General features: G+C 38.6%; 2 protein-coding genes across 2 annotated transcripts; one reads left to right on the forward strand and one right to left on the reverse strand.

Moving 5' to 3' along the window:
• Positions 1-4,878: 4,878 nt before the first annotated feature.
• Positions 4,879-23,728, forward strand: GINM1 (glycosylated integral membrane protein 1; the record flags this gene model as incomplete). The annotated part of the gene is made up of 8 exons (XM_079716639.1): positions 4,879-4,998; positions 9,474-9,533; positions 9,705-9,801; positions 15,131-15,282; positions 15,821-15,977; positions 16,524-16,654; positions 18,050-18,213; positions 23,026-23,728. The coding sequence occupies 8 exons, from the start codon at positions 4,879-4,881 to the stop codon at positions 23,135-23,137; spliced, it is 993 nt and encodes a 330-aa protein (XP_079572765.1). The 3' UTR covers positions 23,138-23,728.
• Positions 23,729-25,741: 2,013 nt separating this feature from the next.
• KATNA1 (katanin catalytic subunit A1) lies at positions 25,742-53,651 on the reverse strand (the record flags this gene model as incomplete). The annotated part of the gene is made up of 10 exons (XM_079716640.1): positions 25,742-26,012; positions 26,503-26,629; positions 27,003-27,137; positions 27,876-28,002; positions 32,082-32,240; positions 33,444-33,549; positions 35,343-35,464; positions 45,863-46,043; positions 51,919-52,076; positions 53,490-53,651. 10 exons carry the CDS (start codon positions 53,649-53,651, stop codon positions 25,814-25,816), a joined length of 1,476 nt encoding a protein of 491 aa, XP_079572766.1. The 3' UTR covers positions 25,742-25,813.
• Positions 53,652-72,089: the final 18,438 nt, after the last annotated feature.

A 72,089-nucleotide genomic window follows, 5' to 3' on the forward strand; every position in this document is an offset into this window, starting at 1 on the left:
AAATACATATTGGTAAGTGAAAGAAGCCAGTGTGGAAAAGCTACATACTGTGTAATTCCAACTATATGACATCTATTCCTTTTATGATAAAGGAAAATTATGTAAACAGTAGAAAGATCAGTGGTTGCCAAGTTTCTGGCAGAATGAGGGAGAGATGAGTAGTTGAAACACAGGGATTTTTAGGGCAGTGAAACTATTTTGTATGATGCTATAATGGTGGATATTATGTATTTGCCAAACCCTGAATAACTGTACGACACAAAGAGTGAACCCTATTATAAACTATGGACTTTAGTTAATAATAGTGTATGAATATTGGTTTATCAGTTGTAACAAATGTACCAGACTAATTCAATATGTTAATAATAGGGGAAACTGGGAGATGGAGGAGAGGGTACATAGGAACTCCCCATAATTTCTCCTCAATTGTTCTTTAAACCTTAAGTTGCTCTAAAAAAAAAAGTGTGTATACAGAAAAAAAGATTTACCATTTTTCAACTTTTACTTAAGTGGTTCAAAAGATAAACAGTCCTAAATATTAAATTTTACATACATACCACTTAACATATTTTATGGTTTTATGGTTACATTTTCCATGATTATCTCTAAATATTGAGTCCCCTGAGATAGTAAGCTTCCACTCCTATCCAACCCCACTCATATAAAAATCTTAAACTTACTATAGCAGGGGCTTAGATCCAGGGGCTTTTGAGAACATTTTGACTGGCTGGAAAGCAGGACCTTCCGCCCTCTCTGGAAGCAATCTTCACCTGCTTCTTCGTCTGCCTGTCCTTGTCAAAGACTTTAATTGCTCTTTCTTTTCTTTTTTCTTTTGCCATTTTATTTTTTAATTTAATTTTATTTATTTTTTTATACAGCAGGTCCTTATTAGTCATCAATTTTATACACATCAGTGTATGTATGTCAATCCCAATCTCCCAATTCATCACACCACCTCCCCCCACCCCACCGCTTTCCCCCCTTGGTGTCCATACGTTTGTTCTCTGCATCTGTCTCTATTTCTGCCTTGCAAACCAGTTCATCTGTACCATTTTTCTAGATTCCACATATATGCGTTACTATACGATATTTGTTTTTCTCTTTCTGACTTACTTCACTTTGTATGACAGTCTCTAGGTCCATCCACGTCTCTACAAATGACCCAATTTCGTTCCTTTTTATGGCTGAGTAATATTCCATTGTATATATGTGCCACATCTTCTTTATCCATTCATCTGTCGATGAGCATTTAGGTTGCTTCCATGACTAACTGCTCTTTCTTTATTGTGATTATTTTAGTATGACCTTTTCAGAAGATATTGGTATAATGTTTTGAAATGTGGGTTTTAGTATTATTCACACGTGGTGAGGACAACAGATCCCAAGAGGAGGGGGGACCACCCAGGAAAGCACCAGGGTGGGTCAGGAGGTAGAAGGAGCAAGAGGAAAGCATAGACAGAAGTCTTTACTGGGGTTTCTTTGGAGAAGGCAAGACAAGGCAGCATAAGCAGGATTAGCATTGGCTGGTTTGAATAATTTCAGTGGGCTCTGGGGTTTGGAGGCTATCTCTAGTTTTCTGGTACTTGGCCCTGGGATGATTAGGGCAGAGAAATATTGCCTCCTGGAGTTTAATAAAAGCCTGATAGTGGAGGTGATCTGGAGTATACATTCTGGATTGGTTGGTTTACATATGAAAGGTAGGCTCACAGGGGAGCAGTTTACTAACTCTAGAAATTAGCTTAGCCCTGGGAGTCTCTCTTGGGTCAGCCAGGCCCCAGACCACAGAGCATCCAGAATACAGAAAATAAGAAAATTTAGTTAATACATATAGATTATGAAGTTGCCCATAATTTTGCCACCAAATGAGGTAGAAGATGATAAAGTGCACCTCCTGTGTTCTAGGGACTCAAATAGAGTGAAGCTTGACTCAAAAGAAGAAAATGCACTCCCAAACACTGGAAGCCCAATGAAGGCGGAGAAGAGACATCCTGCAATCTGCTTCTGCTTCCACATGGAGGCCCCTTCCATTCCTAAAAAAGTCTTAAAAGTTCAAAGAAGACAAATAAAAATGCAGGCTTTTGCTGCCCGGGTGTCTGTACTTAGCTTGTCTTTGTATCAGAGCACTCTCCTGTGTTCTGCTTTAACAGACAACAGCTGTATGAGGAAGACAGTGTAAATAGAATACCAATTAAACTGGATCTCTATGGCCTAGGTTTTGTACATACAGAAACTGAATGGTATTTAAGTTATTGTTTGTTTCTAATGATGTATGCAGTTTCTTTAAAAACAAACCCCCAAAAAAGTCTTTTAAAAAATCAAAAAAAAAAAAAAATGCAGGGTTACCACAAAACATTACCTACTTAGCTGTGTTACTGAATATGAAATCATCCCTAAATAGACTCTCAAAAGGATTTCTACCTCCACCATTGAATATTTCCTGCAATATTTATCACAGATGTCCTATATTTTTGAAATCGCATAGTATTTTTAAATATTTTGGATGTTAATTTTAATCTTTTATTTCCAGAATTTTTATCAGAATACAAATCAAACACTGATTTACAATTAATTTAACATCCTTGGACACAGATGTCTCTGCATGCTTTCAGGTTGTTGGAATCAGTTAGCTGGGGGAGCAGAAAGCAGGGACGGCCTCTTTGTCCTGGGGCCCCTCTGGCTACAGTTGTGGTGGAGAAAGAGGCAAAGATCTCCCACAATTTCCTGTTTCTTCATTTCTCTCAACCCATATCATGTTCTTAGAAAGTCAACTGAACGGAACACTTTGTAATAATCTCTATAAACATATAAAAACAAAGAAAATTATGACTTTTACTTTTTAAAAAACTTCTATGAACCAATAGAATGCATTAATTCAGAATATCAGGATTAAAAACCACAGCTCCATCACTTAGTATCCTGTAACTCAGGGCAAAAAACTTAATCTCTATAAATACACAGAGAATAAGGGTACAGTAAAAGCAGTTTTAAAATATCTTAGGAGAAATATAAGGTAAAATGTGTAAATGGCTCTGGAGATGTAAAAGGAATATCTTTCTTGATTTCCTTTTTACCATCTCCTGGGGGTCTTCAGGAAGTTCAAAAATGTGTAGTTGAGCAACTCTGGAAAATAATGGAGTAGACTGTGTTGCAATAGAAATGCAGTGATTCACTCTCTCCCAGAAATTGGAAACAGATACAGATTTTGTCCCTGACTTCTCTTTGGTGCCAAGCCTGCTTTTGGATTACAGAAAAAGAGGAATTCAACTTCTGAGTGTGAGAATAATAAAAACAATGGGATCAGTAGTTTTTGCTTTTTTTTTTTTGCCACACAGTGCCGGCATGCAGGATTTGACTTACATATATCATGAAGTGATTATCACAATAAGTTTAATGAATATCCATCATCTCATATGTACACAAAATTAAAGAAATAGGAAAAAAATTTTTTTCTTGTAATGAGACTCCTAGGATTTACTCTCTTAACAACTTTCGTATATAACATACAGCAGTGTTGCCTATATTTATCATGTTTTACATTACATCCCTAGTACTTATTTATCTTATAACTTATTTATCTTATAACTGGATGTTGTACCTTTTAACTGCCTACATCCTATTCTCTCTCCCCCCATCTCCAAGACTTTATTTTTCTTTTTTTAAAAAATCAATTTATTTTATTTATTTAATTTTGGCTGCGATGGGTCTTCGTTGCTGTGCGCATGCTTTCTCTAGTTGCAGCGAGCGGGGGCTACTCTTCGTTGCGGTGCGCAGGCTTCTCATTGTGGTGGTTTCTCTTGTTGCAGAGCACGGGCTCTAGGCACGCGGGCTTCAGTAGTTGTGGCTCACAGGCTCTAGAGCGCAGGCTCAATAGTTGTGGTGCACGGGCTTGGTTGCTCCGCGGCATGTGGGATCTTCCCGGACCAGGGCTCGAACCCATGTTCCCTGCATTGGCAAGCGGATTCTTAACCACTGCGCCACCAGGGAAGCTCCAGACTTTATTTTAAATGGGGTTTCTTTCATTTCATTTCATATTTGCTTTAGAGGGGTTTCATCAAAAAAAATTTTTTTTAATCTGAAAGAAGGAAGAAAATCTATCATCTTCAATTTATAGATTAATAAGCTCACTAGAAAAGTCCTGAGAACCCAGGTGGCCTGGCTTCCAGTGGAGTGTTGTTCCCTCGCGTCTCCAGCGATCCGCTGAGTGTTGAACTTAATGCCGGGTTGATCCTCAACTGGGTCACAGTAAATCACTGGGGAACTTTAAAAACTACCAGTGCCCAGGCAGCTGCCCAGACAAAGTAAATCAGAAACTCAGGTGTCCCGGAAGATACCAAAATCAGTAATGTTTAAAAGTTCTCAGGCAATTACCAAGTGCAACAAAGGTGAGAAGTACCGATTTAATAAATCTGCCCCTCTAAACGTGATATACCTTATTTTCATGTACAACAGTGTTCTGATACATTACCACTATTTACAATTTGTAGATATATGTAAATATATACACACAGAGACATACCTATGTACACATACAGTATATACTAATTCAAAAGTAATGGCAATGAAAATGTTTACACTCTTTTAGGTGAGGAAACTGTCTCCAAATCAGAGTGACGGTCTAATGACGAAATCAGACCTGTTGACTTGATTCCGCCCCCGAACGTTGCTCCGCGGCCCGGAGGCCTAGACCTCCGCTGCTTTCGGAGCCTTCCGGGTCCCGCCCCCGCCACGCCCCGCCCCCCGCCACGCCCCGCCCCCCGCCACGCCCCGCCCCGCCCCTCCAATCCCCTCCCCTCCGAAAGGACCTGCCCCTCGGGCCAGCTCGGCCCTCGCCTTCCAGCCGCCCCCCCACCCGCGCCGCCCGCCGCCGGCCTGTCCAAGATGGAAGGCGCTCCGCGGGCGCCGCTCGCCCTCCGGCTGCTCATCGTCGCGGCCCTGCCAGTCACCGGGTGGCTGACGACGGGCACCTTTGAGCCGCCGCTGTTGCCCCGAGCCCCGAAGGTAGGGCACGGCGGACGCGGCTCTGCCGGGATCCTCGGGAGAAGCCGGGACCGGGGACGTGGGACTGCGGCGTCCCCATCGACGCCTCCCACCTCCGGCGGGCAGGCCGTGGGCTGGGGGCCGGGCCCCCAAAGCGAGAGTGGGGAGAAGCAGCCAAGGAAATGGAGGCGGCAGGGGATGGGGGAGGCGAGAGCGCAAAAGAGGCTCTTCTGTGTGAGGTTCAGCGCGGCGCAGCGAAACCGATTGTTGCGGCAGTCCAGGCAGTTGCAGTCCTGATGGGGGTGTGCCGTCGAAAGTAGCGGATCACTAGTGATCTCAGCCTTTTGTAATGGCGCCTTCAGAGCCGGGCTCTGGGGCGAGGCAGTGTTGAAGTGCTGGGGAAATGTGGAAGTTGCTCAGTTGAGAGCGAGCGCGAGCGTTTCCGGGCCACCTGTCTGCCCCGGCCGGCGGCGGGAAGGAATGCCTTCCCCCAGCGTGCAGGTCTTCGGGCGCACGCCAGCCGGGTCGCTGGGCCGGAGAGGGAGGGAGGCTGCAGGCCAACGCTGACCCCGACGTCGTCCCTTTGGCGGGAGTTGTTAGAGGAGTGGATCTTCGAGCGCTGTGGAACCAGACGCACCAGCATCCCCTGGGAACCTGGCAGAAACGCGCTAATCAGAAGCTCTAGGGTAGGGACCCAGCAGTCTGTTGCAGCAAGCCCTCCAGGTGATTCCGAGGTCGGCTCAAGTTTAGGGACCACTGCATGCTTGTCCTGAAGGGTGGATGGTTCTTATTGCTTTGGCCGGGTGGAATTAACCAGTATTTGCTTTTCATTAATTCAGTGTGTGGTAGGGAAGCGCCTGAAGACTTTAAAATGCGATTTTCCCAGAATGAAAGGAAACAACATAGGTGCGCCTTTTCTTACTATATCAAGACTTGAATGCTCAAAATTCAGGGGTGAATGACACCATAAATGTCACTTTTTTACTTTCAGTGTTTGAGAGTTATGACCTTACCCTTCCTGGGTAGAATAATAGCATATCTTAGTTTCAGTTCTCTTGGCACATTCCAAGAAGCCACAGCATCCCAAGCTCTAAGAACCACTTATATCTGAAGTATGTGGACCACAGTTGCAGCTGTTCAAAAATATGGATGTGAGATCAAGAGACCAAATAAAAATGAAATAATTCCTAGAGTTCTGGAAATAGAGACATTGTTTTCCCCTTTTCCAGATTTTAAAGATTGATCATAGTTATTTATGAACCCGAAAGACATTTGAGTCTGTTCCTATAATATGAAAAAAAATGCATTTAGACTGCAAGCTGAAAATACACCACACCGTGGGGCTCTTAGTGAGTTCATCATTTCAGTTCTCCTTATGACTTCTTTCTACTCTTGGAAAGTCCAGATCTACACTCAGAATTTCATAGGTTAAATGAATGGTGTGCAACTGGAAGGAGAATCTCATTCCTTGGAAAGGTGTACATGGGAAACTGAGGCCTCTTGATCTAAAACTTTTTCAAAGTTTTATTGTGAAAAATTTCAAATGTACAGAACATTTGAAAGAATTTTACAGTGGTCATGCACATTTGATAGGAGCTGTCCAGTTGACCTTTGTGCAGTGATGGTGTATGTCTGCTCTCTCCGTTACAGTAGCCACTAGACTACTGTGGTTACTGAGTATTTGAAATGTGGCCAGTGTGATTGAGGAACTGAGTTTTTACAATGTTATTTAATTTTAATTAACTTAAATGTAAATAGCCACATGTAGTTAGTGGATACCATATTGAATAATGCCAACTTAGACTACCATTTATGTTTTACTATACTTGCTTTATCACACATCTGTTCATTTGTTCATCTTTGTATCCAGCCTGACCTAACTGTAAGAAAACTGGTTGAAGTCAGAAAAATTCTCCTTGTATCTCTTCAGTGACTCATATTTATTGTGTTATAAGCATTTTTCTGTTGTTTTTTTTTAAATAAATTTATTTATTTATTTTTGGCTGCATTGGGTCTTCGTTGCTGAGCGCGGGCTTTCTCTTGTTGCGGTGAGCGGGGACTACTCTTCGTTGCAGTGCACGGGCTTCGCATTGCAGTGGCTTCTCTTGTTGTGGAGCACGGGCTCTAGGCACGCGGGTTTCAGTAGCTGTGGCACGTGGGGTCAGTAGTTGTGGCTCTCTGGCTCTAGAGCGCAGGCTCAGTAGTTGTGGTGCATGGGCTTAGTTGCTCCGCAGCATGTGGGATCTTCCCGGACCAGGGCTCGAACCCGTGTCCCCTGCATTGGCAGGCAGATTCTTAACCACTGCGACGCCAGGGAAGTCCCGCATCTTATGTTTTGTTTACATATGTAGTTGTCAGAAGTTGAGGTTACACAGATTGTGAAATTAAAAAAAATTGGGGAAAAAATTGTTACAAAGATTGTGAAATTAAAAAAAAATTTACAGTACATTCTTCTAATATTTAAATGACTTGGTCACCAAAGAGAGGGAGGCATCCAGAGGACACTTATTTTCTTATATGTGTAAGTATTTCATGTATTTCCCTCAGACTTATTTTAAACCAGGTATCTATTACCTTTGTCCTTAGGAAGCCATTTTGTGTCTGATGGGCATTTGTGAGTGAAGGAATTAGAGGAGAATTGAAATGAGTGGGGAGAAACTTCAGCTCTGCTACTCACTTTCTAAGCATACACTGCCCTGGCTGACAAGCCTGAACTTCCAGTTCAGTCAGAGGCTCTCAGGAAGAACAAGAAATATGGTGGCTCTGAACTTTGGGTCAGGAGGCAGTAAGGGATGAGAGTTTCCCCCGATATGAAATCATTCAAGAGGATGAAAAGGAATTTAATTGAAGTTAGTTTTCTGGAAAATATAGTGTGCTATACAGTCTGTTAATTGTCTTTTACAAACTGCATATTTCTACTGGGCAAATGATGTATGTAAGTGCAATAAATTACTCACAATATAGTGTATGTTCTCTACTTGAAAGGCAGAAGCTATAAAAAGGTTTCTCAGAACACCATGAGTGGAGGGTTATCTCTGGGCTGTTAGAAGAACACTAGTCTACAGTTTTCAAACAGATCCTCTAGTTTGAAAAGAGGAATGAATTCTTGGCTGGAATTTGGGCATAAAACAATACAGCCACCAACTTGATGATTTATTGAATGTTAGTTTGTTCTAAAGATGAGTTTATTTGTTCTAGCCCACACTTAATTCTAGATAAGGGTGGGCCTGGAGAAAGCCAGGCTGGATCTGAGGAATCACTAGTCCTAAAGCTTCCTGGGCTCCTATGGGAGTTGGGAAGTGTACCAAAGTCATCCTGAATAAATGGTATGAATTTACATGTTAGAATCCTGTTCCTCAGGTTGTCCCAGGAATCAAGCCAATCTCATAAAATCACTCAGTCTTAGTCTCTCATTTGTTAGAAATACATAAAGTATTGGAGCTGCTCACAGTACCAAGAAATACACTTGTATATTGGTTTGATGTTTAGAATAATTTTTGTCTTTTCAAAATTAAGAATACCCTCACAAAAAAAGTATTTAAGAGGAGTCTTGTTTTCATTCTACAATAACAATGTCTGTCTGTGAATACATTTAGGAAAGAATTTGATTTACAGATAACAAATTATAGTTCCTGTGACCCTGATTACTTAGAATAATGCTTTCTTGTCTGTAGTAAGCATGTCATGAATAAACTTAAATATTTGAGTAGAGTGCTTTTGAGCAGACCTTGAGAGGCACTGAAACTGATTGTGCACTCAAAGTCCTTGTCCATGGGCACTAGGGGACACATGTAAGAAGGGTTAGAGAAACTTTGTATACAAAAACAATAGAGTTGGAAACATTTCAAATGTCCACTGATAGGGAACAGTTAAGTAAATCGGTAACAATTTGATGGCATGTTACACAATGCTGTAAATAAATGTCTACAGCTGCATACATAACAATTTTAAATGAAAGAAGTTCCAGAAGAATACATTATAATATTATTCCACTCATATAAAGTTCAGGAACAGATAAAACTAAACAATGTGTTGTTTAGAGAGAGATAATACAGGTAGTTAAACTATAAAGAAAAGCAAGAAATGTTAACATAGAAGACAATATAGGGATTCCTTCTGAGGGGCATGAGGGGAACGTGACAGAAAAGGTCATGCAGGGGACTTCTAAGGTGTGGATGACATTCTAGTTTTTAACCTAGGTAGTAAGTATGTGAGTGTTAATTTTTTCTTTTAAACTCTGTATTTGCATTTTATATGCTCAGATATGTGATATATTTCATAATTAAGTGGAAAAGTATATAGTTTATAAAAAAATTGGAATTGTGAAGGGTATTTAAAAGGCTGTAAGGATGAAATTGATGAGTTTTTAAAAGTGTTCTTTTAATGTTGCCATAAGTGATCATACAATAAGTATAACTGAGGGGAGAAGAAAAAGAACTGACTTATTCTCAGTTTGTGAGACGCATACCTGCCCAATTTGTATATTTGTTTTGCAGGACAGCATCAGAATTAATGTAACTACCCTGAAAGATGATGGGGAGGTATCTAAAGAACAGGTTTGTCTCTTTTGGTTATGTTTATATTATATCACTTAGCTAAGTATCATGCAGCCTATTTTATTTTTTTATCTATATATCCAATTTAGTTAGATAATGTATTTTTGACATGAAGAGTTTGTCATCATTTGTAAACCATTGGAATTAATGTATATGCTGCTTTATTTTAAGGTTGTTCTTAACATAACCTATGAGAGTGGACAGGTATATGTAAATGACTTCCCTGTAAATAGTGGTGTAACCCGAATAAGCTGTCAGACTTTGATAGGTAAGTACTGCTAAATTACTTCCGTAATTGTTCTGTTTTTAATAATACTAAATTAGTGAAACACAATTCTTTGATGTTATATATTTCCATTTCAAATTAATACTACACATCATTACTAGAGTATATAATAACACTTGTGTGTACTCTTTTCCTACTTTATATTGGTTATTTCTGGCATATTCACATTTCCTCTGTCATGAGATTGGCATTGCTTGGAACTTCATGTCTGGTAGGTTGATAACAATGTAAGAATGTGCCTGGAGGTAGTAAATGGAGATTTACAAGCAAGAGACAAAATCTTCAGAGGAGTACTTATCACAGTTGTAAAAAATAAAGAGAAAAGTGAATTGTCTTTCTGATTCTTCCACCTTTATGTCCATATAATGTTTTCCTTTTTAACCTTTTAAAATCTTGAGTTGTTTAAAGACAAGCAAATATGTTACATTGGAATGTGCCATTATTTGAATGAAATAAAGGATATGAAAAATTTGTATAGTATTACTATAACCTGTTTTAATATATGCATTTGAGGCAGTAAATGTTTCTCTGAGCAGTTGTATCCTATACTTAATTCATTGTATATCGTTATTATCATTCCATTCGTGGTGTTTTCTAATTATTTACTGTAATATTTCCTTATCCTGTGGGTCATTTTGAAGCATATTGCTTAATTTTCAAACATTTTGAGTTTTTTTTTTTTTTTTTTTTTTTTACTGATTCCACCTCTATCATCAGAGATATAATCTGTATAATCTTAACCCTTTGAAGTTAGAGAATTGCTGTATGGCTTAGCAGATGGTCAGTTTTAGTAAATGTTGCTTTCTGTGTGTACTTGAAAAAAAGTTAATTATGTAATTAGTTGGATATGATGTTCTATATATGTCAGGTCAAATTTGTTAATCGTGTTCAATCCTTTATGGAATTACTGATTTTTTTGTTTATTTCTTTGCTTGCCCTGTCAATTACTGAGAATGGTATGTTAAATCTCCACTATGTATATTTGTCTGTTCTTTCAGTTTTGTCAATTTTTGCTTTATATATTGTGACACAATATTACTAAATCCATACATATTTAGAGCTGTTATGTCTTCCTGGTGAATACACTCATTTATCATTATAATATGTCCTTATTTATCTCTAGTGATGTTCTTGCCTTAAAATCAGCTTTATCTGTATTATTTTACCAATAACTGCTTTTTGGCCAGGTATGGGGGAGGGACGTGGATTGCTTTGTGGTATCTTTCCATCTTCTTTGAGTCTTCCTGGGTCCTTATAATTGAGGTGAATGTCTTACAAGCAGCATATACTTGTGGTTTCTTTTTTTTTTAATCCAGGCTGTCAATCTGTCTTTAGTTGGAATTTTAATTTATTTACATTAATGTAATAACTGATATATTTGGATTTAGATCTTCTCTCTTAATTATTTGTTTCCTATTTGTGTCTCACCTGTTCTGTTTCTTTTTCTTCTCCTTTTTGCCCTCTTCTGGGTTATTTACTTTTTGTTTCATTGTTTCCCTCTATCTTGTTGGTTTTTATATTATTTTACTATTCTTTTAATGGTTACCCTTGAGATCAGTTAACTAGTACTTTTATTATTTCCCAACCTATGTAGGACCCTTAGAACATGTAAAGTCCGTTGATTCCCTTTATGCTTTTTTAAATTTTATTTTTATCTTTTTGGCTGCGCCGCGTGGCTTGCAGGATCTTAGTTCCCCGACCAGGGATTGAACCCAGGCTACGGCAGTGAAAGCACTGAATCCTAACCACTGGACCGCCAGGGAATTCCCCCCTTTTTGCTTTTGTGTTGCTGTTGTCATGCATTTTAACTCTTTGGGTTCTTAAACACTAAGCAACATAATTATACTTAATGGTTTTCCGTAGTGCAGTGTTCATTTATGTTCACCCTCACAGTTACCCTTTCCATTTGCTCTTCATTCCTTCCTGAATATCAGTGCTCCCCTCTGGGGTTATTTTCCCTCTGCCTAAAGAATTCCCTTTAGTATTTTTTTAGTGCAGATTTGAGTGTCTGTTTGCGTGTTTATATTTTTACATGTTTTCTAGTGGTTCTCAGTGAGAGAGTTGGTGTACTGCGAGCTAATCCATCATAGCTAGGAAAAGAAGTGCCGTTACTGGCTTGAATAATATTCCACTGATGCTGTATTTATTAGGAGTTTGACATGGAGTGCAATCTGGCTGCTTTATTTGTTATAGTCATCTTTCTAGTCATCCCAGTTGCACAGAGTTTATTTCCTTGAAAGCGGAAGTAAAAGCCTATCTTATCAGTTACAAGAATCTTTAAAACATTAAATGCAACTACAACAAAAAGTCTTCTATCCTTAATTCTTCAAAAAAATTTCTTCTTTGTAGATATATTAGTTATACTGCTGTGTAACAATTTAACCCCCAAGTTAGTAGTCTTTGTCAGTATTATCTCCTAGTTCTCGCAGGTCAAGAATCTGAGCTTGGCTTAGCTGGGTTCTCCGGCTCTGGCACGACTGGCAAGGCCCGCTTCCTAGCTCACTCACATGGTTGTGGACAGGATGTAGTTGCTTGTGAACTGTTGGATCGAGGCCTCCGTTCCTCACAAGATGTTAGCTGGAGGCCTCCCTCATTTCCATGCCACATGGCCTCTCTGTAGAGTATCTCACAACATGGCAGCTGGCTTTATCAGTGAGAGGACGAGAGAGAGTGTCGGGGGAGAATACCGGCGAGACACAAGTCACAGTCTTTTATAATCTAATCACACAAGTGATGTTCCAGCACTTTTGCTGTATTCCGTTTGTTAGAAACAAGTTACTAGGTCCAGCCCACACTCAGCAAGAGGCAGTTACACGGGTGTGAACGTCGGAAGGCAAGGGTCGTTGAGAGCCATTTTGGAAAGCTGTCTACCTCAGTAGGGAAAGTCAGAATATGGAGGGCTTTTGTTGTTATTAGTTTTATTCTACAGCAGCAGTACCAGCTTTGGCGTCTGAAGAGTCCCTGCTTTGATGTATTTATATGACTGCATTTTCTCATGCATTGAATCTGTGTCCTAGTGCACTGGCCTTTGGGCATACAACTAGGCTGACGCGGAGCCCACTGTTCCATGAGGGAGGCTGATGGGTAAATAGTGAAAACACTGACATGGACCACGAGAGAAGGGAAGTCTTCCAGTTAGGAGCCTCAGAGGATGTGAGGGCAGTTAGGCAGACTAGAGAGAGGGCACACTGTAATGAGCCTGAAGAAGGAGGACCAGGCAGAGAACCACCAAAGAGGTCCCGGGGGTGCTGCTGAAGGCCTTTGCACAAGGAGACTGTATGATCAAAACCATGTCATGGTAAGATTAATCTGGTGCTGTTGTGTGAATGGTTTGAAGCGGGGAGGGATTACGGAAGGGGAGAATAGGTAAGTATCGTAATAGTAAGTAGCTAATGAACTAGACCTTGGGTGGGGAGGTAGGTGGAGACGGAAAGGACAAATATAAGAGATACTTTGGAAGATACAAAGGAAGCGACTGACTGGATACAGAGGATGAGGGTGAAGAAGTCAAAGGTAACCTAGTAATTCCTGTCCTTGGTAGGTTGGAGAAGGGTGGGTTTATTAACAGAAACAGAGAAGTCAAGGAAGAACAGGTTTGTGAACTTAGATTGAGACCAAGGGTTAGGCCACTTGTTTCTCAATAAAAATATCTGTACCTGTTTAAAAAATTACAAATGTTAGTCTATACCCCCCAGAGATTTTGATTTATTAAGATTAGAGTGAGGCTCTGGCATCTATACTGTTCCCAGGTGATTCTGATGCATAGTTAGGATTTAGAACCACTAGACCAGGTGTCTGAACATTATTGACAATTTATGATAGGATATTTACTTTAAATTATGTATTTATAATTCTGGGTGGAATCACTGATTCATAAAGGCTATAGAACAATAAACTTGATGCATTCTCTCAAAGAACTCAGCCTAGTTGAGGAGACAGGTTTCTAAACTAAGAGCTACACTACGAGAAAGTTAGTGCTTAAAAAAAAAAAGGCATGAACTCAGCATTGTAAGGATATGGTATCTAGAACTACCCAAGTAGGAGTTTATTAAAAATGTATGGGAGAAAAAAAAAATGTATGGGAGGAGAGTGAATAAGGAGAGCATTCTATAACATTTTTAAAATTTTTATTTTATTTATTTATTTTTGGCTGTGTTGGGTCTTTGTTGCTGCGCGCGGGCTTTTCTCTAGTTGCGGCGAGTTGGGGGGCTCCTCTTCGTTGCGGTGCGCGGGCTTCGCACTGCGGTGGCTTCTCTTGTTGCGGAGCACAGGCTCTAGGCGCGTGGGCTTCAGGAGTTGTGGCTCGTGGGCTCTGGAGCGCAGGCTCAGTAGTTGTGGCACACAGGCTTAGTTGCTCCGCAGCATGTAGGATCTTCCCGGACCAGGGATCGAACCCGTGTCCCCTGCATTGGCAGGCGGATTCTTAACCACTGTGCCACCAGGGAAGCCCATGGAGAGCGTTCTAGATCAAGGGCACAGCTCTACAAAGGCACAGCATCACTTTAAACAGCTGGATATGCATGCAGAATATCCATCTGGGTTCCTTTTTGGCAAGTAATTCTCAGACAATAACATTTGAGGAACAGAAGCAAAATGCTTCTTTTGCGGCAGTTTCGTTGGTTTCTACTGATTTATCTTTTTCTATCTCTTTCACTTTCTTGGCTTTATAAGCCAGCTGCAACGGACACACCCCGTCACCGCCATCGTGGGGCGGGGTTTCTCAGCTAGAGAGGATCAGGGCCGGTAGCTGGTCCTACCCCGTCGTCCATTAGTGGAGAGTCATTACGGGCACTCCCACCCTCTTCCCCATTCCTGACCTCTCCAGCAGTAACGAGTCGCTGACTGGAGACACGATTGAGAAAAAGCCTCAAGTGTCCTTACTGCTTGGGCCCCTTCTATCACTGGCTTTTGTGAACGAATGAATGGATGGATGAACGTGCTCACTTTGCTGAAACATGGGATCGTCTGTGTCTTCCAGCCTGCTTTGTAAATAGTTAACGCCTTGTCGGTTCCTCATTGACAATGTATATAAAAGAATAGGAAGGATGTGGCTAGTGTGGAGTTCGGTACAAAACCTAAAGGCCATCACGCATTTTCCCCTTTTCAACTGAGTATAAGGATTGTAAGGATTTGTCAAGTTGTCTTTGTTTTCATAGATCTGAAGCCTCAATATGAGGTCAGAGATGAAGAAAGGCAAAGATATTGGTATACAACTGTCTCGTTCCATGTAAATGTCATCAAAATAATCAAATGCAGTAACTGATTTGGTGGCAATTTTTGTTCAAAGCTGTCACTACTTTTTCTTTTATAGTGAAGAATGAAAATCTGGAAAATTTGGAGGAAAAAGGATATTCTGGAATTGTCAGTGTAAGGATTTTAGTTCATGAGTGGCCTATGACATCTGGTTCCAGTTTGCAACTAATTGTCGTTCAAGAAGAGGTAGTAGAGATTGATGGAAAACAAGTAAGACAGTATGTTACTAACTGAGAATTAAATTATAAAGATTCGCGCTCAGTGCTATGCATGTGTTCAGTTATTTTATTATTTATTTCTGACTTAATAAGGAAAAAAGTTACGTTAGTGTTGCGTGTATCCAATCACTCAGAATTTTTTACTTGTTTAGCATTTGAAGTCTTAATTTTAAAAAAGATCCTATTCATACATGTTTATATCACTTTAAAATACTGTAAATATCATTAAACAGAGCAAGTAAGTGAAGAGATAGAATTTGGTTCGTAGCTCTGCTGCCATTTCCTCTGGCTAAGTCTCTCTAAGTCAATGAAATGGAACTGAGAGCGAGCCTCTAATAGTGAGCACACAGGAGTGTGCTTAAAGTTGCAAATTAAATGCCTTAAAGTGGGGGGGGGAAAGAAAGAGGAATTGTGTGTGACTAGGACAAGGTTTTTAGTTTCAGAAATCAGGGAGGAAAATTCAGTTTTAGTTTCTTACCAGGTTGTGCCATTATTTAAAATAAAGAGTAATTGCTTATATTTTCTCATAGGCTCAACAGAAGGACGTTACTGAAATAGATATTTTAGTTAAGAATCAGGGAATACTCAGACATTCAAACTACACCCTGCCTTTGGAAGAAAGCATGCTGTACTCGATCTCCCGAGACAGTGACATTTTATTTACCCTTCCCAACCTCTCCAAAAAAGGTACTTTAAAATGCCATTATTTAAAGTGTTAAGGAAATTATTTCTTTAGTTGGTAACTTTTTAATCATAATTAATATGTTTCGAAGTAAGCTTCTCTTAAAAATGCTTTATAACATGTATTGCTTTATATATCCATTTGAGGGCTTTGCAGAATGTGACCAATGCTGATTACAGAGTGACATTTTGCTGTAATCATCTATCTACTCTTACTCTGGGTAATCATCACAAAATACATAATAAGAATGTCATTCATTTAAGTTCATTTAGAGGAGGAAGTATCCATTTCTCCCACTGAAACACAGAACTTTAAAAAATTTGACTTTCTATGTGACAGAATCATAACTGCTGTAGCTCCCTTTTAACTGTCTAAATTTGGGGTTCCTTTCTGGCATTTAAAGCTAAACAATCAAACGTTTGTTTTTCTCCCATGGAAAAATGTTTGTTCTTGCTATCTGAAAGGTTATTGGTGTAGTAGTCTTAGGACTAGTGGGAGAGACACCAGCATATGCCCAGCATTTTGGTAACCTGGCTTTTCCTCCTCAGGAGAAAGTGTTAGTTCATTGCAGACCACCAGCCAGTATCTTATCAGGAATGTGGAAACCACTGTAAATGAAGACGCTTTACCTGGCAAATTACCTGAAACTCCCCTCAGAGCAGAGCCTCCATCTTCGTATAAGGTAAATCACGCATTTGGGGTTCTCTTTATACGTACTACAAGCATTTATGGTTATGGTCAAGAAAATTAATATCATCATTTAAAATGAGGTGGAAACCATGAGGATTGGATCCATGGGATATTGTTAATAATGAACTCATCACTGTTTTAATGTGATATTTTTAGGTATTCCTGTCTTCCTTTTCAAGTTTCACTTAGTAATGTAGTCAGATAATGATGATTAAGGCATTCGATTTCATTTTGTTTGGGATCTTCCGTTCAGAGTCTTTCTCATGTCCCCATTTGTCTGTTTATTCTGTGACTTCTAACACAAACACACATGCATGGTCCCCTCAGGACCGTGTGCAGTGACTAAGCACACTTGGTTAAGAGTGTACTTTCTGGAATCAGACTGCCTAGGTTTGAATCCTGCTTCTGCTACTCACTAGTTGTATCACCTTGGACAAGTTCCTAGCCTCTCTAACCTTTTCCTTTATCCGTACAGCAAAGGTCCGTAAAGTGATGCCTTTCTCATCAGGTTGTTGTGAGGACTGAAATAAGATGGGTGCAAATGTAAATACGCACTGGCACCTGTTAAGGACTTGTATATTCTTAGTGACATTATACTGCTGACTGGGAAGATATTCTGGGTTCAGACAGAGTATCCTGGAATCTCTCTGTTAGCTAGGCCCCTCCCTCGGAATAATTTACATTTAAATGAGCAGGATCTGTGGTTAGTCAAAATGGATTCCAGAGATGATTCTTTGAAGAGGTTCTCACTGAAGGTTAGGACTGCTTACATGGGGTCGCTGGAGAAACTCAGGTCACTTTGTGCTGCCTGAACTCTAGCGCCCTCACCGTCTGCCCCGTCTTCTTCAGAGCAAGGAAGCCCGAGAGCAGACTCTTCAAAGCCCATGCCATCAAAGCACACCTGAGTTTCTTCTGTCACTGTTTAAGTATAGAAATAGGTTTTGTGCACAGTGAATGCCCCGTCTGTTTCAAAAGCGACTGATATGCTTGTCTCTCTCTCCTTCTCTTGTCCTCCAAATATTGGAAACACATAGTTGACGGGTCCATTTTATGTAAGTGGACTAGCCTTCTTGTCAATTAGCAGTTATTTTCACTTGGTTTACAGTTAGACAGCAGTGTAAATAATTGTAAAGTATAGCAACATTTCTGTGCCTGTTTTGCATAATTTTTTAAATTGTAAATAACTTTGAGGTACATTTAAAAATAAAATGCACCCACTTAAAATGTACAGTTAGGTAAGTTTTGACAAGTGTAGACACCCATGTAACCACCACCACAGTCAAGGTATATAATGTTATCATCACCCAAAACTAGAACATAATTTTTAAAGTTTCTTAGAGCTCAAATGAAACTTGCATGTCTAATCAAAACCCTTTTTTTTTTAAAGGTGATGTGTCAGTGGATGGAAAAGTTCAGAAAAGATCTGTGCAGGTTCTGGTGTAGTGTTTTCCCAGTATTCTTTATGTTTTTGAATGTCATGGTGGTTGGAATTATAGGAGCAGTTATAGTAATAACCATCTTAAAGGTGCTTTTCCCAGTTTCTGAATACAAGTAAGTATTTCTTATTTTGGATCAATTTTAGTATTTTTAATGATTAAAAAGTAGTTGTATTTACTCTATTTCAGAGTGGAAAATATAAACATTAGGAAGGATAAGAGAAGTGGGAGGGAAAATAACATCTTTTTTTTCTAGCCCATCTTTCAACTTTAGCAAAATTAAAAGACATTTATTAGATACCTATTATGGTCAAGACACTTGTCTTAGGAATTCATATGTGGATAGGACAAACTCTGCTGTGTAAGAACTTCGTTTATTAGAGAGAGAAAGGAAACAAATCTCTATAATGGAAAATGGCAATGTGTATAATAAGAAAGAAATGAAACAAGAGGGCTTCACTATTTTCAACCCCAAAGTATCAATTTAAAATGAAGTAAATTTTTGAAGACTAACAGGATATTCATGGCAGCACTGCTTGTAACAAAAAACAAAAGCAAAAGAGGAAACCTCTGAACTGTTTATAGGTGGAGGTTGGTAGCTAATGGTTCACACATGCAGTGGGATTCTGTGTGGCTTATAAAAGGAAGAAGTCCAAGATGTATTAGATGGGGAAAAAAGTTGCCTAATGGTATCATCCAATTTGGGTAAAAGAAAAGTACTTGTATATGTATATAAATGCACAGAAGATTTCCAGAATGACAAGGGAGATGTTATGTCTAATAAGTGAGAATGAGAGCAGGAGTGGAGACACCTTCACTTTTTCCCCTTCTGTACAGCTTGATTTTTTTTTAACTGTAAGAAATTATTTTATAAATTTAAAAATGAATTTATTGTTGGCATTTTTACAAGTTAAATAACTAGTCATTTTAGTCGTCTTACTAGAAGTAAATCTCAATAGAGATGACAACAATTTTTAAAAATTTTTTATTTATTTTATTTTTGGCTGCACTGGGTCTTCCTTGCTGCGCGCAAGCTTTTCTCTGGTTGCGGCGAGTGGGGGCCACTCCTCACTGCGGTGCGCAGGCTTCTCATTGAAGTGGCTTCTCTTGTTGTGGAGCATGGGCTCTAGGCGCGCAGTCTTCAGTAGTTGTGGCACACGGGCTCAGTAGTTGTGGCTCACGGGCTCTAGAGCACAGGCTCAGTAGTTGTGGGGCACGGGCTTAGTTGCTCTGCGGCATGTGGGATCTTCCCGGACCAGGGATCGAACCCATGTCCCCTGCATTGGCAGGCAGATTCTTAACCACTGTGCCACCAGGGAAGCCTGATGACCACAATTTTTGGCTTAGCTAAATTACATTGGACTATGTGGAGAAGACCATAGGATTTATTTATTTTTTTAAAAGACCCAATTTAAACATTTGCGTTTTTTCCACTTGCTTGTCAAGAGGTCTTCAAATTTTCCATTTCTTCATGTGTAACACGAACTAATGCCTCCCTTAGAGGATTGTTGGAGGTCAAAGTTGTAATACAAGCAGAGCAACTGAGAGTAAAGAAATATTAGTGCCCCTCCCACCTTTTAGTTTGTGTTTCCCCTGGAGAATTCCCATTTCCCATTTCTTTCTGATAATGAAAATTCTATAACTTAATAGTTTCTTCCTTTTTCCTTTGACTGCCAGGAAGCTCAGAACTTTTTTTTGATCTTTATTATGCAAAGCTACATAGAAAACAGTGTTGTAAATTTTTTAATTGTTCTTTTACCAAATGTTTTATTTATCATGGGCTCCTCTGTGTGAAAAAATGCAATGTAAAATTAAAAACCAAAATTTCAATATACTTTATCATTGGCAATTGTACTGAGGATTCTTTCTGGTAGTAGAAATTTTATCAATACAGAAAGTTAAAAGTACCTTTTCACTTCCCTGTCCTTTAATTCATGTATCTAGAGGTAGTAATTGTTAACTGTTTGGGTATGCATCTTTTATCCAAATTCTGTGTATTGATGTAATTGTATACTAGATACTTATAACTGTTTATCAATCTAGACTCTTAACTGTCCCACAAATTGTATTACTCACTTGTAACAGAGGTTCCCAAACTTTCTTGGTTCATAGCACTCAGTGTGCCAGGAATTTTTTCTTGGTGCCCTTACCTAGGCCAGAAAAAAAATCGAAAGAAAAAATATTTTTTATTTCTTAACTTACTAATGAGATTGTGTACCTACAGGGCACTACACAATACTCATATCTTAGAATCAGATTGGACACTGCCACCCTCATTTCCCATTCAACATTAGTTTTTTTTACTGTATTTGCTTTTTATCACAATAACTGCCCCAAATCCAGCTTTGCAAAGATGAGACTTCATTGAAAAAAGAATGTGTAGTAAAATCTAATGTTAAAATTGTGAACTACCCTCAAGCTAGCATTACACATGAAGTCTTGAATTTTATTTTTTAACTTTTTTTTTTTTAAATTAATTTCTTTATTTTTGCTGTGTTGGGTCGTTTCTGTGCGAGGGCTTTCTCTAGTTGTGGCAAGCGGGGATCACTCTTCATCGCGGTGCGCGGGCCTCTCACTATCGCGGCCTCTCTTGTTGCAGAGCACAAGCTCCAGACGCGCAGGCTCAGTAGTTGTGGCTCACGGGCCTAGTTGCTCCACGGCATGTGGGATCCTCCCAGACCAGGGCTCGAACCCGTGTCCCCTGCATTAGCAGGCAGACTCCCAACCACTGCGCCACCAGGGAAGCCCCTATTTTTTAACTTTTTATTTTATATTGGAGTATAGCCAATTAACAATGTTGTGGTAGTTTCAGGTGCACAGCAAAGTGACTCAGCCATACATATACAGGTATCCATTCTCCCCCAGACTCCCCTCTCATCCAGGCTGCCACATAGCATTGAGTGGAGTTCCCTGTGCTATACAGTAGGTCCTTGTTGGTTATTCTTTTTAAATATAGCAGTGTGTACATGTCAATCCCAAACTCCCTAACTGTGCCTTCCCTCCACCCTTTCCCCCCCGGTAACCATAAGTTCATTCTCTAAGTCTGTGAGTCCATTTCTGTTTTGTAAATACATTCATTTGTATCATTTCTTTTTAGATTCTGCATATAAGCGATATCAAACGATATTTCTCTTTCTCTGTCTGAAGAAGTCTTGAAAATTTAAAATATTCTGTAGCACCTCTGTGAGTCATGCCAGGGGTCTCAGTGCAGCTTGGTAACCATGGGCTTAAGATCTTTTCCTATCAATACATATATGGACTTACTCTTTTTATGGCTGCATAGTGTTTCACAGTATGGCTATGCCATAATATAACCATTCCTCCATTAGACATTTAGGTAATTTCCAATTTCATGTTACTTCCAATAATGCTCTAGTGTATATTCTTAAATGTTCATATATCTCTTTGCACATGTATATTTATGTAGGATAGAGTCCTAAAAGGTGAAATTACTGGGTCAGAGTATATGTATTTAACATCTTCTCAACACCTGATAGCAATCTTTTTTGCTTTCTATACTGTAGACAAAAATCTCATTTTAATTTCCATTTTCTTCTTACTACCATCTTTACTAGTCTAGGTCTAGCTAAGTCTAGCATCTTTGTGATGCTTAGCTATATACATTTCTCCTGTGACATGCCTATTTAGAACCTTTGCCCATTTTTCAATTGTATTGTCTTTTGTAATCATTAACATGTAGGACTCCTTTGTCTGTTATACATACATAATATGTATTGCAGATATATGTGTATTTTTAAATCCCAGACTATGATTTGTCTTTTGCTTTTATTTATGGCATTCCGTGTCATACAGAAATTTTAAATTTGGGGTCAGGGCAATTCATGTTTTCCCTTTATGGCTTCTGGGATTTAATTTTTTCTCAAATAGACCTTTCCCATCTTAAAATTACATTGTTTTCTTAAAACTTAGTGTTTTTTTTTGTTTGTTTTTGTTTTTTTGTGGCACGCGGGCCTCTCACTGTTGTGGCCTCTCCTGTCGCAGAGCACAGGCTCCGGACGTGCAGGCTCAGCGGCCATGGCTCACGGGCCCAGCCGCTCCGCGGGATGTGGGATCTTCCCGGACCGGGGCACGAACCCGCGTCCCCTGCATCGGCAGGCGGACTCTCAACCATTGCGCCACCAGGGAAGCCCCTTAAAACTTAGTTTTTACCATCACTTTTGTGTATTGTTTGAGCTAGTTGATTTTGCTTCCCAGAGAGGCCATTGTTCTATTGCCCATTGACTTGGAATATTACCTTATTATGAACTAAATTCCCATATTTCTGGACTCTCTTCTTCCAGTGATCTAGTCTATTCCTGTGCCAGTAGCATGGTTTTAATTTAATAAATAGTGTTTTTAATAAATTCTCTGCTAGCTTTTTAGGGCAACTGTCTCTTCTCTGCATTGTTCTTTTTTAAGAAAAAGTTACAGCTATTCTTGCAGTTTCTCCCTTGTGAACTTCAGAATCAGCTTGTTCAGGTCTATAAACAACCCACTTCTGTTTACATTCTGATTAGGGTAATACTGAGCTTGCAATACAGGGTTTTGGATCCAATCCTAAGATCTCCCTGGTCAGGTACTTTAGTAACAGAAGGAGAAATGCTGTCTAAAGATCTAAGGTTGTATTCCACTGGAGTACTGGTTAGAAAGATGCTTGGGCCTAGTCTTTTTGCCCAACTTGTGCTAATCTAGGACTCTGTTTGCCTTGGAGATCTGTAACTTACCCTGTCATCTCCTACAGTACCAGGTAAAGAACTTCCTCTTATTCCTTTCTGTTCCCTCAATCAGTTTGGTTAAAGTGAACTTTGGACTTACTTAGGATTTATATAACCATCATAAACTAAATGAAGCAAAATTACCTAACCTCAGGTATATATTTAATTATAACCTCGAAGTAACCCTATCTTACTTTAATTTTTTATTTCAGAGGAATTCTTCAGTTGGATAAAGTGAATATTATGCCTGTGACAGCTGTCAACTTATATCCAGATGGTACTGAGAAAACAGCAGAAAACCCTGAAGATAAAACATGTGTTTAATACACCATCTCAAATCATGGACTCAGAATTAGTCTATTGGTTCAAATTTGCCACTCGAATATAATTTTCTTTAAATCATTAGGAATCAGTTTGTACAGTAAAGAAATTGCTAAACTCCTAAAACTGCCTAAAACTTGACCTTTAAAGTGATAGTTAAAGTTCACCTTATTAATGGGGCTCGCTGTTCAGATGGTGAGTTATTAAAGAAAATTTAAATGAAATGGAAGAGAAGACGTGAAGAAACTTTGAAACTACCAAAAAGAAAAAAAAAAGAGGCAAGACAAAATGCCATGTGCCAATACTTTTCAAGGTGCCTTTGTTAATGAAATTATATACACTTAATTGCTATAATATATAAGACTTTATGAAAAGCACTTTATGAAATTCTAATTTAAAAGCTCAAGAACTTAACACTTATTTTTTTATTGAGTACAATGTGCCTTAATATTAAGTATGTGACTCAGTATGAAATCACTGAAGTATATCATGATTTAATTGTATCCTGTACCAAGACTACTTACCCTGAATGAACCAGGATTTTAAAATAGTGACATGTTCTCACTCTAAAAATAAAGTTTTTTGAAGAAAAAAGTACAATCTTTTTGGAATAAAAACTTTGCCCATGTGAGAGTTACTTATATATAATAGCTGCTTTCACATAACACTGGCTGAAACCAAGGCTCACATCAGTTAATGAGTCCATCAATGTCATGGAATTACAACGTGCCTTTGCTCTTGTGGTTCTAAATATAATCTTATTTACCCTACAATAGTGTTTAACCATCACCCAAATTGACGTATTATTTTACAATGTGATCTAGGACATATAATACTTATTAAAATTCTTCTGATTGCAACCCATCATTTAAAACACATTATTCAAAAAAGAAATGACTGGTTTTTAAGACCAACCACCTTAGATTTTGGCTAAATAGAAGTATGTGTGGAGGAAGGATGAAGGTAGTAAAGGAGTGATGTTTCATTCTGCCTGTTTTTTTTTTTTTAATATATATTTATTTTTGGCTGTGTTGGGTCTTCGTTGCTGCGTGCAGGCTTTCTCTAGTTGCGGTCAGCGGGGGCTACTCTTCGTTGCGGGCTTCTTATTGTGGTGGCTTCTCTTGTTGCCGAGCATAGGCTCTAGGTGTGTGGGCAGTAGTTGTGGCACACGGGCTGTTGCTCCACAGCATGTGGGATCTTCCCGGACCAGGGCTCGAACCTGTGTCCCCTGCATTGGCAGGCGGATTCTTTTTTTTTTAAATTAATTAATTAATTTTATTGTTGGCTGCGTTGGGTCTTTGTTGCTATGTGCGGGTTTTCTCTTGTTGCAGTGAGCGGGGGCTACTCTTCGTTGCGGCACGTGGGCTTCTCATTGTGGTGGCTTCTCTTGTTGTGGAGCACGGGCTCTAGGCTCGCAGGCTTCAGTAGTTGTGGCACGCAGACTCACGTGGGATCTTCGCAGACCAGGGCTCGAACCCGTGTCCCCTGCATTGGCAGGCGGATTCTTAACCACTGTGCCACCAGGCAAGTCCTGCCTAGGTGTTTTTAATGAGGAATAACAGCCCTGTAATGTGCTATCTCCATATTATAGACAAATAAATCATAGTATGCGGTTTACAGTTTGATCCTCAAGTCACCCAGCTGGTAACACTTTATTTTTTTATGTCCTCCTTACTCTCTCAGTTGCTAGAAATCACCAGTTCTAACTTTAAATGATGACAGGGTCTTATTTCATCCATTAAGCATAAGCTTGAAGATTCTAGTGAGGAGAACAATGTAGGAGGCTTTTGTTGGAGGGTGTAGACTTTGCAGTCAGCAATTCCCAGTCTGACTGCTTACCTGTGAGGCTTGGGACCACGGCAAGGCAGTCTTCTTGAGGCTCTGTTTTCTATGGTTGGGATGCCACAGTGTTTTTTACAAGGAATTATAAATAAAAATCTTACCTAAAATATTATACCATTAACCTTTATTTCATTTATTAACTTTTACTGCCACCATTAACTATCACATATTTTATTTATGCTTGGTATCCATGAGTGATGGGTTAATGAGTCTCACTGGAGTACAGTGAGCAGCACAGGCTTAAAAGTATGTACTTGCCTACAGTGCAGCCTCTTACATAGGCAGAATGAAGTCAGGCAGGCAAGGTTTTATATAGATGTATATTTTTTTTCCTTTTAAATGCACAGTAAAATGAAGGGCCTTTAAAGCTCTCTCAGGACGAGGAGGGAAGTTACCATAACACCACGCAGGAAGGAATGCACACTGGGTGTGGTTCATGCATCAAATGGCTACTTGTATAAAAATGTTCAGGAATTTTCAGCTATCCACTGGCACCTGTGGAGCTAGAGCCAGTCTTATTCTTTAGAAGGAACAGCAGCCGCAGGCCGTGGAAGAGAAGATGGTATACTTAGATGTACATATAAGACAGTTTTCCAAGCTAAGTAATAGCATCTGTGCTGCAACATTTGTTGTCAGTGAAAGAGAAATACAGTAATGCTAAAGTAAAACAAATTTGCTTGTAACTTTAAAAAATTTCTTTTATTCAGAATCATACTTTTTTTTCACTCTTACCATTATGAAAATTTAAAAAAATATAGCGCTTGGTGCAATGACATACTACTTTTAATTATTATTCAAACACTTAATGCAGGTTTCTCACAGTTTACATGTGAGAATTTAGCATGATCCAAACTCAAATATCCACTTCTCATATCTTTCAATGTCTGCAGCAGATACTGACTTAGAAACCTTTTTTAAAGCCATTTCAAAATCCTCCATAGTTGTAGGCATGTGCATTTCTTCTCTTGAAAGATTTCTGATTTCTTCTGGGGTCAAACCTTCAATACGCCTTCTCATTGCCATCAAGGATGCATCCCTAAGTTTTAAATTTAAAAAGCAAAAACAAAAAACCACAAAATGATGTTTTGGTTGAATAAAAACATGTAAACAAAAAAATTTTTCAGTGCGTATGTTATTCTGTAATTATCTTATTACATATACATATGTAGTACTGCACAGAATCCAGTACTGGACTATAAGGCCTGTTTTTGAGTTGTTTTTTTAGCAGTTGAATCTGAGCAAAAAGCCCAAGAAGAATTAAAAGGATATAATAAGATAGCAATTAAATTTTATTAAAAGTGTACCATAATATAAAGAATAAGCATCACAGAGACAGGAGAGAGGCTGTTAGCTAACACTAACTTAATACCAAAACTTGTGTCTCTGACTAGATTATAATGTGGGTCTTTATTCTTCATCTATCTTAATTCAGCAAAAAAACTTCATAATAGAAGTTTATACCCACAAAAACCTATGCTTAAAAAAAAAAAGAAAAAAAACACCTATGCTTCCAAAATAATTCATACCTGCACACGTTGGTAATGTCCGCACCTGAATAACCTTCCATGTTCTCTGCTATACTTGCAAGGTCAACATCATCAGCCAATTCCAGCTCACGTAGACTTATTCGTAATAGCTCCTCCCTGCCTTTTGCTATTGGTAGAAACAAATTTAAAAATATAAGCCTTCAACATAAACAATGTTTTATTTTCTCTAGTCTACTTTGAGAAGTTGTTTTCCAATTCTTAGAGCTCATTTTCTTAAAAAATTTAAGACCTATTCCTTACTGAATTTATTGCATTTATTTTTAAATTTTAATTAATTTTTATTTTTTAAAATTGAAGTATTTCATAGAATTTTAAATTTCCTAGTATCAAGGCTTTAGGCTCCAAATATAGCCAAACCAGTTAAAATAAGGAAAGACATCCTACATTTGTCTTGGAAAGTTAATTAATACCAAATTTTAAAATTTCTAAGCAAAACTACCTAAGAGTTAACATGACCGTTCTGATTCAAATAAAGATACCTGATGGCAATGGAATATAGATTCTTTTTTCAAGACGTCGTCTTAAAGCCTCATCAATATCCCAGGGAAAATTAGTAGCTGCCAGAACCATAACCATTTTGGAAGGGTCCTCATTTTCAGAAGCACCTCCAACACCTTGAGGAAGGATAAGAACACAGTAAAAAAAATAAAAAACAAAGCTCAACTACTTAAAGATCATCAAATATTTAGCACAACATTAAAAGCAGGGTAATCATCAAGCCTCCCTAAGACTTATAAAGCTAACTGGTACGTATGTGAATTTGTGGTCCAATAAAAATGAGTTTTTGCAGTGTGCAAAAAATAGGACTCAGATTTGATCAAAAGACTAGTTCAGCACAACTACATAGCAATTTAAAAAATTCTTCAAAACCATACATATCGGGGCTTCCCTGGTGGCACAGTGGTTGAGAGCCCGCCTGCCGATGCAGGGGACACGGGTTCATGCCCCGGTCCGGGAAGATCCCACATGCCACGGAGCGGCTGGGTCCGTGAGCCATGGCCACTGAGCCTGCGCGTCCGGAGCCTGTGCTCCGCAACGGGAGAGGCCACAGCAGTGATAGGCCCGTGTACCGTAAAAAAAAAAAAACAAAACCCCAAAACCATACATATCCCTCTCTAAGGCCAATTAATCGGCATTTGTTTCACTTTCATGGCTAAAAATGAGATCAGTGTGTATGACAGAGGGTGTCCTGTGAATAAACAGCCATAATTGCTGGTGTGTCACCACTGTCAGTGCACCCAGTTTAATGCTGGCAATCTCCAGGACCTACTGGCCAGCCCCGCGTCACTGGGGCTGTGTGGGTCAGCACTATGAGTGGGGCTTGCTCAGCTCACGCAGAGACACAGGCATACCGTCCATCTGAATCAGCAGCTCGGCTTTCACCCTTCTGCTTGCCTCGTGCTCTTCGGAAGTCCCTCTGCGGCTACAAATGGAATCTATCTCATCAATAAATATGGTGGCTGGAGAGTAAAATCGAGCCTAAACAGAGAAAGCATTGCAACACCAGGCTTTTATTTCATTTAAAAGTCATCTCTAGTTTAGCAATTAGAAAAGAGCTGTGGAGCCTGCCACCCTGTGCATCTCTCCCTCTTTGCCTAATACTGGGGAGAGAGGATAGAATTGGAACAGCTAAAATATAGCTTCTAATATAGACCTATCATATACTTAAATCTTACATGGCAATTTTTTATACTATTCAATACTATAACTGATTATATTCAACATGTATTTGTTTATGAGTCATATAAATACAGGATTATCCTGTACACTACAATAATATGGACAAGAATGGTGGGAAGACATTTACAGATACTGACAAGTGTTCTAAAGTTCTAGAAAAATTTTTGTTAAAGAGAACCATTACCTTAAATAAAATCACACAGATTCCCTCTAAGGGATTCTAATTAAATGGCCATTTTTCATTTGACTAATACAAGTACAGCTGACCCTTGAACAACTCGGGTTTGAACTGCATGGGTCCACTCATATGTGGATAGTTTTCCACAGTAAATACTACGGTACTACACAGTCTGTGGTTGGTTGAACTGAAGGATGTAGAGGAACCGTGGATACAGAGGGCTCACTATAGGTTATATGCGGATTAACCTTCACGTTGTTCAAGGGTCAACTGATTTTTATCCTCTTAAGTTGTCAATTAGAGGTCAATTTAAATGGCCTCAGTTTTTTTTTTTGAGATAAAATTCATATACCATAAAATTCACCATTTAAACCATTTTAAAGTGACAATTCAGTATTTAGTATATTAACAATGTTGTGCAACCATCATCACTATCAAATTCCAGAACATTTTCACTGCCTCCAAAAATAACCCATACTTCCCTCCCCCTAGCCCCTGGTAATCACAAATCTATTTTCTGTCTTTATGCATGTACCTATTCTGGACAAATAAATGGGATCATACAATATGTGGCCTTTTGTGTCTGCCTTCTTTCATTTAGCATGTTTTCAATGTTTATCTGTATTGTAGCATGTACAGTACTTCACTCTTTTTTTTGTCTGCATTGGGTCTTTGTTGCTGCGTGCAGGCTTTCTCTAGTTGCGGACGGCGGGGTCTATTCTTCGTTGCGGCGTGCGGGCTTCTCATTGCAGTGGCTTCTCTTGTTGCAGAGCATGGGCTCTAGGCACGCAGGCTTCAGTAGTTGTGGCACGCAGGCTCAGTAGTTGTGGCGCACGGGCTTAGTTGCTCCATGCCATGTGGGATCTTCCCGGACCAGGGATCGAACCCATGTCCCCTGCATTGGCAGGCGGATTCTTAACCAAGAGCCCTAATAATACATTTTTAATAAGGTATCCTTACTTGGCTCTTAGGTACTGTGTATAAACATTTTCGTACTTTCTTTTCAAGAAACAGAGGGAGAAAAATAAACTGGATGGAGGGAAAGAAAGAAAAAAGCAAACATGCAAGAAAATTTATAATTGAAATTCTAGCTAGCAACCATCTACCAGCAGAACCAACAACAAAAATTAAATTTCAAGCAAAAATTACTAGATTGAGTCATCCCAAATACTGAGGGTGTGTAGAAAGGTCTGACTTAAAGCAGAGGCTATGTGGCACATTTAAAATTGGCTTTGGATGACCTGAGAAAGTAATGTAGAGAGACTTGGAGAGGAAACCAATTGTTTCTGCCTGCACAGCATGGCTCCTTCTGATAAGAGAAGCTCTCTTTTTCATTTGTAAATCATCTTTCTCATTCTTATTCCATTACTTCAAGAGAGGCCGACTCTGCTGGAGTCCCAGGAGGGTCCAGGCATAAGCATGTGACTCAAAAGAGACCAAACATTAATCTCTGGAATTTTGCTGGAACAACTGAGATTGTTGTTCATTTGATTAGATTTCTGACACTTGAAAATGAAAGTTCCTGACAATACAACAAAAACTATACAATTAAGTTTTTATATGTGTTTGTTACCATGTCATGTGAAAAACCCTGGACAGACTTTTATAATATTTAAGTGGCCTTATTCAAAATACAGGCCCTGAGGAATGCTCACTTTGAGAGATTGGGGGGAGGGGCACTCAAGAGAGAGGCAGTCATCTGTAGATCAGTCAAAACCAAAATATGAGAGGCGGTAAAATTTTACTCGAGAGAGTCCATATGATGAACAGTAGAAAATCAAGGTGGTTTCAAATGAGCCATAACCAAAATTCAGAAAGGCAGAAGCTCCAATCTGCAGGCACTGGTTTGTGACTGAGCCACTGCTCAAAGTAGCACGCTCCAGCTAAGCAGGGATCTATTTAAAGATGGTTAAGATTTTCCTAGGCAGTACCAGGGAAGCCAGTAAAAAATAAGTTGTTGGATATGTCTTTATAAACCGCAGTATACAAAAATATTGCAAATTACCACTTTGTAAGAGGCTTTTTAGCCTCATAGAATAGTCCTTTTTCCTGAATATAAAACCCTACATTAAAAAAAAATCAAATAACTCTTAAACAGTAACAGTTAATATTTATGAGTCCTTATGAGTCAGGCTCTGTATTAAGCAGTTTACATGTATTGGCTGATTTCACCCTCCAAACATTACAGAGGTAGGTCCTAAATTATTGTCCTCCTCTTACAGATAAAGCAACTGAGGGACAGGAGAGGAATTTTCCCACAGTTGGCCATCTAGGAAAGTGACAGAAGTGGGATCTAAACCCAGGCCACCGGACTCTAAAGACGCCACACTTAGCCATTCACCCTATTTACTTTTTTTTTTTCTTTTTTGGCATGCGGGATATCTTAGTTCCCCAACCAGGGTTTGAACCTGTGCCTCCTGCAGTGGGAGCATGGAGTCTTAACCACTGGACCATCAGGGAAGTCCCCATTCACCCTATTTAGGTTACTTTTTTTTTTTAATAAAATTTTAAAATATTTATTTATTTATTATTTATTTTGGCCGCTCCAGGTCTCAGTTGCATGCAGACTTCTTAGTTGTGGCACGCATGCGGGATCTAGTTCCCGGACCAGGGATTGAACCCAGGCCCCTGGCACTGGTAGCGTAGAGTCTTACCCACTGGACCACCAGGGAAGTCCCCTAGCTTACATTTTAAAAAGGCCTAGTTATTCTGGAATACTGACAATATAATTTTTCCTCTGAAGCAAATAGCAAGCTAATTTTTCAAAATGATCTAAGAGGTTCTCCATTAGATTCCTATTGTAGGATGGACTATTAATAATCCATAAGAACCCGTCAGAATTTACATCCTGCCTTATGAATTATCAAAGTTGAAGGAGAAAGAAAATGGGAATTGAAACAGGAAGAAGCCTTTACAGAAAACAGGTAACACGAAATTGTGAGGGGTTTTGTTTGTTTATTCTCAGCCTAGGAAGGAAGATCTGGTATAATATTAGCATGGTCATCTAAGGTTTTGTCCACCATGACCAGGAATGTAAATCTTTTTCACTATCTATATAATAAACATAACTCTGTCCTCATGCATATAACTACACAATTTCTTAAATGAGGTAAGACGGAAATAGTAAGTGAAATTTAAAGTCTGAAGTCTAAAAAGCTGTTGAATTCAACCTAAACACTCAACCAGAACTTGTTGAATTACATTTCTTCTACTGACACTCAGATGAGTGGCAGTGGAAGAAGGAAAAAGAAACTCAAACTGAAGAACTTAATCCGAAGACTGGATCATTAAACTCAGGGAATTTGATATAGTTAATAGATGGGAGGTAATCTCAGTTCCATATCTACTTATGATTTTCACCTTTTCTCATTTTTGTTCTAATACTGCATTTACTATAACTAAGCCTGATTTAAAAACCGTAATAATTTCACATTCCTATAGCAGATCAGTCATGCAGATCCCGTAACATGAGCATGTCCAAAAGCTAACAGAGACAGCCTTTCCTCCAGAGAAAAGGAGTCAAAGAGAAATGCAAGTTATTCATGTTAGTATTGAATAAAAATTTTCTACCTTCAAGAGCACAGGAAATCACACTCTGGGCACAAAAGCATCCTGCCTAGTGATTCTACGTGCTGTAGTTACAACTCACTTTCTCCCCTTCTAGAGGTAAAGAATCATTAGAGTTAGCTCAAGCACTCACCATTTCGAACAGAAGACGAACAAGCTTCTCAGACTCTCCTCTGTATTTGGAAGTCAGAGTTGATGAAGAGACATTGAAGAACGTTGTCTTGCATTCAGTAGCTACTGCTTTAGCAAGGAGGGTCTTTCCTGTGCCAGGTGGGCCAACCATCAGCACTCCCTGTTGGGAATATAATAGCATCAGCAAAGGATTTATGTGCCACTGTTCTAATTCACAAGAATTCCATTACTAAGGATCAATTTTCAACCAACTTACACATAATATTAAGACAAGTAAAAGACAAAGATAAACAGAAGGATCCTTTATCACAAATTTACTTTTTCCATTACAAAAGTAGGGTAACTACACATTATTAAAAAATTGGAACTAAGAGATGAGAAAAAATATAATCAATATTATAGTACTGATATAATATCATACCCTAACACAGGTACCATTAGTATCTGGATATATTTCCTGCTACTCTTTTTGCTCAAATTAGTTTTTTTTTTTTACATAGCTGTATGTCTATAATTTTGTATCTTGCTTATCACTTAACCTTTCAAGAATTTTAAAAACTAAGTACAGAGTTAGCCATTAGCACATTTCCCAAATCCAAGAGTGTTTTGGACAGTCTCTTTCCATATCAGCACATGACTCATTAGATACAGATATATCTTATTAATTTCTTAAGAACAATTCCAAGAAATACAGATGTAAGTTCTGCAACACAACACGTAAAATGGAGTATTTTTGCATTAGGTGACCTGTTCATATATGCAAATGTAAGCTTATTATAAATCTGCTATGTGTCCAACTTTCCAAATATCACATTGTACCTATTCTTTTTTTTTTAGTAAATTTATTTATTTATTTATTTATTCATTCATTCATTTATTTATGCTGTGTTGGGTCTTCATTGCTGCGCGTGGGCTTTCTCTAGTTGCGGTGAGCAGGGGCTACTCTTCGTTGTGGTGCGCGTGCTTCTCATTGTGGTGGCTTCTCTTGTTGCAGAGCACGGGCTCTAGGTGCGCAGGCTTCCGTAGTTGTGGCACGTGGGGTCAGCAGTTGTGGCACATGGGCTTAGGTGCTCTGCAGCATGTGGGATCTTCCTGGACCAGGGCTCGAACCCGTGTCCCCTGCATTGGCAGGCGGAGTCTTAACCGCTGTACCACCAGGGAAGTCCTGTACCTATTTCTTATTCTGGAAACGTTGCAGTAGCTCTTGGTCTAAACAAAGTTCTGAATAACACAACATAGCTTAAAATTTTCTTTACCTCCTCTACTTTCTCCTCCCACTCCCCCCAACACAGATAAATATTGGCTTTCTATAGCAATGCACTTGCCAGTTGCTTTGACAATGCCGTTACAGTAATACACTTACTTTCCATGGTCTCCTAATGCCTTTAAAGAATTCTGGCATCCACATTGGTAACACCACAGCTTCCTTAAGCAACTTTTTCGCTTCTACTAAATCAGCAATATCATCCCTGAAAGAGAAGGTATTTTATCAACAACCTTAGATCACATATTTAACTCTATGTAGTCATTCTTGAGAATCGCTGAAAGCACATGATTTTACGTTGCTGACAGAATGCTAAGCTTCTTCCTATGCACTAGTGAACTAACACACTGTGACGAGGCCTGCCACACCAACCAGTATATAGAAAGAGCACAATCTGAATCTTCGATTCTTTTTTAATATTTAAAAATATTTATTTATTTATTTGGCCACATCACGTCTTAGTTGCAGCACATGGGATCTTCGTTGCCATGTGGGGAATCTTCGTTGCCATGTGGGGAATCTTCAGTTGCAGCGTGTGGGATCCGGTTCCCTGACCAGGGATCGAACTCGAGTCCCCTGCACTGGGAGCGCAGAGTCTTACCCACTGGACCACCAGGGAAGTCCTTGAATCTTCAATTCTTGGGAGTAATGATTTTCAGCTTGGTGAATGAGAACACAGGTCTACAGGCCTACAATTTAAGTATTATTATGCCATCTCATTTTAAACTTCTGCTCTTAAAATGCTCATTCCATAAATTCCATGATTTAGAAATAATAAGCCCATTAAAAAAACCCATAAAGAATAAAAAGGGCATAAAGTAGACACAGGTTGCAAAACTGCTGTTTTGCCCCCAACCTTATCAAGAGATAGATTTTTTTTTTTTTTTTTTTTTGCGGTACGCGGGCCCCTCACTGCTGTGGCCTCTCCCGCTGCGGAGCACAGGCTCCGGATGTGCAGGCTCAGTGGCCATGGCTCACGGGCCCAGCCGCTCCGCAGCATGAACCCGTGTCCCCCGCATTGGCAGGCGGACCCTCAACCACTGCGCCACCAGGAAAGCCCAGACACCAAGATTAAAGAGTATCATAGATTGCCGTGAAGTCATCTCCAACCACTAGAACACTACTACTACTACTACAACAACCGGTACACATGGCACGATAATATATTATGATATATGACATGATAATATATTTTAAAATATCCCTCAAAACTATACCTAAAAATAATTAAAGTTTTAACAAAAAACGTATAACAGAAGGTATCTAACTTTGTGGGAAAGGGAGATTTATAACTCACTGTGATAAATTACAGTTGATTTGATATAATATTTATTTTTTTAATTGACGTATAGTTGATTTACAATGTTGTATTAGTTTCAGGTGTACAGCAGGGTGATTCAGGTAGACATACAACTATATCTATTTTTTTTTCAGAGGCTTTTCCCTTAGGTTATTCCAAAGGGATTCTTTTCCTTCTAGGTTATTACAAAATATTAAGTATAGTTCTCTATGCTATATAGTAGGTCCTTGTTGGTTATCTATTTTATATATAGCAGTGTGTATATGTTAATCCCAAACTCCTAATTTATCCCTTAGATATAACAGTAATAAAGTTGAGAACCACTGCTCTGATATAAAAGCAACATATATTGTATAAACCTAAAGATAACAAGCAATATACATGCATAAGAATGACTGCCATTTTACCACTGGAGAATGTCCCAAAAAGATGTAATTTCTGCGATCTTGTTCCCATTCTGTATGTAGAATTTTTAATTTAATAAAAATTTTATTATTTATTTATTTCATTAAATTAAAAAATCTCAGACAAAAACTGGTACAGCCTGAACCAAAGTCAAGTTTTTCATTATGTGTCATGCTCACATCGTATGTCCTCAGGTTCTGTCCTCAAGGACTGATCTTCAGTACATGCCCACATTTGTTCCATTTTCTGTTCCAAAAAGCAACATCCAATTATTTTGTTGTGATATAACTTACCATCGAACATTGGGATTCTGAGAAATTATATCTCTTTCCAAAGCTTCTACTAAGTCCTTATCGTATCCAGTACTATCAAATTTATTTGTCTCTGGTTCTGTAACTGCAGCAGGTGATTTGTTCTACACAAATAGAGAGAAAAAACAAGAGCTTTTGATTGACTCAAAAATTATATTTTGTTTCTATGAGTCAGAAACAAAGATTGGACTCAAGTGACATTTTTTAAAAAGCTAATGTAATAGTACCAAGTAATAAGGACAGAATCAAAGGCTACAAGTCATCCTTCTACATCAACATCAGAGTTTCATACCGAATTTTTATTTTTACATAAAAAGTATGACAACGGCATTAAAGAAAAATAAAAATATTATGCATATGAACTGACAATAGTAAAAATTAATATTGAGATAAACTGTAGTCCCTAGTGAATATTAGATATGTATGGCATTTATCTCAAAGCTTTAGAGGAGATAAGGTTATAGACAGATGGCTTATTTAGCTAAGATTATGGGTCAGTCTTTAACACGTACTCAGTCCCCATTGATACTCCCAAAACATCCCTTTTCACTATTCCCACATCCCTCCAAAAGACACCTCAGTCCTTCAGAGAGATTTTCCCTCCCACCCTCCGTGATGACAGTCATTAGGGCCGCAAGCTGCACACTAAAGCACTCCAAGGCACAACAGTGAACTCATAGGGCACTGCAGGATTTTTCAGATTTTTGAGGGAAATACAAAAACACCTGTTTGAACATTGGGTGAACTACCAGCTCGAGGTAGTTCACAGTTTCTATGTTAAGACTGCTGCATTCCTTTCAATAATCCCATATTTTTTGTGAAGCTGGATTTTTGGCAGTTGCTGTGATAAAACATATACTGGGAAAAATCAATGTGGAAGAGGAATGACAGTGGAATGTCCACTATGACTCCAAGGTCTGAGAAACTGTACAGTGCCCAAAAGGTGTTGTTGGGACATAAAGACTTGTTTTAACCAAATTTCAAATGGATGGGTATTCTTTTTGTCCTAGAGGTGCTGTGAAAAAACTGCTGAGACAGTCGTGAATTTTATAAGCCAAGAAAATTTATGAAGCTTTATATTGGTGTAAATAATCATTCATTTGGTCTTGTACTAGGATTGTTACCCCATCTCCAAAATCCATAACATTTTTTTGCCCATAACATGATGATTTCTTTGTCACTGGTGCTGTCTAAAGTCAGTACTAATGTCTAGACTTAACCAATATTTATGATGTTCAAAGTCTTACACTAGATGACCAAATAAGTGCCTGTCTCACAATTTACATATTTAGTATCCAATAGGAACATTAAAGATTCAGGGGAGGTGTTGTATAACATTTAAAAGAGGAGGTTATCTTTTCTTCTAAGTATTTATGAAGTTGTTATTCATTCACAGATATTAATCTATTCTGTACGAGCAGCTGCGGGGGATAGAAAGAAGACACTGTTCCTGACTATTAGAAACTTAAACTGCAAGCCCAGGGAAACACAAATATAAGAAGGCACTTTATATCAACAGTTTTCACCTTATTTTCTCCCATAGAACACAGTGCTGAGGGAATGTTTGCAGACAAAGCAAAACAAATTTCAGATAGGCAGAAAGGAGAAACAATTCTATAACAGGTCGGCCAAGGGGAGCTATGGAATTTCAAATTTTGACATTTCTAAGGGAAAATACTAACAACTACCAGGAGGTAAAAGAAAAGCAGTAGAGAGGTTAAAAAGAATGTAGACTCCTTTTTGGTGCTCAAAATAAATTTGACATAAATTTGACAACTTCGACAAAATGGATCACTATTTGAAAAACACAAACTACCACAACTCAACTATTATGAAAAAGATCATTTAAACAGCCCTTCAACTTCTAGGGAAACTGAATTCATATAATTTAAAAACTTCCAAAAAAGATATCCAAGCCCAGATGGTTTCATTGGAAAATTTTATCAAACATTTAAACAAGAACTACCAATTCTACACAATCTCTTCCAGAAGACAGAATGAACATTTTTCAATTCATTTTATGAAGCTACTATTACTGTGATACCAAAATCAAAGAGAATTAAAAAAAAAATTATAGACCAATATCCCTCCTAAAGATAAATGCAAAAATCCTTAACAAAATATTACCAAATAGAATTCAGTAAGATACAAAGAGAATTATATACCATGACCAAGTGAGGTTTATTCCAAGGATGCAAGGCTAGTTCAAAATTCAAACAATAAATAAATCAATATAATCCACATATTAACAGGCAAAGAAGGAAAACTACATGATCATACAACAGATGCCAAAAAGCATGTGACAGAACTCAACATCCATTAGGGATAAACAGGAATTTCTTCAACTTGGTAAGAAGCACACACAAAAATTCTACAGCTAACATTATATTTAATGATGAAACACTGAATGCTTTTCCCACTAAGATCAGGATGTCCACTTTCATCACACTTATTCAACATAGTGTTAGAAGTTGTAGCCAGTGTCACAGAGCAAGAAAAGGACATATAAACATACAAATCCAAAAGGAAGAAATAAAACTGTTCTATTTCAGATGGCATGATGTTTACCCAGAGAATTCCAAGGAATCTACAAAAATTCTCCTAGAATTAATAAATGACTTCAGTAAGATGGCAGGATACTAAATATACATAACAAGTCAATTTTATCATAAGGGAAATGCAAATCAAAACCTCAGTGAGATACTAGTTCACACCATTTGGATGGCTATTACAAAACTATTACAAAACTAAAACAAACTAACTAGCTAAAAAAACCACACACAGAAAATAACAAGTGTTGGCAGGGACTTCCCTGGTGGGTTAAGAGTCTGCCTGCCAATGCAGGAGACACGGATTCGATCCCTGGTCTGGGAAGATCCCACATGCCATGGGGCAACTGAGCCTGCACTCTAGAGCCCACAAGCCACAACTACTGAGCCCGTGTGCCACAACTACTGAAGCCCGCACGCCTAGAGCCCATGCTCCACAAGAGAAGCCACTGCAATGAGAAGCCCGCACACCACAACAAAGAGTAAACCCTGCTCACTGCAACTAGAGAAAGTCTGCGCACAGCAACAAAGACCCAATGCAGCCATAAACAAACAAACAAACAAACAAATAAATTTATTTTTTTAAAAAAGAAAATAACAAGTGTTGGCAAAGATGTGGAGAAATTGGAACATTGTGCCCTGTTAGTAGAAATGTGAAATGATGCAGCCACTGTGGAAACGTTTGGTGATTCCTCAAAAAATTAAAAACAGAATTATACACGAATACTTCTGTATATGAATATATATATATATATATATATATATATATATATATATATATCTCCAAAAGATTTGAAAGCAGGGTCTTGAAGAGACATTTATATACCCATGACATAGAAGCATTATTTACAATAGCCAAAAGGTGGAAGCAACCAAATTGTCCTTTGATGGATGACTGGATAAACAAAATATGGTATATACATGCAATGGAATATTAGCCTTAAAAAGGAATGAAATTCTGACACATGCTATCAAATGGATGAACCCTGAAGACATTATGCTAAGTAGAAAAAGCCAGTCACAAAAGAACAAATACTGTATGATTCCACTCATATGAGGTACTTAGAGGAATCAAACTCACAGAGACAGAAAGTAGAATAGTGGTTGCCACGGGCTGTGGGCAGGGGGAAGGAACAGGGAATGTGATATTATGATTTATAATGAGAAATACATACTTAGTTTTAGTCCTATTCCTGGCATATAACTCCTAAAACCCTTATGATTTCCTAACTGATAAGAGCAATGGAAGCATCTTTTGTTATAATATTCAGTTTTTGTTCCCAGCTCCTGAAATAGATCCAGAGCAGTAAAGGTGAAAGAGGTGTTTTTTGTTATTCATAACAAGCCCCTTCAACTCAACCTGAGTTTACGTTAATAAGGTGATTTTTGGAAAGCCCCTATTTAATCACAGGATGGGGACTGTTGTCAGGGGAACCAAACTTGTGATTAGACGGTTGGAACTTACAGTGCTACCACACAACCTCTGGGGAGAAAGAGAGGTTGGAGGTTCAATGAATCACCAATGGCCAGTGATTTAATCCATCATACCCACGTAATGAAGCCTCCATAAAACCCCAAAAGGATAGGGTATGGTGAACATGAGGAAGTGCTAGGAGGGTGGTGTGTCTGGAGAAGGCATGGAAGCTCTGCGTCCCTTCCCACGTAACTTGCCCTGGGCTTCTCTTCCATCTAGCTGTTGCTGAATTGCATCCTTTGTAATAAACTGGTAATCTAGTAAGAAAACTGTTTTCCTGAGTTCTGTGGGCTGCTCTAGAAAATTATCAAACCCAAGGGGGGAGTTTTGGTAACCTCTGATTTATACCAGTTGGTCAGAAGCACAGGTGACAAGCTGGACTTGAAATTGGCATGTGATGTGGAGGCACCCTGTGCAACTGAACTCTTAACCTGTGGATCTGAGGCCAGTTGAGTTAGACTGTAGGACACACAACTGGTGTCAAAGAATTGCTTGATGTGGGAAAAAAATCCTACACATTTGGAGTACAGAAGTGTTTTGTAAGTAGCAAGCAGAAAGAAAAATAGAGTTTTCCTTATCAGGGAGTTATTGTTTAACGGGCACAGAGTTTCAGTTTTGCAAAATTAAAAACGTTCTGTGGATGTGGTGATAGTTCCACAACAATGGGAATGTACTCAATTGCACTTTAAGAATTGCATACTTAAAAATGGCTAAAATGGTAAATTTTACGTTATACATATTTAAACCACAATTTTAAAGAATTTTTAAAGTCACTTTTATTTCTATATACTAGCAATAAATATGTGGATACTGAAATAAAAAATACAATACCACTGATACAATCACTTAGAAAAGTGAAATACTTAGGTTTAAAATCTAACAAAATATATGCAAGACCTGTATGCTGAAAACTACACAATGCTGATGAAAGAAATCAAAGATCTAAAGGAGATAACATGTTCATGGATTGGAAGACTCAGTGTAACAAAGATCTCAATTTCCCCCAAACTGATACATAGGTTTAACATAATTCCTATCAAAATATCAGCAAGATTCTTTGTAGATGTAGAAAAGCTGATTCCAAAATTTACATGAAAAAAAAGGAACTAGAATAGCTAAAATAACTTTGAAAAGGAAGAATAAAATGGGATGAATTAGTCTACCCAATTTCAAGCTTACTATATACATAACACAGTATATAACTATAGTAACCAAGACTGTGTGGAGTATTGGTTGAGAGACAAATACATGTATCAATGCAACGTAATAGAGAGCCCATAAACAGACCCACACAAATATGCCCAAATAATTTTTGAGCAAGGTGTAAAAATTTTATTTTATTGAAGTATATTTACAATGTTGTATTAATTTCTGCTGTACAGTACAGTGACTCAGTTATATATATAAATATATACACACACACACATTCTTTTTCATATTTTTTCCATATAGTTTATCACAGGATATTGAATGTAGTTCCCTGTGCTGTAACAAACCCTTTTCAACAAATGGTGCTGGAGCAATTGAATATGTATAGGCAAAAAATGAACCTTGACCTAAGTCTCACATGTTACACAAAAATCAACTCAAAATAGATCATGGACTTAGATGTAAAACATAAAATTATAAAACTTTTAAGAAAAAAATAAAAAAATTTTGGGATCTAGGGCTAGGCAAAGAATTAGAAACTTGACACCAAAAGCATAATTTATAAAAGGAAATGTTGGACTCTACCAAAATTAAAATCTTTTGCCTTGTGAAAGATCCTGCTAAAACAATGAAAAGACAAGCTACACACTTAAAGAAACTATCTGCAAAATACATATCTGACAAAGGACTAGTCTCTAGACTATATAAAGAGCTCTCAAAACTCAAGACTAAAAAAAAAATTCATTTGCATAATGGGCAATAGACTTAAGAGAGACATTTCACTGAAGACACTTGTTTCTGTGCTCTTATTTCCTTTTCTTTAGTCATTTGTACAGCTACTATTTAGAGGAATAGACCAACTCAACATAGAAAGATTGTTAGGATACATTGATAATTGAAAAGAACAGGCTACTTTATGATTCCGGTTATGTTAAAAAAAAAATCACGCAATAGAAAAGGATTAAAAGCATATACCATGAGATTAACAGAACTCTGGGTGGGCAAGAATGTGAGTCTGAATTTTCTTTTTTCACTTGCTCTATTTTCTGATTTTCTAAGTGAATAGGTAACAAAAGGTTTTTAATAGGAAAAAAATTCATTCATTCTTTATGACTTAATGGCTTTATCTCTTCCATGAAGCTTTCCGACTACTACCATCTCCTTCTAAGAATTCTGCTATTTTTAGTCACTAGCTACCACCAGTTTAGCATCTAATTGTTCTATAATTGTTTGAAATATATTATTCTGATCTCCCCAAATGTAAGTTTCTCAACACTGGGCGTATATTACCAACAAAGACACACTGGCTGAGTTGGGAAGAAAATCTATTCTATACACTTGTTCTTTGGCTGTCAAGTCCTGAGGATTTTAGCAAGTAAGTCATGTCTACACTCAGCAAAGACACAGATAAGATCTCCTCTTTTTTTTTTTTTCTTTTGCAGTACGCGGGCCTCTCACTGTTGTGGCCTCTCCCGTTGCGGAGCACAGGCTCCGGACACGCAGGCTCAGTGGCCATGGCTCACGGGCCCAGCCGCTCCGTGGCATGTGGGATCTTCCCGGACCGGGGCACGAACCCGTGTCCCCTGCATCGGCAGGCGGACTCTCAACCACTGTGCCACCAGGGAAGCCCCTAAGATCTCCTCTTAATGTAGCTGATTTTATGTTTATTTATTATACTTTGTCCTCTTGCCCTATTCTTGAAACAGTAGAGAATCAAAGGGTGATGGAAACACTATATGTTTTAAACTGAAGGCTAAAATACTTCCATTGGTAAATAAGAACTTATTTTCAAAGTGAGCCTCCTTCTGGGGAATTTATTTTTATCCTACTTTTAAACTAATAATTCTACTTTTGCATTTAGATAAATTAAAGAGCATTTTGAATGTAGTCATCAACCTCTAAGACATTTCATGAAAATTTTAAAAAATGCAATGGTGAAACTGTTTAAGTCAATAGCATATGTAACAAAAATCTCAGTTACCTGGAATGTTTGGGAAATAAAAGCTAACATTTATTGAGCACACACTAGGTAGAAAAAAAAGTTATCTTGGGGCTTCCCTGGTGGCGTAGTGGTTAAGAATCCACCTGCCAATGAAGGGGACACGGGTTCGAGCCCTGGTCCGGGAAGGTCCCACATGCCGCGGAGCAACTAAGCCCATGCGCCACAACTACTGAGCCTGTGCTCTAGAGTCCACGAGCCACAACTACTGAGCCCGTGTGCCTAGAGCCCATGCTCCGCAACAAGAGAAGCCACCGCAATGAGGAAGCCTGCACACCACAACGAAGAGCAGCCCCTGCTCGACGCAACTAGAGAAAGCCTGTGCACAGCAACGAAGACCCAACGCAGCCAAAAATAAATAAATAGAATAAATAATTTTTTTTAAAAAAGTTATTTTATTTATCCTACAAAAACTCTATAAGACAGGCGTTAAAGTAATTTAATAATAATAATATATGAGGGGATATATATGAGGGGATAATATATGAGGGGATAAAATTTAGAAAGACCAAGTAGCTTATGGTAATACATTCAGAAACAGCAGGGATAGTGCTTAAATACAAGTCTCCCTGATTCCAAAGCTCATACTCTTAATCACCATGCTATATTTTTGAAAAGCTTTATATCTTCCTGTTTTAACAAGCAAATCATATTAATTCAATTTAATTTATCTTGGACAACTGATTTGCTGATTATAGTACCTCAGGTTCTACACATCATTTCTCAGGGTATAAAAGTATAGATATAAAATGAAAAAGGTATAGGACATTGAGCTCTACAAACCACAGATGGTTAAAAGGCTTACAACCCACACCCTAGATGACAGGCGAGGGCAACCTTGGTATTGATAATACTGCCTAAGGCCAGAGGCATTAGCCACCTTCCGCATACCCTTCCTTGTTTCAGGAACTACAATAGCACTACAATAGCACTGCTGTTGCTGAAAGTACAGAAATACGGGACTATATAGAACGATGGTGAGAGGGACCCAAGGGAACTGACTCTCCAGATGTACAAGGGCAAATGACCTCCAGAAATGGGGAGGACGGGGAATAAAGGTGATGCCACAAAATCAAGAACTAAATGCACATCTGTATCTATATCAACAAGGAAGGTTATGTTTAAAGGTGTGGCTTGGCTGGTTACTGGATGAGGTTCTCAAGCAGAATTACAAAGTTAGATTGCAAATTTAGGAAAAAGATCTTGAGGTACAGGCTGATATGATGTTTTGAAAAGGACTGAATGGGCAGCACCAGGGGCTTTACATTTGCTACAACCCAGTTTTCACTTTGCCCAGGTGGTGTGGAGGGGTCCTTTTGGTACGACAAGCCAACAAGTGAGCCTGTACTTTACCATTTCATAGACTAGGTATGTGCCTGGGGCAAGGGACTGGGGAGGTGGAAGTAGAGAGGACAGAAACTAGGTTCTCAGAGTCCCATATGCTTCTTACTGCAAGAGAGCACAGGCCCTCAAATAGTAACTGGGACTGGAATCTTGGTTTATAAATCTCATTTATAAATCTCATTCCTCACTAATAGGAACCAGGGTTTCCGGGAGAAATGGGGTAAATATACGAAGAGCCTGGAACATCCTATTTTGCCAGAAAATGAGGAAATGCTCAGAGAATGGTGAGTATGTGTCAAAAAGACTTAAGATCCAGCTTCAAGGGTCTCCCGCTCCTCAAATCTTGGACAATTTAAGCATCAGAAGGATAGTAACAGATTTTAATTCACTGAATAAAATAAGAGTCCACCAGCCCATACTGATAAAATTAAATAAAGGGGAAGAGATAGAGCTTTTTCTTACAGTTCAATGTCAAGTAATTAATGTAGAAGAGATACTAGCATTAGAAAATGATTTTTCAATTATCAGAGGAGTAACTGCTTCAGGCAAGAATCACTGGATGCTAAAGCAAGTAACTGAAACTTTAATGAGAAATACGATATTTATATAACCTCAAAGTATCTCCCCACAAACTACTATAAAGGGAAAAAGAGTAACTGTATAGTGGAGAGACTTGGCAGACACCACCCTAACCAAGTGATCCAATTTATCACAAGTAATAGAACAAATAAACATCCTGTGCCTCCTTATATGATACACTGAGAAGAACAAAACTTCACTTCAGTGGTATTCCTGCCAAAAATGCACAACCTTACATCTAATCATGAGGAAACATCAGGCAAATCCAAACTGAGGAACATTCTACAAAATAACTCTTAAAAAAGTGAGGCCAAAAAAGATAAAGGCAGAGGAAATGTTCACATTAAAAGAGACTAAAGAGGGCTTCCCTGGTGGAACAGTGGTTAAGAATCGCCTGCCAATCAATGCAGGGGACACGGGTTCGAGCCCCGGTCCAGGAAGATCCCACGTGCTGCGGAGTAACTAAGCCCGTGCGTCACAACTACTGAGCCTGCGCTCTAGAGCCCGCGAGCCACAACTACCGAGCCTGCGCCTAGAGCCTGTGCTCCACAACAAGAGAAGCCCGCGCATCGCAACGAAGAGTAGCCCCTGCTCACTGCAACTAGAGAAAACCCGCATGCAACAACGAAGACCCAATGCAGCCAAAAATAAATAAAATAAATAAATTTAAAAAAAAATAAAAAAGAAAAATAAAAGAGACTAAAGAAACATGACAACCAAATGCAATGTATGCTTCTATATTGGGTCCTGGCACGGGGGGCAGGGGGAGCTATAAATGACATTATTGGGATAACTGGCAAAATTTTATAAAGGTCTGTGTATTAGACAACAGTACTGTATCAATGCAAAATTTATGATTTTTGATCACTACATTGTTTTTATGCAAAACAATGTCCTAGTATTTAGGAAATTGACTCTAAAATATCTAAGGGTAAAAGGGCATGACTTCTACAACTTACTCTCAATGCCTCAGGAAAAATAAAGTATATACAGAGAGTAAATGATAAAGCAAAAGGGACATAATATTAATAACTGGTAAAACTGGGTAAAGAATATATGGAAGTTTTTTTTTCTTTATTTTTTTATACAGCAGGTTCTTATTAGTCATCCATTTTATACACATCAGTGTATACATGTCAATCTCACCCAATTCATCACACTGGAAGTTCTTTATACCATTCTTGTAACTTGTTTGCAAGTCAGAAATTATATCAAGATAGAAAGTTACAAAAAACAACCAAAATTATTTGTTGAATAGTGAGTAGGAAAAATCCTAGCCTAGGTGGAGTGTGACTATGGTTTTATTATAGTAGCAGATTTAATTACTAAAAATTATTAAAATTTGTACAGTCTTCATTTTTAAGGTTAATAAATAACTTTTTCATTTATGAAAATCAGTAACATTTACCTTTTCCTCTCTTCCTTTATTCTGTTCTTTCTTTTCCCGACAACGAACAGCTTTCCCTCTGTCATTGTGAACACTGTGTGCAGATGGACGGTGAATTCTGACAGTTGTACTTGGACGGTTACTCTGTGGTTTAGGGTCACTGTACTGAAATGACTGGCGTTTTCTAGGTCCTGGTGAGGGTCTAATCAAACACAAGATCATGAAAATCATAATCAACTCTTGGAGTTGGTCCATATATAGATGAACACACATAGTGTGTACGTTAGTTTATGAACTAAAGAAGCAAAGGCATAACTGAACACAAGATAAAACTGAATAAACTTGAGGTCACTGAAATCTAAGGTCTAACTGGACATAGCTGTCTGTGGTGCACTATGGTTATATGGTAGAAATAATAGAAGTCAAGTGATCATCACCTCTCTTTTAAAAGGAAATAGCTATTGTATATCAAGGATAGATGAAAAATTAGTCTGATTCTTGGAAACTGAAAAGAGAACGATAATCAGAGAAGGGAGTTTTATCAAAAGAGCAAGAACAAAGCACAGGTGTAGAATTCACACTTATGTACTGATATATGTGCAATTTGGTACCATTTTATTTAGATTGTATCACAGTTCTGTTTTAATTAATAAAATTTAATCATTTTCCCATTTTAAAAAAACTGACATAAGCACTGGCTATGGACAGTTACAAGAACTCATGTATGGTGCTTTAGCTCTATGTAGATCACTTCATTTCTGTGGCAGGATTTAGACCTCTCAAATATTTATTAGGCTCCTACTACACTTCTAGACTTGGTTGGGGCCAGTAAAATAAGCAATAAAAAAGGCAGGGGAGTCCTATCCTCAAAAAGCTCAAGTATAGTTAAGAAAGAAGAAGATACATAAGACTAGGCAAGTATACTAGAAAGTGTGAAAGAATGGCCTCTTGAAGACAAAGTAAATTGGACCTGGAAACACAGAAGTTGACCTAAACAAGATGGTACAATTGCAGACAAGAAAATCAGTGAAGAAAAGCAAAGAAAGCAAGATGAGCTTAATCTATGTAAAGGTTATAAAGATACTAACTGTGAAGACATGGTAAACATTAAAACATGATACTGAACAGATAAGGTGGTTCAGTAGGTAGATCTAAATACTGCCAGTTCAAGAGGCTTGGTTTTTAGCCGACGGCCACTGAAAAGGTTTCAGAAAGATCAGTCTAATAATAAATAAGATACACTGATGAAGGAAACCAAAAAGCAGGGAGATGTTATCAAGGCATGAGATGAGGGCCTAGCTCAAGGAGTAACGATAAAAATCTAAGAGATAGGGCTTCCCTGGTGGCGCAGTGGTTGAGAGTCCGCCTGCCAATGCAGGGGATACGGGTTCGTGCCCCGGTCCGGGAAGATCCCACATGCCGCGGAGCGGCTGGGCCTGTGAGCCATGGTTGTTGAGCCTGCGCGTCCGGAGCCTGTGCTCCGCAACGGGAGAGGCCACAACAGTGAGAGGCCCGCGTACCGCCAAAAAAAAAAAAAAAAAATCTAAGAGACACTATGAAAAAAGATACTCTTAGATGTGAAAGGTTGAGAATGAGAATTTGGGAGGATGATAAAGTCAAACCAATATATATGTGAAAGGAATGATGAGGGTTCAATTTTGGATTTAGAAACTTGGATAGCCAAGTAGGGATACTGCTTTAAAATATATATTTATTTTTCCTCTTAAGAAAAATAATATAAAATAGACACTGAATTATAATAAAGTATAAAGAATTTGAAAAAGTCCCCTTAACCCCACTATCCAGAGTTAACCACTTAACATATTAGTTTATTTTCTTATGGTTGCCTTTCATTTAAACAAAATTGGAACCATTAAATACACATATGCTCATATTTTTCTCTACTCATTATATCATGAGGCACTGCCGGTATTCTTTCCTGTATCATCACCTCATAAATGACTTTTAGTGGCTAGCTGGCAGTCAGTCACATAAAATGTGTCACACTTTATCCACTTCTTTTTTTTTTTTTTATTTTGGCCGTGCCTTGTGGCTTGCACAATCTTAGTTCCCTGACCAGGGATGGAACCCATGTTCCCTGCAGTGGAAGCATGGAGTCCTAACCACTGGACCGCCAGGGAATTCCCTTTATCCACTTCTTACTGCTATTCATTTATCCGAAAAATAATTTACTGAACTATTACTACTGACAGGCACTACTCTGCATTTAAAGTAACAAAATTTTTAAAATAACTTTAATGAAAGCCTTTACTCTCACAGGCTCACATTCAAGTGTGTGTGTGGGCAGAGGGGGTTTCAATGAAGAAATAAACAGTACCTCAGATGATGCTAAATGCTATCTAAGAAAATAAAGAATGGTAGGGTCTACGGAATGATATAGGTAGGGTGATCAGAGATGGCCTTTCTGAGGTGACATTTAAGTAGAGACCTGAAAGAAACAAGAGAACAAGCCATCAAACATCTGAGTTGAAGGAAAGACAAGTGCAGAGAACTAAAGCATTTGTGTTTGACTTGTTCAAGAAGGCTGAGGGAGAGAACTGTAAGAACTTAGGTCACAGAGGTAGCAGGGAACCAGATCTCACAGGGTGGCACTGAGGGACATGCTGAAAACTTTGGGTTTTATGCAGTGAGATGAGAAGATGTTTGAGGGACATGAGCTGACTTTTAAAAGAATCATACCAAAAAGTTTTATTCTATTTCTAATCTTTCCTCTAAAAGGCTTCAATGAACCTCCTGTACAAACATATTTGTGCACAGCACCAGAATGCTGGATCAGTTAAATCTGTTCTTCAAATGGGATTAAAATTTAGGCAATGTCAAGGTCAGAATCACCAGGAGAGTTGAAAGAATAAGCTCTCTTAAGCATGAGTACAAATTAAGACCAACAGAAAAATAAAGAGTTTTGAGGGATATTCAGTTGAGGAAGCAAGTAAAATAAATTACAGGAAGAAATAGAAAGATGCAGCAAATAAAGTCAAAGGGAGAACTTTGTAGTTAATAGTAATCCAGGGCATTTAAACTCAGAGACATAAAAAGATATTGAAGAAAAGCCAGAAGCAATAAGGAGGGACACTAGGGTTCATCATCATAGACTTTTCAAGATGAAAGACTCATTTAACTCAACTTTCCATTACCCCTAAGAGAGAAGCCTCCTGCCTCCACATATGAGATTGTGGCAACCAAACAGTTCATTAAATTTGAAATCAACTGAATAATCACTGGGCACATCTATTCACTGGAAAGTTCTTACCAGTAATTGATAAAGGAGTTACAGGGTTGTTATAGACTGAATGTTTGTACCCCTCCAAAATTCATTATGTTGAATTCCTAAACCCCAATGTGATCATTTGAAGTAAGGAAGTAATTAAAAGGTAAATAAGATCAAAAGGGTGGGGTCGATCTTGGAATTAGTATCCTTATTAAGAGACACCAGAAAGCTTGCTGTTCCCTCTGCCATGTGAGGACACAGAGAAGAGGAAGTCACTGCTCAGGAAGAGTCCTCACCAGGAACCAAATTGGCTGGCACCTTAGTCTTGGACTTTCTGGCCTTCAGAACTGTGAGAAATAAGTTCCTGTTGCTTAAGCCACCCAGTCTGTGGTATTTTGTTATGGCAGCCAGAGTAGACTAATACAAGGGCCAAATGATGATTCTCCAGAAGGAGAAAAAAAAAAGAAAGTAGGAGTAAGACATGTTCATAGGTAAAATAAAATAAAAACACAACTTGACTCATCTATTATTAGTTCTACTTTTGAAATTAAGAAAAAGTAATCATAAATGTGGAAAAATATTCACTTTATTTGTAACAACAAAAAAGGGGAGGACTTCCCTGGTGGTGCAGTGGTTGAGAATCCGCCTGCCAATGCAGGGGACACAGGTGTGATCCCTGGTCTGGGAAGGTCCCACATGCCGCGGAGCAACTAGGCCTGTGCGCCACAACTACTGAGCCCGCGTGCCCTAGGGCCCGTTCTCCACAACAACAGAACCACCGCAATGAGAAGCCCACACACCGCAACGAGGAGTAGCCCCCACTCGCCGCAACTAGAGAAAGCCTGTGTGCAGCAATGAAGACCCAACGTGGCCAAAAATAAATAAAATTAAAAGAGGAAACAATGAATAAGAGCATGATTAACTATGTAGGTTATATCCCTCAAAAGAGTAGCAAACAACCCTTTAAAAGCAGCAGAATATAAGGTCTAAGATGGCTTATAAATTATCAACGTTTACAATATGAAGAGCAAATTACTTAACCTATCTAAGCTTAAGTGTCCTTATCAGAAATTGGGGCTAAAAGTTTAGTACCTACCTTCTAAGACTGTTTTGAGAATTAAATAATATATGTAATATATGTAAAGCAATTAACACGGTATTTGGTAAGTGTATGACAATTGTTGTCTACTTTTAGGATTTTTTAAACAAACAGGGTACAAGGTTCTATATTATGGATATAGCACAACTACAACTATGAAAATAAACAATGCATAAAAGACTAGAAGTTGCACTAGGATGACTCTATGATTTCCCCCCTACTTTTATGCATTTTCCTATTTTTCTTTAATGAGCCTATTGCTGTACTTTTTTTTTTATTTTTAGTGAATTCTAAAATAAAACAGAAAATATACATAAAAGTACTTAGAGTAAGGGTAAAATTTAGTAAATATTCAGAAGGTATCAGAGTCAATAACAGAACATTAGTACTTTTATCTGGAGCTGAAGAAAATGAAAGTGGCTAAGAAACAATCAATACCCATCAGTTAATTTTAAACTGGAGGGGAAACACTTTGGTATGGTACTTCTTGAAGTGTGATCCATTGACCACCTGTATCAGAATCACCTGAAGACTTCTGGGCTCCACCTGCTATTACACCAGATTCTCTGGGAGTGAAGCCCCGGAATCCACATTCTGAATGAGTATCCCAGGAGACCTTTATGTATGCTAGAGTTTAGGAATAACTGGTATGGCAGAGTGCCAGCTTTGTAATCAAACATATCTGGGTTCGAATCCTAGCTCCACCAGTTATTACCTCTGTGATAATGGGAAAAAGTTACTTAACTTCCCTCTACCTCAGCTATCTTACCTGAAACACAAGAAAATATGACTTATTTGGAAGGCTTATTGTAAGAAATAAAGTAACATGTGTATCCTATATTAGTGCTCAGAACTCTGTGAGCACTCAATATCTAGCACCTATCATGAAATACAATTGAGGATGAACAGTTATAATGATAGAATCTTAAACACCTGAAAAACACCTGAGCAATGTTTTAATGCAAGGTTCTCAAACTGGTTAAGGGACAAAGAACCTGAAAGTCAGTGTTTTTTGTACGATGCTATTTTACACTAATGTATTTAAACCCACAATATAAACTAGGAAATCTATTATGTGAGTAAAACGGATAAATGACACCCACTTGGCACACTCGTCAGTTAAAAATTATGTAGTGGAACTAAGCATAATTGGCTCTTTTGCATTTCAGTAAATATCAACTTTCACTAATTGTTCATTTGCTGGCACCAGGTAATAGGAAACTGGGGATAAAAATACCAAAGAAAAACCTATAATTGAGAACATTTTATCTTTTCTTTTTTTCTGTGAACTAAAAAGCCCATTTTTAAATTTTAGCAGCAGCATAGCTTGATAGATAGCAGTATTCTGTGATAGCTTTTTGAGAACCACTGTTTTAGTCTCATTCCCTCACTTTACATAACAAAAAGCTGAGCTCTAGAGAGGTTACATGATTTTCCCAGAGCTACAAATAATGATACAGACCTAGAGCCCAGATATTTCAATCTCCATCCCCATGTTCCTTCCATAAGGTAACAGTGCCTACACTACTTTAAGCTCATTCACAAAAGCATATTTTTGGTCTATGTCTACCTAAATTTAATTTACTGAAATGAAGCAGAGTTACATGATATACAATTTAAGAGTTACAAAAGGTATTCAGTAAAAAACCCTCTCCCGTTCCCATCTCTCAGTCTCCAGTTCTCTTCCTAGGTAGAACCAATGCTATCAGTTTTCTGTGCCAGTGTGTTTCTTAAAGGGTCTCCACTTACCTTCGTTCAACAGGTACAGGCAGGGACCAGACTTCTCCCTCGGACGCTGGAAGCTCATGCTGTGCAGCTTTTAATGGAGTGCTGTCTAGTTTAAAGCTTTCTAGTGTTTTCATGATATCCTTAACGTGTTTAGCTTCCACATTTATTTCCTGCCAAACCTGATTTCAAAGGAGAATATGGCTCTTTAAATTTCTGTAACTAATAAATCACTGCCAAGATTAAGTTGGGCCATTTATTAAAGATGTCAGAAGCCTCCATTTTGACATCAGATATCCAGGAAACCATACCAAAATATTCTGTTGAAATTTTAATAATGGTTCATGAGTTCTTTATTTCTAATTGCAAAATTAATTCTGATAAAATGAATTAAGTATCCTGGCTGATTAAGCCATCATGACTGACTTACGGTTCGTATTCAAAGTGCATAACAAATTTAAAAGTTAGCTGTAACTTCAAAGTTTGGTAAAAACAATACTTTTGCAAGTTGCGCTTTGATGGTTCTTATGCTACTTAATTGACTTTAAAAATGCTGATCAGAATCCACTAATTTCATAACTAATGGACTGCATCCCACAGTTTGAAAAATAAAGCTTCGGAGGATAAATGGCTCAATTCACACACAACCAATATATATTTTTTAAAAGCAGTCTTGACTCAATTTTAAAACTATATATATATATATATATATATATATATATATATATATATATATACACACACACACATATATATATATGAAATACTGAAATGAAGTTAGTAATATTTGGTTTTAAAACTAAATGATTTAAATATCCTTATAAAAAAGCTTAGACTTTTTAAGTAAAAGCTGCTGGCCTAAGAACAAAAGGTCTTAAAAGTCTTTCAGTGACAAATTTCAGACTCTTTATGAAATAAAGTGTTTTCCCCTTCTAATGTAAAATATGCAGAGGCAGACTTAAGGAAAGAGGTTAAGTTCAAAGAGGTAGAATATTTCTCTCTTTTAAAGAAATTTAGGACAAATATGGAATACTATGAAAAAAGCAGTTTAGTAGTATCTGAGGGATAATACTCTACCTAGAAGACCAGCACAAAAAGACTATTAATTTCTATAATATTTCTCTCCTGTGACATTGTTGAACCATATTATAAATGCCATATTCAACTGGACCTGTTTATAGTTTCTACCTATAAACTTTTACTGGTCCTCAGTGACTAAAGTTCCTCACGTGGGATGCAAATATGGTCTGCTTTATGATGTTCTATAGAGAATATGGTACTTGTGAGATTCAGGTGTCACCTGCAGTTTCAACAATGGCTTAATAAAGTCAATTCTAATTTTACCAGGTAAAAATGTGATCTAGAAAAAAATTTCAAAACCATTACTATTAGATTCCAAAAATTAGAATAACTGAGTAGAACTCATCATATTGATGATGGAGAATATGGACTAATATAATAATCAAGTTTTAAGAAACATTATATACAAATCCATGTAATAAATTATACACTCTTAATGTAAAGCTTCAAAAGCACTACCTATTTACATCTGAGTATTTTAAACCATTAAAACAAACATCAGTCATGTTTCTTACCTGTTGCCATTTCTGCTGGAGGTATGTATCTTTGACTGAGTATAGATACTTGTTCATTTGATCAAGAACTCCCTGATAATAGACCATTGCAGAGTCATAATTTCCCAGCAATGCATATTCACGGGCCAATTTTACATTCTCACTAATCATAAGAAGACTCATGCTCAATTATAAGCTAAAAAAGAAAGAAACATTTAATATTACCTCTTAAAAATAAGTACTACAAAGAGTTTTTTAAAAGTATACTTTCCAAGGATCTCTGAAGACACTCACAATGTACTTTCCATCTCTATACATTTGTTCATGCGAATTTCCACTCCTTCAAAGAAATTCCTCAGTTCCCACAGTCAAACCCTACCTATGTGTCAAAACCCCACTCAGATGGCAATTCTCCCAGTATGTCAACCTTCTGAACTTCCCAGTTCAAAATAAGCCCTCCGCCTTCTAAAGTCCCCTGGCTCTTTACTGGGGCCTTCATCTCAAGGCACTTGTCTACCTTGAATCTCTAAGTTCTTTTAGAGCAGGATTTACAGAGGAAAGGTCTGAGATGGTAACTTCAGTGCGTGACATACAAGTCTTACTGAACATCTGCAGAACAAATGCAGAATGTTAGGTCATTTTTTGGAGGGCACTGTGACACAGCAGAAAACACACGTGTTTTGAGGTTAGAAGAATCTTGGTTAGAACTGTAATTCTGCCACCTTTGTCAAGTCCCTTAACTTTAATGAGCCTTAGTTTTTAAATCTGTAATTGGGATAGTAACTATTTCCAAGAGTTGCACTAGAAGGAATAAATGGCTATTTAGAGTCCCTACCATAGTACTTGGCAAAGAATAGGTCTTCTTCAATAAATGCTAAGTGCATCTTCCCTGAAACTTTCCATATACAAGAACTAAGCATAGTCTTAGTGGATATATGGATATGGGGTTTTTATAGGTGGGATTTTACCTACCCTCTAGACAGAAGCTAATTCCAATCACATAAAAATTGGCCCAGGAAACAAGGGGAAAACTGATCAACTTTTTATGCGGTGAGAATCACCTCAATTTCAAAACTAATTAAGAGCAATAAAAAGTCTATTTCACTTATGAACATGATGTGGTAATCTTAAATAAAAGATTAGCTAACTAAAAAAAAGAAAAAAAAAGATTAGCTAACCAACAATGTATCAGCACGTACACACACACACACACACTCTCTCTCTCTCTCTCTCTCTCTCCCTCTCTCTCTCTCTCTCTCTCTCTCTCTCTCTCCCTCTCTCTCTCACTCTCTCTCTCTCTCTCTCTCTCTCTCTCTCTCTCTCTCTCCATGACCAGAAGGTTTATCCCAGGAATGCAATTATAATCTACGTGTAGAAAATCCATCCTTGTAATTCCTCATACTAACGGACAAAAGACCTTCATACAAAAATGGGTAGCGGGCTTCCCTGGTGGCGCAGTCCTTGAGAATCTGCCTGCCAATGCAGGGGACACGGGTTCGAGCCCTGGTCTGGGAAGATCCCACATACCGCGGAGCAACTGAGCCCGTGCACCACAATTACTGAGCCTGCGCGTCTGGAGCCAGTGCTCCGCAACAAGTGAGGCCACGATATTGAGAGGCCCCGCGCACCGCGATGAAGAGTGGCCCCCACTTGCCGCAACTGGAGAAAGCCCTCACACAGAAACGAAGACCCAACACAGCCATAAATAAATAAATAAAATTTTTAAAAAAAGGGTAGCACATAAAGGCGTAAAGCATAATTCATGGAAGGGAAAACCCAAATGGTTAACAAGTACAGATACTAGTAATAGAAGAATGCAATGAGAGACCCCTTTTACATTTACCAGATTAAAAAAATTAATAAATCCAATAATACTAAGTATTGGCAATTATTGGGGAAAAAGGACATTCTCACATACAATGTGTGGCCATAAACTGGTATAATCATTTTGGAGAGCAATCTGGCAGTACTTAGAGAAATTATGTATGCATATATCCTATGACCCTGAAACCCTACTTTTCTGTAAATATTCCAGAGGAAATTTCACACAGACCCACAAAGGGACTTGTTTTTGGATGTTAACGACAGAACTGTTTGAGAAATCAATAGTTGGAGGTAATCTATCTATTCCCTGCTAGGAAAATAGGTAAGGAAATATGGTGGATGCACCCTATAGAATACTACGTAGCAGATGGAAGCAATGAACAAAATTTGCAAATAGCAACATGGATAGATCATCAAAATACAGGGTTGGGTGTAAAAAAAACTTGGACATAGAACAAGGTCTAAATGCCAAGATCATTTCATAAACTTAAAATTATGCTATATTTATTGGGTTGGCCAAAAAGTTTGTTCGGGTTTTTCCATAATATGTCATGGAACCTGTACGAACTTTTTGGCCAACCCAATATATATGGTGAATAAAACACTCTTTTTTAAAGGACACATACACACCTAAGAACATATATTAAATATATTACAGTGTCTGTGGAGGGTGAGATAGGGAAATATGAATGAAGAAAGAGGATGAAGGGTAGGGGAGTAACCAAAAATAAATACAACAAAAGAAGGGCCTTATATCCATCAGTAATCACAGAGAGCCTGTAAGGTGGCTCTCAATGACCTCTCTGCTTCCTGGTGTCCATACCCTTGTGTAATCATCTCCCCTTGAATGTGAGCTTGTAACAAACAGAATATACAAAAATAATGAAACATCATTTCTGAGATTAGACTGGGACTTCCACCTTGCTTACTGTCTTTTGCTCTCTCATTGGACTACTCTAAGGGAAAACCAGCTACCATGTTGTGAGTTGCCCAGTGCAGAGGCTCACATGGCAAAGAACTGATGGAGGGAGGCCCAAGGGCAACAGCCAGTGAGGAACTCAAGCCCCCAGTCCAACAGACCGGAGGAACTGAATCCTGCCAACAACCATGTGAGGGAGGCAGGAAGATGGAACCTCCCTCAGCTGACCCTTGAGATAAATGCAGCCCTGACTGATACCTTGACTACAGCCTGTGCGAGACCCTGAATCAGAAGCACCTAGCCAAGCTATGCCCAGAGCCTGACCAAAGAAACCGTGAGACAATAAATGTTTGTTGTTTTAAGCCATTAAGTTTTCGGGTAATTTGTCATGAAGCAATACAGCTATGAACTGAGGTCTATAAGTAATTCAAGACTGAGCATCTGGGGTCCAAAAGAAAAGGAAAAAAAATCCCATGACTGAAAAGCATGACCACTGATAATATTCCATCTTAATAAGAGCTCTGTGGTCAGAGACCATGGCTCTCTATTATTTTATGGATATATCCCCAGCACCTAGAACCATGCTTCCTTTCACACAGCAGATACTCAGTAAATCTTTGAATGAATGAATACTGTCCGGTTTTGTCTAACTACTACGATTTCTTACTTTTGTCCAGTTTCTGACCCTCAGCACTCTCACAATGCTTGATCCTCAACTCATCCCTACCAGAACTGTGCAACTGCTTTTGCTCTGAAGCTATATATGCCCTACAGTGACACCTAGTCTGAGCAATAATGTTATACGGGTACAGCTGGAGCTGGCTGCTGGCAGTATATCGCTGATCTGGATAAGCATAGATAGCAAGACTCTAAAGTCTTTTCCTTCTCTCTCTCTTTTCCTTAACAGACTCCCTCCAGATCTTTCTTCCCTTCCCCCAACTAAAAAAAAAAAATCTAAATTAAGTTGTTACTTATATATAGGTTGTCCTTTTGTATTTCTGAGGGCCAGGGCTTAATGTTCCAAAATTCACAGAAGTCACTCCAGGCCTTCTTTTTTTTTTTTTTTTTTTTTTTTTGCGGTACGCGGGCCTCTCACTGTTGTGGCCTCTCCTGTTGCAGAGCACAGGCTCCGGACGCACAGGCTCGGCGGCCATGGCTCACGGGCCCAGCCGCTCCGCGGCATGTGGGATCTTCCCAGACCAGGGCACGAACCCGTGTCCCCTGCATCGGCAGGCGGACTCTCAACCACTGCGCCACCAGGGAAGCCCTCCAGGCCTTCTTTGAAGGTTCCGTGTCATGGATACTTCTTTCTAGTCAGATAAAATTCCTGAGGAGCCAATGAATCGACATTTTCTAACAAACAAATGTAAAGTCAATCCAAGGCCACATTAAAAATGACCTGAAAAATTCTTGGTTATCAAAGAAATGATGTGTTTACCGAAAATGTATCAAAATACCATGCAATGAATAAATGTTAGACAAAAAACAAATTTTCCTATTCTTTTAGTATCAGACATTCTTCTTCTGAAATGAACGTCAACACTGTAAATTTATGAGATTCTTCAATTTTCAAGAATATATCCTTATCATTGCCAAAATTACACTTTAGGAAGACAGAATTTGGGTCTACCTGACACAATATCTGGCAGTACTTGAAGAAATGAATATATGTGAAGAAAAGCCTGTAGACCAAATTTTAACCACAGTGAACTGTAAACACTACCTGTTGGTTCAATTAGTAGAACAAAAATGAGATTATAAAATTATAAAAAATGAGACTGTCCAAAAACACAGACTGTTGGTTTTTAAAGAGATTATTAAAGAGAAAAATAAACATAAGCATAGGTGATGCATGCTTTATCTCACAGCAAGATTTTCCTTTACATGATCCTTCCTATCAGAACCATCCTTTTGCTTAAGTGTACTGAGTATTTATTTATCTTAATGACTAAATTCATTTATTTAAACTAAGTAAGATGCAACATGAAATTTTAATTCAAATAACAGTCAAAATTTTTTTAAACACTAAAAACTCAATATTACAGCAAAATTTCTAGCAAACTTAATGTGATGTTGTGTGGTCCACAAAGAGTATCTTTTTAAGCAAACAGCTAAAAAACAAACAATCCAGAACTATTGTTGTAAACAGAAATTCAACATTGTTTTTAATACAGTAAATTCTACAAGATTCTCTAATCCTTAGTATTTGTCAGAATTGTGATACCAGTTTCAAAATAAGATGCAGAATCCGTTGTAGACTATATAATATGCCTAATACTGAATCTATAAAATGTAAAAAGGTCTTGAATAACCAATGCCATAAAGTAGCTTTATATAGCTTTTCACAGTCTAAGAATGTTGGAAAGTCGATTGGCACTGCCTTTTTTTTTTTTTTAAGATATGAAACAAGTCACAAGTTATTAATACTAATACAAGACAAAGAGTTTTGCCACTATTTCTTTGTGTGAGAACTCACTGATTACAAAAACCATCTCCTTTGGAAAAAAAAAATAAGGCTGCACACTGAGATATTTAGGCCTGTATGAACATCACAAGAATCTTTCGCTACCTTGGTGCTCTAGCATTGTGACTATGGGGCAAAGATTTATCGCACACATTCTAAAACGTTAGGAATGTCCTCAGCAGTATCTAAAGGTCTGATTTCAAAGAGGAAGACAAATGAGTGCTTTCAAGAGAGCAGCAATGTTAGTAACTGATATAAATGTTAGTGACTGATATAAAAATGGCACTTCGCAGTTAAAAGAGAAAATTATTTTTGAGTAAATAAGGGCCTGAGACTATCCACTGCAAAGCATTAAGGATCCACGTTCATCGCTAACTTCATCACCATATAATATACAGTATGAAACAAAGTTTCGAGGGATACGTTTTGTAAAAGGTACCAACTCTAAACAAAAAGGTCCATAGCCTCCCAGAGAACGCCCGGCTCCAGAATAAACTAAATAAGAAAGAACATCCTCAACAATAGCACACCTACCTAACAAAACATAAGAAAGGAAGCTGCATCCCCAAAGTCAAGGCTTTTGGTGTTTTTTTTTTTAGGGTAGAGGGTTTCGGGCGGGGGCATGGACGAATTCGGGAGAGGACCCGTCAAAAAAGCGAGGAAATAAAAACAGGTTGTCTCGGCCGGAGACTTCTCTAAGGAGACAGGCCTAGAGTGGGATCGGCAGGAGCCCCCAGAAGTCTCTGTCCGGACAGGACTCCTCCGGTAGGGGGACCGTCACCCGAGCCACAGGTGTCAGCGACAACAGCAAGGACCTAGGACCTCGGCGCAGGCACCGGCAAGTTCACAGCCGAATGCGCAGCGGGATCGCATCACAGGCTCCCGAATCCCTCGCCGACCCGGCCACATGGGTCGGGGATTCCCAGGAGACCTAGAGAACCAACACTCACCTGTGTCTCCGAGGCTCCTCAGGAAACCGCCCAGCGGCAGGCGGAGCGGGAGGGCCGAGCGGGGCTCCGGGCAGCGAGGAAGGAGGGCCTGCCCTGTCCTGCCCCAACCACCCTGTTTTGTGCTCACGGACCCAGCACTGCCTGGTCCAACCGTCACCAACCTCAGGGCGCTGCTTCCACTCACCGAGAATTTGAAGGCAAACCCGCCAGTTTTACTTCCGGTGCTGGGGAGAACCTCGGTGATTCCGGCGCAAGCTGGGCTACGCCCCGGGAGCGAGGACGCCGTGCGTCGTGCGCGCGCCGTACGTCGGTTGGGCGGGGTCGACGGAGGTGGGGCGGGGCCGACGGAGGTGGGGCGGGGCCGACGGGGGCGCGCCTGCGCAGTCCCGCGCCAAGCCTCCCGCGCGGACTGGGCAGGGGCGGGTAGTAATGACTCAAATTAGAGCTTCCTCACTTTTCCTCCCTCTTGATTTTCATCACTCTCTTCACAGGTTAGGAGGTCAGAGTGTCTATTTTACAGGTGAGTGTCAAGGGTCAAACAATTCGTTTGTGACAAATACTGTTTTAGAACCAAATACTCAGAATTTGGCTGAGGCGCTTGTCACGACATAACATGAGTAAAATAGAGAATGGGTAAACAAAGGTATTCGGACACAATGATGGTGGAATTTTATCTTCTTGATTTTTTTTTTTTTTTTGCGGTACGCGGGCTTCTCACTGCTGTGGCCTCTCCCGTTGCGGAGCACAGGCTCCGGACGCGCAGGCTCAGCGGCCATGGCTCACGGGCCCAGCCACTCCGCGGCATGTGGGATCTTCCCAGACCGGGGCACGAACCCGCGTCCCCTGCATCGGCAGGCGGACTCGCAACCACTGCGCCACCAGGGAAGCCCTATCTTCTTGATTTTTTTGGTCAACGTTTTAATGCAACCAGACAACAAAATTATGTTCCACGATGTACAGAAACATACGTACTCGACAGTACTAGTGGCCATGCTTCCTCCAGGATCTCCATCCTCTACTTCCACCTAAGGTGGCATAGAGGGATTTAAGACACGTTATCCTCTAGGAATGCATGGTAATTAAAATTCTGATTTTAAAACATCCCATTAATTTAACACAGACTTATATAAAGGCAATTCAAGGAAAATACAACCATTCAGTCCACAGATGTTTATTAAGCAACTAATACATGCCAGACAGCATTGTAGGCATTGGGTAAACAGTGGTCAACAAAATAGAATGTTTCATGAAGCTTAAAGTCTTGTAAAATTCTCAACTAAGTAGAAAATAATAGTTTCGCTATGATGGATTTGAACTCTATTGTAATGTAAAGTATAATTAGTATAGGAAAGTATAATTAGTATAGCTTTTTGAAATGAAAAAACAATTCAGGGAGGTACAGGTTAATTACCCTAGTTAGACTGAATCAACCTTCATTTTTTATATGAGTGAAAAGGTATGTTGAATTATAAAGGCAATTTATAGTCTAAAAACTTCTAAAAGGGCATAAAATGAATACATATTATATGACTCCATTTATATGAAATTCTAGAACAGGCAAAAGTAGTCTGCAGTAACAGAAAGGTGGTCAGTGTTTGCTTGAGGATGGATTGGGGGCTGGGAGAAGTGAAGGGAAGGACTAGACTGCAGGAAGGCATGAGGAAATGTTTTGAGGTTGATGGAAATGTTCTATATCTCAATTAGAGTAGTGGTTAAGCAGGTGTATATGTTTATTAAAACACTGAACAATGCACATAAAATGGATGCATTTTATTGTACATAATTTATACCTCAATGAAGTTAATTTTTTTTTTTTTTTTTTTTTTTGGCGGTACGCGGGCCTCTCACTGTTGTGGCCTCTCCTGTTGCGGAGCACAGGCTCCAGACGCGCAGGCTCAGCGGCCATGGCTCATGGGCCCAGCCGCTCCGCGGCATGTGGGATCTTCCCGGACCGGGGCACGAACCCGTGTCCCCTGCATTAGCAGGCGGACTCTCAACCATTGCGCCACCAGGGAAGCCCTGAAGTTAATTTTTAAAATTAAAAAACAAAAAACCTCCAAACAGTGGCTTACATTTACTACTTCTGTTTCTTCAGTAGTTGTACTAGTCTAGTAAGACTAGGGTACCCTGTAGTAACCTCTCTAAATTGAAGAGGTTTCAAACGCCAGGAATTTGTTTTTTCTCATTTACTCTATATGTTCATGGTAGAGTGGATGCAGGCACTGGGACCCTGGACAGTGGAAAAAAGGAAATGCGGTAACTTTCATGACTTCTGCCTGGATATGAGACCTGCCACTTCTGTCCACATTTCATTGGCCAGAGCAAGTCATGTGGCCAAGCCTGATTTCAAAGAGATGGAACATTGAGTGCTACAGTGTGCCCTGAAGGAAAAACAGAATATTTGTGTACCGCCCTCATGACTACTACACTAGCCATTTCTTCTTTTACAGTGTGGCTTCTACAATCACCATCCCTCTAAAATGATTGTGTCCAAACTGGGACTCAGAAACATTGGAGATTATTTTTTCTGGTGAATGGTGACAGTAATTTGGCAGGATCATAGGACACATACCGGGAAGTTAATGAAAAGTAGGTAAAAAGGTAGGTGCCAGTAAAGAGTTTAAATTTTGTTCAACAGGCGCAAAGGAGCCATTGAAGGTATTCAAATGAAGGAAGGCATAATTTAGATAGGAAATAGGAAGATTGATTTGGCAACTGTGAGTAGAAGGGTTTGGAGGGGAGAGAGAATAGATTGGGCGACTCTTGCAAGAAGTGTTGTGACTCCTGGAATTACACAGGAGGGAATGACATGCAGACCATTTCTCGACATTATGTATTTGCTGTCTCTCTTGCCCCAGTAGGTAAACTTTAATGAAGTTACATACTTCTTCCATTTGACTAGGGCAATGTCTAGCCTATTGCAGACATTAATTAGATATTTGTAGAATAAATACATTAAATCAGTAAAAAATAGAATTTGGAGACACTTTTTACATTTCATCAGAGAAATCTAAAAGGATTTTCAGGACTAGTTTCACTCACCTTGTTTATTGCAACTGGCAGTCCTCCTCTACCTCCTTCAAAAATTTGAGCCATCTCTTGGGATACAGAGTATGTATAAGACTAGAAAATTCTAACCATGATTAAGAATCTGCTAAAAAAAAAAAAAAAAGAAGAGGGAGTTCTTTGGTGGCCTAGTGCTTAGGATTCCAGGTTTTCACTGCTGTGGCCCAGGTTAAGTCCCTGGTCGGGGAACTGAGATCCTGCAAGCCACGGATCAGAATCTGCTGAATTTTTAGATTATGTCACAGTATTTGCAGCAACAAACTGAGACAGAGCCCCAGTGCTGTTCATTAACCTTATGCACATTCTTCCTAAAATAATAGCTTCCATCACAGACCTGCTACTCCCCCAGATTGCTGAATGCCATAGGAAAAAAAAAAATCACACCACCTTGAAGATTGATGCACAACTGCATGATGTCTAACCCACCTGAAACATATTTTTCTGCATGTCCCACCTCAGTTATCTCTCTTACTCTTCACATTAGTTATTTCAGACTTTCACCACTGTCCTCATGCCAGCCACATACCCCTTTCTGCCCTTTCAGCAAATCACTATGTCTCCACCTTCAGAGAAAACAGAAGCTATCAGGTTGAAATTCCCTCAACGTGCTCAGTGAGGCAGAGACTGCCATCTGCCCACCAAATACACATTTTCCTTGGTAACAGAACCTAGCTTGATTAAATTGGGCTGCCTGGAATAAGGACTACCTTTTCCAGACTCTCATGCAGCTAGGTGTGGCCATGGATCTAACTTCTGGCCAGTGGGCGTGTTATATAGAACTTTTAGGAAGGTACCTAACAGGCAGAGGCCCTGAAAATCCCCCTTCCAGCCACATCATCCCCTCTTTTCACCAGGTTAGAACAGGGGAAAAAATGAATAGAGTATAAGCAGCCAACTACTGACCATAAATGACCTTTAGGATATAAGCCATGTGATGAAGATAGCAGAACTGAACAGACGAAGTGTGGACTGACCTTGTGGAGCTGTTAAAGCAGGTGTGGACTGCCAACTCCAGATATTGTCTGTCTAAGCAATTGTTGTTTTGGGTTTCATATGCACCATAACCTAATCCCAATACTTTGACCCTCCAACTTAACAAATGTCTCTACTTCACTCTTGCCCTTTGGTTTTGCCTCCTATCTCAAAGAAAGTGTATCTTCCTTTGTCTAAGCCCCATTCCTCCACTTGAACTTAAAGATTTTATTTTTTATTTCCATTTTATGAATTTATATTTGGATAGGCAATGCATTTACATGACTCAAATTCAAATGATACAAAGGCTTATATAGTGGGAAGTCTTTCTACTATTCTTGCTACCTTAGAAATCCAGTTCCCATCCCAGAGACAGTAACAACAAACTCGTTAACTACCTTCCAGTGATACTTTTATTATGCATGCAATTAAATAATGCAATTTATTGGACCTCTCATGAGCTTTCTATAATTTGCCAGTTTATGTCTTCAATCAAGGAAAATTTCCTTTTGGTAATTTCTTATAGCTTCTATTTTCTTGTTGGGATTGCCTATTTGTACATTTACGAGAATGTTTTTCTTTACATCATCACGCATAGTTATAAGAGCCATTGTAATACCTTTGCCAATTCCAGATGTTGGAAATAAGATCTTGGGGTCAACCTCCACTGATTGTGTTTTCTATTGAGACTAGGGGTCATATTTTTATATTTCTTTGTATGCCAGGTAAGTTTGGATTGTATCATGGATGTTGGATATATTATGTTACACCCTGGATTCTGGGATATGCCTCTGGAGGTGTTTTGCTTGCTTGGTTAAGCAAGCAATTAACTTGGTTTGATTCTCTTTCTCTTGGGCAGCATCTCAAATGTCAGTTTAGTTCTTTGATTCTTAGGATGCTTGGATTCCTCCCCACACATGTGTGGTTCGTGATTCAGCTAGATATTTGGGCCATTCTCAGGCAAGATATCATAAAAATGAGACACTCATCTAATGCCATTCCTCCCAAGTGTTTACTTCCACCCAGAATCTGCCTGCTCTTGGTTCCACTTCTGTATCTTTAGCTAGTTTTTTCCCCCCTGAATTTATAGTTGTTACATATGATAAAGTCAATCCATCAGGAGCTTACTTGGTCATACTAGAAGCAGAATCTAGAATTATCTTTCAAGTATGTCATTTGGTTGACAGTTGGATAATAAACTTGAAGGACCAGAATGAAGTAAAAGACTCTAGTTAGGAAGTTATTACAATAATTCAGTCAAGAGTTGATGAGGGCCTTCACCGGTCAGAATGGCCATCATCAAAAAATCTACAAACAGTAAATGCTGGAGAGGGTGTGGAGAAAAGGGAACCCTCTTGCATTGTTGGTGGGAATGTAAATTGATACAGTCCCTATGGAGAACAGTATGGAGGTTTCTTAAAAAGCTAAAAATAGAACTACCATACCACCCAGCAATCCCACTACTGGGCATATACCCTGAGAAAACCATAATTCAAAAAGAGTCATGTACCACAATGTTCACGGCAGCTTTCTTTACAATAGCCAGGTCATGGAAGCAACCTAAGTGTCCATCGAGGGATGAATGGATAAAGAAGATGTGGCACATATACACAATGGAATATTACTCAGCCATAAAAAGAAACGAAATTGAGTTATTTGCAGTGAGGTGGATGGACTTAGAGACTGTCATACAGAGTGAAGTAAGTCAGAAAGAGAAAAACAAATACCATATGCTAACACATATATATGGGATCTAAAAAAAAAAAATTGGCTCTGAAGAACCTAGGGGCAGGACAGGAATAAAGACATAGATGTAGGGAATGGACTTGAGGACATGGGGAGGGAGAAGGGTGAGCTGGGACGAAGTGAGAGAGTGGCATGGACATATATACACTACCAAATGTAAAATAGATAGCTAGTGGGAAGCAGCTGCACAGCACAGGGAGATCAGCTCAGTGCTTTGTGTCCTCCTAGAGGGGTGGGATAGGGAGGGTGGGAGGGAGATGCAAGAGGGAGGGGATATGGGGATATATGTATACATATAGCTGATTCACTTTGTTATACAGCAGAAACTAACACACCATTGTAAAGCAATTATACTCCAATAAAGATGTTTAAAAAAAAAAGTGTTGATGAGGGCCTTTAACCAAATGAGTTTAACCAAACAACGGGGATGAAGATGATGAATTAGAGAAAAATGCACTAGGTAAATAACCGAATTTCATGAATCATTGCATGGGAGATAGACAAAGTATAAAATGACCTCAAATTGTTTTGTAAATCAGATTATACACTAACACAAAGTACATGTTAGTTGGGGTACAAGTTCAGCAACAGTAACAAATGGTGTATACATATATATATATATATATATATATATATATGAATTTTTTTTCCTTTTTAATATTCTGCAGTTGGACAGACAGCCCTGCTTCACGCCATCTTTCAGGTAGCCCGGTTTTATTCATTTTGTTAACCCACCATCACTAGGGTATTTTCCTAGACTTTATGGGTCAATATAAAGTTATGATTCTATGTTCCATCCTGTGGGAAGAGGGAAGGAGCAAGTGAAGGGCAAGCAATATCAACTTTTAAGTGTATGAAGTAGAATTTGCATATATCACATCTGCTCACATCCCAGTGGCCAAAACCTAGTCATGGGGCCGCAACTAATTACAAGGCAATATGAGAAACATGGGCTCTAGTGGGACAGTTGAAACATGAACGGGGATGGGGGCTCTCTTAGTAAAAGGAAAACTGAGAGAATGGAAGCTGGAGAACAAGAGCAGCCTGTATCATTAGTCAACCCCTTTGGGAGCTAGGAACTCTTGAGAATCCCCCTTTTCACTACAGAACAAATTTAACCCTCCTCCAGGGAAAAAAACTCAAAGTCCCACCCAGATTGTGAATCCACCAAAATGTCTAGGATCTCTGGGTGACTTTATGGAAGGGAGAAGGAAAGACCGGATACTTGGGAGGACAATAACTGCCTATGTTTCAAACATAAATTTGATATCCTCCCTTTAGCCTTCACACAAAAGCAGATACATTTTCTGTGTATTTGCCTTTGGCATAACAAGGTATGGTCACAATTTGAACCATGCCAAACATGGATCCAAAATGCAGTAAAATGAGAGAGCCAATGAAATAGACGGAGGGTCCCACAATGGCACCCGTCAGCACCAGGGTCCACGCAGTAGAACAAGCTCCAAAGAATGGCTGCCACCAGTGTCTATGTTCCCAGGGTGAGCCGCAGCTGCCTCCCACCTCAACAGGAGACTCTCCAGGACCAGGAGTGTATGTCCACCATTCAATCGTCTGCTAGAAGATGGTGTGGAAGTCACGGAAAAGTAGCTTGGGCAAAGAAAGAAATTAAATTGTGATGCAGGTCTGCTGAAACCACAGCTAACCTGGCTGAGAGCTCCTGGATGATGATGATGACATATGAAGGCAAACACATTGTATTAGAGACATTTTCTCTGGAACATATCATCAGAGCTACAGAATTAAAAGGGAAATTGGATTCCATGGAGTCCTTATCACTTCTCACCCACCAAAAATATGCTAACTAAAAGGACAAATAAATACATTTATTGGAAATCTTTAAAAAATGTAATAAAATGAATCATAAGCATAATGCAGTTTGCATGAGCTATACAACAGCCTCATATAGACCAAATATAAATTTACAAGTGGGACTTCCCTGTAGGTCCAGTGGTTAAGACTCTGCGCTCCCAACGCAGGGGGCCTGGGTTCGAGCCCTGGTCAGGGAACTAGATCCTGCATGCCGCAACTAAGAGCCAGCACAGCCAAATAAATATTAAAAAAAATTTTTTTACAAGTGAGTGCAAACAAGAGGATAAAAGGAGACCTAAGAATGATGGTAGGGACTTCCCTGGGGGCACAGTGGTTAAGAATTCGCCTGCCAATGCAGGGGACACAGGTTCAAGCCCTTGTCCGGGAAGATCTCACATGCTCCGGAGCAACTAAGCCCGTGTGCCACAACCGCTGAGCCCATGCGCCACAACTACTGAAGCGCTTGCACCTAGAGCCCGTGCTCCGCAACAAGAGAAGCCACTACAATAAGAAGCATGCGCACCGCAATGAAGAGTAGCCCCCGCTCGCTGCAACTAGAGAAGGCCCAGGTGCAGCAATGAAGACCCAACGCAGCCAAAAATAGATTTAAAAAAAATAATGGTAATGCTTGAAAAAGAGGGAGAAAAACCCCTAAATATTTGTTCATCTTTGTAAAGTTGATTTAAGATGTAACATCAACATATATACTTTATTTGGTAGGCAGTTCATGTGATAAAGTAAAAAGATTGTAAATAAAGGAAAAGAGATTAGCTAATAACTTCACATTTTAAAAATTACTAACTGGGCTCAAATGATACTAAATGCAGAGTTCAATAATTTAAAAAGGTTTAAATCTGTGATCTAAAGGGAGCCTTTAACATGAAATATTTATTGTATTTATACTGGACAAAACGAAAACATTTTACTGGGCTACACTAACTCTACTCAGTTTGCCTTAATTTAAGTAGGAATTATCATTAGCTATATATGTTTTAATTTCAAAGCATCAAATGTGTTTTTTAAAGAACTTTAGTACTTTTTAATTTTTTATCTTTGGCTGCGTTGGGTCTTTGTTGCTGTGTGCGGGCTTTCTTCTAGTTGCGGTGAGCGGGGGCTACTCTTCGTTGTGGTGCGCAGGCCTCTCATTGCGGTGGCTTCTCTTGTTGCAGAGCACGGGCTCTAGGCACACGGGCTTCAGCAGTTACAGCATGTGGGCTCAGCAGTTGCGGCAAGCAGGCCCTAGCATGCGTGGGCTTCAGTAGTTGAGGTGCGCAGGCTCTAAGGGCGTGTGGGCTTCAGTAGTTGTGGTGCATGGGCTTAGTTGCTCTGCAGCATGTGGGATCTTCCCGGACCAGGGATGGAACCTGTGTCCCATGCACTGGCAAGCAGATTCTTAACCACTGTGCCACCAGGGAAGTCCTCAAATTTTTAATCATAAATTTTCTCTGAGAATAAAAAGATTAAATTTTTGAATTAAAAAATCAACTTACTTAACTAAGCAGCCTAAAAGTCAGCCTTCCACACATAATTTAAAGATTTGAATTTTGCTTTTTTTTTTATTATGATCCCAGCAAATGTTACACTAGAGAAAATGATTGGAGAAATACAAATAGATTCATTAAGAACACAGGCTGATTATTCATATCTACTACATTCAGAAGTATGCAAAACAATTTAGTTATATTGCAATGCTGTAACTCCTTTTCCTAACAAAGCATTATTTTATAAAACTGTAGTGTTGTATTGATTCAATTTTAATACAAAATACTTATATACATAATACAATATAAAAGTAAACTGTGGTATAGTGCCTTCACAAAGGGATCTATTAAGGCGCTTTACAAATACACCATTATGTTGATCCAAATTACTTTTTGTTTTAGATTAAAACAAACAGGCTAAATGTTTCACTTTAAATACCAAAGGGATTTTTGTTTATTTTTGTTTATTAAAGAAAAATTTCTAAAGTACCTTAGGTAACAGCAGCAGCAATATCTAAAAATCCTCCCACTGTATTCTCTAATTTCAACATATTATTAAGTCAGAAGAAAACATTTCCACTCACAGTTTTGCACTTTGCAACAGCAGAAGGTAATAACTTTTTAAAAAAGTCAATCTCAAAGTGACTTCTTAGTCATACATTCTATAGTTTCTATTACAAATAAGGTAGAAAAGATACAGCAATAGGGCCTGCCTTAGGACGTCACTGGACAATACATAACTGTATCTACAATTACATAATTATAGAACACATTTCATAAATACCACTGATATGCATAAAAGGGGTGAGTATAAGAAAGACAGCAAGTTTTTTTTAATGAGTGGGAAAATTATTTTAAAAAGAAAACATGAATGATCAATGTTTTCACTCCATTTCAATTGAGAGCATATAGATTTTTGACATCGTTCTCATCTTTTTGGTCAGGAAGCACCCGATTCTATACTGGAAGATCTGGATATAGTTGGGGAATAAGACAGCTAATAAGTATATCCAAACTGCTAAAAATGCAGATACAAAAGGCTTGTACACTGCTTCAGATGAACACAAAAAGCTTATACTGTCAGAGGAAATTTAAAAGAATACAAAATTTGTAGTGTCTGTTACATTTGAGGAATAAGGGCAACACAGATTTTGGGGGGAGGGAGGGGGAGAAGACAGCACCTTAGTTTTCCTACAATGTAAATGTAACAAAGTTGGTTTTGTTCTGTATTGCACCATAGTCCAGAAATAAAACAACTAAATGGAAATTTCAATAAATCTGACTGAGAAAGCCTGAAGAACAAGTGGGATAACTTAAAAATTTGAGTACTGAGCTAGAAAGTTCTTGAACTAATTTGTTTTGCATAGAATTTTACAGAACTAATCAAACATTCCATGAAGTGAAGACTGCCATCTTATATAGTGCATTTTCCTACAATCCTCTGAGTAGAAGTCCTTCAGAAATATTTATTAAGCTTGTAACAAGCCAAACATGTATTTCAGTGCCCTCAAAAGGGTGTGTTTAAAATGTCTTGGTGCTGTACCAGCAAGAGAGGCAGTCCTAAGGATATCTTATCACATGGTACAGACCTTTCACACCATAAATTATCAGTGTTTATACAAGATGTGCTAATCTGAGTACTAATTAGTAAACGTACAGCAAAGTTCCTAGTTTAATATATCAGTGTTCTTGCAGGACAGAGGTCCCTAACGAAGAGTTTGTGACAGGTTTCAACACATCCAAAATCCCTAAACTGCATGCAACATTTTATGTGCAAGTGTTGATGTGCATTTTTCTGGGAAGAGGGGCCACAGCTTTCATCCGATTCTCAGAAGGACCAATGACTCCCGAAGACCTACCATTACATAGTGGGTAATGCACTGGTCTACAAGCTAAGAAGGCCAACTATAAAAAGGCCACCTATAGAAAGGAGGGAAGTGTGAGCTAATAAATCTTTTTTGCTCTCCCCAATTCAACCAGAACAGCTTTGCCTTTAATTTTACTTGCATACATGATTCCATTAGCTTTTATGTGAAGAAAGCTATAAGTTTGAAAAATCACTAAAATTATGCTTCTTCTCCACAAATATTGTTTTGATAAAACAATTCCCCATCAGTGGAGCTTCAGGAAATAAAATACAAATTTTACTAATGTGAGAATAGAGCCCTTTCCCCCTTCCTAAAAGTTAAGCTAAATGTATTTTAGTATGAAACCACAAGTTGTCCTTATACCCAAGTATTATATATAACAGTAATGCTGAAAAACATACTGTTTAACCTTAATAAGTTAGGAGGTTTTGAATTTTCTACTAAGACCACTATGTATTTTTTCCTAATTACTAATGGCCACCTTAATTAGGAGTTAAATAATAATTGTTTTTTTCACCAATTAATCTCTGCCCATAGGTAAAATATTGTCAAATAGCCACATTTTCTTTTGCCAGAAACAATCTGTGTATGCATCTCCGTTCTGAAAGAGGAAGACTATAACATTACTGATGACATAATCCAAACTGTCACTATACAGAAAAAGTACTTTTCCAGTAAGTACCCACAAATAATTTCTAATTAAAGTTTCATATGAAGCTGAAAATGATCTCTCTGCTTAGGACGTGGAACTTTTTTTTAAATTTCAAAGTAAAAATATGAAAGATCTTATTAGCTTTTAGTATTGAAAATTTTAAATTATGGCAGCTTTGTTCCCTTTAAAAACTGAAAGCAGCATTAAAAATACCAATATGAAAGAAAAATGGTAGTGCTTTCTTTCAAAGCCAGTAATTTTCTGAGATATGTTAGAAAATTAAATATTCCACAGATGGGAAAAAAAGATAAACTGCACTATTTTTCATTTGGATGAGCATACTGTTTCAACCTTGTATTTCTTAGTTACAAAATGTGAATTATACAGATTATCATTAGCCTAGGAACACTCACCACCATGATGGCTTCATTTCTATAGCTTATTTTTTTCCAAAAACAAATTATGGGGGCAGGAAAAAAAACACCTCTGTAAATGTGGGGTATATTTCATATTTGGTTAAAGCAAGATAAAACTAAAACTGTCTTTCAAAAAATTTTCAAAAATTCTTGTTTTTTTAAAAATTATTTAGCATATGTACAAATAGATATCAGGCTTCTCCTTTTAAACAAAGCACTATTTTTTAAGTACTTTAAGTACCAAGAACTGACTATAATATTCAGCTCATAATTTACTTTATAACAATTTTTTTTCTAAATTACTGATTAAAAAGGCTGGAATAAATTAACATTTCAAAAGGATTTCCCATAATTTAGGAACATAAAACATTGTACACAGAGCACACATACATAGCTCTGTTACATTTGCATAATTTTACTCTCAGAGCTTCAA

Source organism: Hyperoodon ampullatus, assembly GCF_949752795.1.
Source record: "Hyperoodon ampullatus genome assembly, chromosome: 12".
Classification (NCBI taxonomy): domain Eukaryota; kingdom Metazoa; phylum Chordata; class Mammalia; order Artiodactyla; family Ziphiidae; genus Hyperoodon; species Hyperoodon ampullatus.